The 72089-nt window shown below is 45.2% G+C and overlaps 1 protein-coding gene across 1 annotated transcript; it reads left to right on the forward strand.

The window, feature by feature from the left end:
* Positions 1 to 1599: 1599 nt before the first annotated feature.
* LOC147612438 (uncharacterized) lies at positions 1600 to 55268 on the forward strand. The gene is made up of 2 exons (XM_086783043.1): positions 1600 to 3022; positions 54805 to 55268. Exons 1-2 carry the CDS (start codon positions 2628 to 2630, stop codon positions 54869 to 54871), a joined length of 462 nt encoding a protein of 153 aa, XP_086639169.1. The 5' UTR covers positions 1600 to 2627; the 3' UTR covers positions 54872 to 55268.
* The last annotated feature ends 16821 nt before the right edge of the window (positions 55269 to 72089 follow it).

The following is a 72089-nucleotide window of genomic DNA, read 5'->3' on the forward strand; positions in this document are numbered from 1 at the left end:
ACATTCTACAACTTTTAGAAGGACTATAAGAAAACTAAACCTAAATGACTCAACAAAAGAAAAAAGAAAAAAGATTGCACTGTATTTGAAGAAATGATACATAAAAAGGCTAATTATCTTTTGCTTTAAGTCATTTTATCACTAACATGTTATATGTACTCTTAAATTTCCACTTAAGGATGCCAAAGTTTCTATGCTAGATTTAACTTTCATAATGTCCATGAGTGCTAGAGATTATTTGCATGGATCTTTGTTATGAATTTTCTCTCCCAACTTTCCCATTTATACAAAATCACTCATTTATAAGAAAAACAATCATACTTATTAATGACTTTAATACTTTACATGCTCATGTATGTAGTGTGGGAGCTCACACTCTTCTTCTTCTTAAATACATTTTATGTCAATTCAATGTTGCAAATTCCATGATTCTACTTTGACACAGATGATGCATTATGAAACTCAAGATACTAACATGATGTATCATGTGTTGTTTGCGTGTGAGTGAGACACACTCACACACACATATATGTAAGACAAATAGCATCATGTGTGCAAGTGTGTCACACGTGACACACATATGTATATAAGACACAAATATCATCATTTATTATATAATATGTCATCAAAGTGCGTGTGTGTGTGTGTGTGAGAGAGAGAGAGAGAGAGAGAGAGAGAGAGAGAGAGAGAGAGAGAGAGAGCACTTGAGTCTTGCTTTCATAGTAGTGACAATCGAGAAGCTTTAAAAAATGTGTGAATTAAGAACTTGATGGTTTGGAAAATGACCGAATTTAGGACTTGAAGTTAATGAGAGGTCCTCTATACTTGCATATTCACATACCAATTTATACATGCATTAATTAAAGTGGCTGCCACTTAAAATATGTTCATAACCACCTAAGGTCATACCCTAAGGTCGTCCACCAGGCAACGAGGTGAGCCATATTGTTGCACTCTTGCACCCTCCTCCTCGTTGCACAGTTGTAGCCGTCGCCACACCTTCTCGTCCACCCGCCCCGCTCCTCCTCCTTTACACTTGCTAGACCTCTAGTCTACTCCTGCCCGCAACCCCACCAACTAGGCTTTAGGAGAGGGTGATGCAATGAGATAGAGAATTAGAGAGAGGAGCAATCTTTTTCTCCCACCCCATCATGCATCAGCTGCTGTGCTGAGAGAGAGAGAGAGAGAGAGAGAGAGAGAGAGAGAGAGAGAGAGAGAGAGAGAGAGAGAGAGAGAGAGAGAGAGAGAGAGAGGTATTAATGTCGGTAGAATGCAACACGCACCAACTAGGCTTCAGGAGAGGGTGATGCAGAGAGAGAGAGAGAGAGAGAGAGAGAGAGAGAGGAGCAATCTTTTTCTCCCACCCCATCATGCATCAGCTGTGGGAGAGGGCGATCCAGAGAGAGAGAGAGAGAGAGAGAGAGAGAGAGAGAGAGAGAGGGGAAAGAAAGAGTAAATGTGCACTTGATAGATGCAAACCTTCCTATTTTACACGATCTTACACCGGGAAAGCATCTTCCTATTTTACACAATCCTACACCTTAGTACCTTACTCAGAGGTCAGCACCATAAAAGGAGAAGCATTAATTAAATTGTTTTTTTGGAGAGAGAGAGAGAGAGAGGGAGGTGGGAATCATGCCTAAAGTCGAGATATGCACATATAAATAACCCAGATTAGGCGAGACTGTGTCGTCCTCGCCATAGCTGCAGCCCTAGCCCATCTTAGCGTTTCGCACCGCTGTATGGTTGGTTGTGCTTCTCTCCCAGAATGGCTTCAGCAATGGCATGGCCTCGCCATTTCTGATCATTTTCTCACATTTAAGTAAGCAGGGGCACGGAGCTCGCTAACCAAAAGGGCGAAGTCAAATGCAACGTATCTGCACAGGTAGCCTTGCTTTCCCGCTCCAGTTTTACAGAGAAATGCACATTGGCTCTCACAGTTCACATTTCGCCCACATCTCTTTTTTATGCGGGAGGATACCCCCCTACTCTTTCAAGGAGGCGTTCTTTCGAAGCCTGTGCTTTTCTTTCCACAACCCTGCTTTTCTTTCAAATTATGCTAAGCTATCGCATGCAGAAAGGGGATTGAACTGACGCTGCGCTGTAGAGCTTTCTGAGAAGAGATATGCAGACCTTGTTAGAGAGAGAGGATGTTGATACATCGGATGCATAGCAGAAGCAAATATCAGGGCGCCATTAAGTAAGGGATTGCCCTCTGTAGAGAGATTATACGTTGATGACAATGCTGATGATAAGACTATCTGTAGAGTAGAGCAACCAACAGACAAGGATATCTTATTGAGAGAGATGATGTGATGATCATATTACAAAGTATCATGCTATGACGATGATAACAAAGGATAGAGATGTTGTGATGGTGATGACGACAACGAGAATTATGATGAGGGCCATGACAACAATGACAGTTTGATGGTTGAAGCACAGAGCCAGGCATCTCAAAGTGAATGATTTTCTTCTTCTGATGGTGAGGATTCCATGGTTATAGATAAGAGCAGGGCATCACCTGTAAGCAAAAGATTGGCTGAACATTTATTCAACCTCTGTGCTTGTCAAACAAACCCCCACTGGCGTCCTCAAAGCACATCCCGCGTAGGTGTGCCCCCTACATGTGCTGCTGCTGCACTCCTGGGGGTCAGGAAGTCACCTCTTTCAAGGTGGAACCTGTCCATTCCTCTAGCTGGCAAGGGGATGCTTCAGTGGCACCCACAGTTTCGGAGGCCCTTTCGCCTCTGCCCCCTCAAGATGCATTCCTGGCTGATGATGCTTCAGAGCCTGTAAATGACCTCACAGTGGTGAAACTTGGCCTGCCATTAAAGAGCAATCTGAAATGGCCCGGGCACCTTACATGTGCCATACAGTGCCTTGACGATGGTGTCAGTAGGAAGTCAGAAAATGATAAAGATAATTCCACTGTTGCTACCGAGTGTCTTGAGAAAAGGTCAATAAAATGGCTGGACGACCATGGCAAGCAACTTATTCAAGTGAAAGAATTTGAACCAAGGTACCCCATTATTCTTTTATTTGATGCTCCATAAGTTGTGTTTAGTTGGATTTCTCTGAGTGTGCTCTATCCTGTGCAAACTTATGTGGTCGAGTGTTTTTTTTGCACATGGAAATGTTCTCCACTGTCTCCATCACAACACCAGTAGTTTAATCTCTCTCTCTCTCTCTCTCTCATTCCTGCAAACCACAGACACATTTTTGCACAGGTGTTCAGTCATTGAGATCACCTTCTCACCCGGCTAGATCAGTTGTAGCACTAGATCAGCCTTTCTGTTTTTTCCAATATACACATTCACAGAGATGGAGTATCCTGGATTGTGCACACTGCACTGCATATGATCCATACTTCTATTGTTGCTTTTGTTTGCCTAACAGGTCCTATTTTGGTCTCTAGAGGCAAGGATACAATCCCATATCCATCACCCACCCTTACACACACACACACACACACACACACACACACATTCACACACACACACACACACACACACACACGTGTGTGGACTGATCTGGGCTGTTTGGACAGTCCAATAGGCGCCTGGAGGTGCCGAGGATGTGCACCAATGACATAAGTTGGGCATAGTGTGGATTTGTTAGAATGACATTTTTGATGATATTTATGAACCTGAAAACTAATGCCTGACCTGAATCTGACCTGCCTTCAGATCCCTTATAAAGGGAGATCAAGGGTCATTTGAAGGCATCTATTAGCCAGTGTCTGTAGGACCTGAAGCAAGGCAGCAAGGGCACGTCGTGGATTTTCAAGGAGGAAAGCTATAGAGCAGCAAGATAGGTGTCCTTGTGAGAATATGTGAATGTGAAGCGGAAGCAAATAGAGATCACAGCCAAGAGAGATCCAACACTTGAGCTAGAGACTGGAATATTGAATGTATTGAATGAATGTTGAATAAAATATGAAGGCACAATGGCCATGCTTATATACATCTCATGTAGAGCAATCGGCCAGTAGCACTGGAGGACAAATGTCCACGATTGATATAAATGCCTAAAATAGGCTATAAAAATAGTGGAAAAATATGGGAAAAATCCCTAAAAATATCAGATAAATATTTGGATAAAAAGGGGATAAAATGGAGTAGAGATTACATGTTCAACACTTCCTCTCAGCTCTAGCTTGGGGGTCCAACTCCCATATGGGCAAGGAGCTGATTAATAGTATCTCGAGGAAGAGGTTTGGTGAAGAGATCAGCAATGTTGTCCTGAGAAGGACAATATTCCAGTGTAATGATGCCTCACAGCTTATGTTTTTCTACTGTTCATGTGTGGCATGTGGAGCGTGACATGACATACATGTATGGCTGGTGGAGCTTGACATGGTGTGTCTGTGTGGCATACGGGCCTGACATGACAGTACATGTGTGGCTCATGGAGCATGACATGATGGAACATGTGTGGCTTGTGGGGCCTGACATGGTATACATGTATGGCTCATTGAGCGTGACATGATGTGATTCCTTTTGGGACTAGCTATCCTGGAGATTTTATGTATTTATGTTCTGGGAAGATTCCGGAAGGATTATGAGCCTTGGACAGTTTAGCTGATACAACTGAGCCGATGGGTGTTTCTTCCAGTCTAGTTGCACTCATGTGTGTGCATGACTTTATTTTACCTTTGGATGACTTGTTTTGTTTGCCTGGACAATGTCTGAGATTTCTGCCTGCGTTGTAGTCGGGGATGCCTGGGCACCTTGTCGACGTGTGTATGTGCACACCCGTTTGGGATTGACAGGTGGTCTACATGTGTTTTGTAGATGGTAAGTGTCCCAAAAACCCAATTTACAGCTTTATGGTTTCACATTATGGGTGCAGGTTCACACACACTTATAAGTGACCGGACAACTTATAAGTCGTACACACTGGACAAGACTTATTCAATACATGTGGCAGCCATAAGGCGGGCACCGGACTAGATTTGTGCTAGCCACATGTAGGTTAAACAGAGGCTGGACAGGTCATAAAAACGGAGAGGAGGAGCTGGTTGTTATCATCTGGACAAGTTTTCTTCTGACCGAGAGCTTGCAGGCGTGTGTTTGTGCTGAGGATTATCAACAAAATTCTGCATATGTATTGGTTTTGCTTTCATACTCTACCGGAAGAGATAGGTGCTAGCTAGTGGAGAATCCCTAGGCACCCGTGAAGTTGTATTTGGAAGCAGACTCTTTTTTGGTAATCTAACCATAAAGGGGGGGATCAGCCCATCTTGTGGCCCCTAGTGTGGTGTACTGTGCAGATTTGTCATTCTCTTTTATCTGGCATGCTTATGTGTATTTTCAATTTTCGTGATTGATAAGATTTTCCGTGTACAATTGCCCTTCCGTTTACATTGGTATCAGAGCTTGGCTTTCTACACAGTTTGTGCCTAATATGATGCTGGATATGGCTGTAAGGAGTCACTATGCATGAGAGAAGGTTGGGATTCTAAGGTAGCCCTCGTCTTATTGTCGCGCCTCGAAAGAGGTTACTTTTGGTTTAAGCGACAGTGAGTGGTGGAAAGACTTCGTGGCCCTCCTGCCTGAGTAGGGGCACTATTGCACCCTTGCAGTCTATTTAGTATCATACTTGGGAAGTTGGTAGCGAGCGGTTTTGGGGCATGGAAATTCTTTTCTTTTTGAAAATCTGGTAGATACATTATGGCCAGTCAATCTGATTATTTTGTGGAGGACTCTATCACACGTACTCGCCGCATGCGGGAAGAGGATAGAGATAGGGATCATGTTGGGGCTTTGGCAGATAACGATCCATTGTTGTCTGCTAGGGCTGAAGATTAGCAGGATATTGATGCCTTGATGAATGAGGTCGGAGAGCTCCGTGCTTTGCCATAGTTGCATTCTGTACTGGTATGCATTGGCTTAGTCAGTATAGTATGTTCCGTACGAATCCGTACGGAATAGTTGACGTGGACATTTTTTTTGGGCTCCCCAATGGGTGGCTTTTACATCGCGTAGGGTTCCGTACCTTTTTTTAAAATATTTTTCTTGTGTTTTGGGCCACCATCGCGTACCCCGTATGTGTCTTGTACTTGCATCGTAATGTGTGCTTCCAGAACCTGTACCAGCGCGTCGGTCTGCTGTCATACCTTGCTAAGGTGTGGTGCCCATCTCTCTCTCTCTCTCTCTCATAAAGGCCATGATCCACCCGAGTTTAAGTCCCATGGTCATATATGCCCTCGTGTTGCATTCTACTGACGTTAATACCTCTTCTTTCTTCTTTCTTCTCTCTCTCTCTCTCTCTCTCTCTCTCTCTCTCTCTCTCTCTCAGTTCTTAATTAAACTAATCCTACCCTTAATTTTAACACAGATTAATCATTACCCCAATTCAAGAAATTTCTATTTTTAGGAATTTCCTCTATTTTGAGGAATTTCCTCTATTTTCAATCATTCCCTAAGCCCTCTATTTCTAAGATGCCAAAGGTACCAATCCTTACTGGGCTGCACACACCATCATCCTTAATAGCACATCATTAGCAAGTTCAGGCACTTGTCATTGGAAGTGCCGTTATTGTAACTTACAGCAGTCTAGCTTGATCATGCGGGTCATCTGCCACATGTCAAAGATGGGAGGCAAGGGAATTGGTGGGTGCCTAAGTATTCCACAGGAGATGGCTGATGCTATTATAAGGGAGAACCCCAAGGAGTTTCCACATGGTAAAGAGATTCGTATCACTATCGTTGATGACGATGTGTTGTTGGATCCTTTGCCTATTGATGCAGCACCTAGCAGGAAGAGGGCTAGGATTTCTAAGGATGAGGAAGTGCCTGCGTCTTCTGCACCTATTGGGCAGCCTTCTAGGCAACGCAACATTGATTCCTCCTTGCACTCCATGTCATGGATCAAGGAGAGAGATTGAGATAGAGCTTTCTCTCATTGAGTGCAATATCTCTTTCAATGTGCTACGCACAGACTAGTGGAAGAGGATGATTGCCGTTGTTGCAGCTATAGGCAATGTGGATGGGTGGACAGGTTTAGAGTACAATAAGATGAGGACCACCATGTTGGAGGAAGAGTGGATTGAGACTTCTCTCCAACCTATCAAAGAAGGTTGGAAGAAGTTTGGTTGCACCATCATTTCAGATGGTTGGAGTGACACGAGGCAGTGCCACATAATTAATATCTTGGTCTGTTTATGTCTTGGCACCTATTTTTTGTGTGCAGTTGATGCAGGCAAGACAGGGGAGCGGATCACAGCTGATTTTATCTACCACCACATTCGTCAAGCTGTTGTGGAGGTGGGGGTAGAGAATGTGGTGCAAGTGGTAACAGACAAGGTCCCTAAGTGTGCAAGAGGATGGGTGAGCAGATTGAGGAAGAGTTTCCAAGCATTGTGTGGACTCCTTGTGCTGCACACTCCTTGGATCTTCTTATGGAGGATATTGGGAGCTTGAGTTGGGTGAAGCCCATCATCGAGGATGCTACACACATAGCTTCTTTCTTTAGAAAGAAGCACCAGGCATTACTATTTTTCACTCTCATAGTGCGAAAGATATCATACGACCCTCCAAGACCAGATTCGCTTATATGTATTTGGTCTTGGAGCGTTTGTATGATGTTCAAGATGCTTTTCGCCGATCAGTGGTTGATGCACCTTGGAGGCAAATGCATAATGCAAATCATGAAGCCACAAGGACCATCCAAAGAAAAGTGCTAGATGAGGAGTTTTAGATAGAAGCACATAGCATCACCATAGTCTGGAAATCCCTCTTTATCCTCTTGCGTGTCACAGATATGGAGGGGTCTACCATGGGAATACGTATCATTTTTTCCACAAGATGAAGAGAGAGCTTGTAGCATGCACAATCATCTCCAGAGCCAGGTGAACACTAAATATTATTTAGTATTTATAAATTACTCTTCGTAGTATGCACTTATGGCTGTTGACATTCAGAGAGTGGATGAGATTATGCGCCTTGTAGAGAGGAGATGTGATTGGATGCGTCGTCCAATTCATGTATGGTACGGTAGCACTATTGCATCCTCTCTACAAGAGTGCAGATCTTTTCATGGACACGGCGCTTCTATCCATGAGAGATCAGTACAGACTCATGTACCGATCGATGAGCAGCAGGTACACATTGATCGAGAGGATAGGATACTCCAATAACCTTGGAGAATTCTATAGTCGCTGTGTTTCTATGCTGCCAGAGATGTGTAAGACATCTCTTGATTGATGGGAGACACATGGATACATCAGCCTCAACTAAAAGCCCTTGCACTTCGGTTATTATCCCAGGTAATAATACAAAATATATATTGATAAAAAATTTGGCTTTGGAGTCACGAGTGTAAGGTGTAGGCTTTAAGATTTGTTATAACTAAGACATGAATCTTCATGGATTTAAGGATTGTTCCTCTTGAGCGTGTGAGAGGAACTGGAGTTCCTACTCTCTTATCCACACGAAGATCTGAAACCGCTCGAGTACGGCACAACTAGAGAGGTTGGTGTTTTGCAGAGCCAACCTTCGACTAATTCGGAATCTTCGAAAGATGGATAGACCAAAACAGGTAAAAAAATTTACGACAGACACTTCAAAGTTCATAGTAAGCTTAAAGTGATTAGTCACTAATAACTACTAGTGAATACATGCTTCATAGGTTGATGTTGAGGATTTCGAGCGCCGCATCCAGCAACATGCCGAGGAGAGCGACATAGTACGTGATAAGCAAGAGGAGATATACAGATAGCTTCATAGAGAGCTCGAGGCCATTGATAGACGAGTCACTCGAGCTCTCACTACTAGCTCCCTTACTTCTTCAGCTCAGCAGAGTCGTCCTTCCACCTCTAGAGGCACTAGGGTGTATACTCTTGGTGCACATTCCAGAGGGAGAGCCGCCAGAGCGATCAGGTGGTCCAGAGCACCGGATGTAGACTCTTTGAGAGGAGATACCTAGGACCTCTACCATTGTTGAGGAGATACCAGGTGATGTGGGGGAGCGGGAGCCACTATATGATTCTGATGGGAATCTCCTCACAGATGGAGACTACTTATCATCCTCATCTTCAAGCTTGGATGATGATGAGTGAGAGCCGACCATATGGCTATTGATGTTTGTACTTTGTAGTATGTACTAGGATTTCAGCTTCAACAAGACTTCATGTTGTATGCAGTGCAGCTCATTTGACATTTATATAGCATACATGTTTGCATTTCAATTGTTTTTTGTGCATCTTTGTGTACCGGTGTTGCTAAATTATGAATAGTTTATAATGTGTTTTTTAGATATATACAAAAAAAAAGTGAACGTACTTAAAGTACTCATCTCGTTGCGTACTTTACGTACACGTACCATACCGTACCGTACCTAATCTAACCTAAAGTACTCAACCACTATGTCCTTTGCGAAGAGACCTTGATGTATAGAGGGTCATTGAATCAAAGTCTCATGTCAAGGTTGATGTCGTCACTTTTGATGCAATTGTCCAACAGATGGGAATTGACAAACCTTGAGAGTTGGCTGTTGCTTATTTGAAAAGTCGTGGCGATGTTGTTTCCAATGATGAGGGCAAGTGGGTCTTCGCACGGCAGCCACGCAGGCTATCCCATGAAGGGAATTTTGATGATGTGAGGGCATGCAGCCCGCACCAATGATGTGAGACGACATGCAGCCCGCACTAGTGATGTAAGAGGGTATGCAACCCAAGCAAGTGATGTAAGTGGACATGCAGCCCAAGCAAGTGTTTTGAGGGGGCTTGCAGCCCATGCAACAGATATGAAGGGGCATGCAGCCCGAGGAGATGATGTACATCGACATGCAGCTCAAGGGGATGATGAGGGGTTTTCAGTCCATTTGAGAGATGTAGAAGATCTTCATGTATTGTCGGTGTTATCCCCACCCTCTAGATATGTTCCTGCTCCCAGATTTCCAGCTAGAGTGGAGGGTGTTGCACGGGAAATCGGCCCTAGACCTGGGCACCGTCGCCATTGTAGATATGATGAGAAGGATGTTGTTTAGAGCGTCGGGATGCTCGTCATAGTAAGAAGGCTGAAGAATTCGAGTTAGGGGACAAGGACATCAAATTTGAGGGCTATAATGGAAAGTTGGATACCACCAAGACACTTGCTTTCATAAGGCAATTTGAAATAGTCTTTTGCACCGAGGAATTTACTGAGAAATCTATGCTTAGGCATGTGGGTATGCATCTTGAAGAGACTGCAAGTGATTGGTGGATGGCAAAGCTTTTGGACAGGACGGCTGCTGGCACATGGAGTGCCTTTAAAGAGCGATTCTAGGATCATTTCCTCCCTCCTCACTTCGAGAAGGATGTACGAAAGGAATGGGATTGGCTAACATAGGATAAAGGCGAATCCGTTTCTTCTTATGTTTCAAAGTTTTGGCGGATTCTTCTCAAAGTCACACCGTTCACAACGATTAGTGAGGACGAAAAGAAAAGAAGGTTTGAGTCAGGGCTGCGAAGAATCATTCGGAAGAGCTTTGCAGTGTATCCCCACAACACTCTACAGCAGGAGCTCATATACTCGGCCACTATTTTTGAAGAGTTGCATGGTAAGGGAGCTCATACAAGGAAAAATTCAGAGTTGGAAATGAGCAAAAAAAGGGTGGATAGCCACCTAAGTTGCCTAATGAGTCCAAGGATGCAAAAGGGGACAGAAAAGAAGCTGGGGGGTAAAAAGGATGATCCTAAGCTGTCTAGACAACATATTTTTGATTGTATGAGAGAGGGGAAGTGCTTGACATGTGGAAGCAAGGATCACATGAAATCTCAATGCCCCTAGAACCTCAAAAAGAAGAATGTGCAGGATGTAAAACCCAGTGTGAATGTTATACTTGATGTTCAAGGTAACACTGCATATGAACCTTTTATGCAAAGCTTGGGACAAGCTAAAGAACCAAACAACTTTATTTCTTTTTGATAATGCCTCAATAGATAACTTTATATTTATACAGACGGCTGCTGCTCAACAGATAACTCTATATTTATACAGATGGTTGCTGCTCTTGGGTTAAAGCCTGAGGAATCGAGCATGGATTTTCATGCAGATACTGCCTTTGAGGGCAAGGAAGTCAAGGTCACTCCCATTATTGGGAAGCTTCGCATACAGATACAAGGATATTTGGATCATGAAGACTTCCTCATGGCACCACTTATGGGATGTGATGTGATTCTTGGGATGCCTTGGCATTAGCGTTTGGATCCCAAGATTTTATACAAGGAAAAGAAAGTTATGTTTGCTCATAGGGGTAGGGAAGTTTGTATTGATGCGGGTACTACTGGGAGTACTATACCTGTTGTAAGCCACATATCTATTTCCAAGGCAATAAAGAAATCAGCTTGTTCTTACTTGGTCTTTGTACGTGATAATGTTGAGCATGATGCTGTAAATCCCGTAGATCAAGATAAGATTGATTTCTTAAGTGAATATGCTGATTGTTTTGCTGACTCCCTACTAGGATAGTTACCCTTGGAGAGGCCAGAGGATCATTGTATTGACATAATCCCTGGAAGCTCTTCTTCTAACGGACCTTATTATAGCGTGAGTGCTACCCAACAAGAGGAAATCATGACTCAAGTGAATGATTTGCTTGAGAAGGGGTTGATAAGGCCAAGTTGTTCGCCTTATTGTTCTCCAGTTTTACTTGTGCAGAAAAAGGATGGGACATTCGGAATGTGTGTTGATTACAGGGCCCTTAACAAGATTACAATCAAGAATAGGTTTCCGATTCCTCGAATCGATGATATTCATGATAAACTTGAGGGAGCTGCTTGTTTCAGTCGCATTGATCTTAAGAGTGGTTACCATCAGATTTGAGTAGTATCTCAAGATGAACACAAAACGGCTTTTCGAACATCATTTGGGCTATATGAGTATTTGGTTGTGCCATTTGGACTTACAAATGCTCCCGTCACTTTCAATAGAATGATGGACATAATTTTTAGACCTCACCGCAAGTTCACAAGAACTTTCTTTGATGATATTATTATCTTTTCAAAGAGTGAGGCTGAGCATAAAGAGTATATTGCCATTGGTTTTGAAGAGCTAAGAAAACACAAGCTTTTCATCAATGGAAAGAAGAGTGAATTCTTCTTGTCAGAGATTCACTATTTGGGACATATTGTTTCCAAAGATGGAGTACGCATGGATCCCGCAAAGATTCAAGCTATCAAGGATTGGGCAGAACTGCATAACGTTCATCAAGTTAGGAGCTTTATTGGTTTATGCTCTTACTATCGTCGATTTATTCGACACTTTGCTTTCTTGGCTTCTCCGTTGCATGATTTGACGAAGAAGAAAGTTGCATTCCGTTGGTTAGATCTAGAAAAGGCAGCTTTTCAAAAGTTGAAGGACTTCATCATCTCAGGGCTTATTCTTATTATTCTAGATTTTCATAGACCTTTTGTGGTTGAATGTGATGCATGTGGAGATTGTTTGGGGGCTATTTTGAATCAAGAGGGACATGCAGTGGCTTTCGAAAGCCACTGCTTGCAACATGCAGAATTGTATTTGTAGGTCTATGAGAAAGAGGAGTTGGCCATTATTCATGCCCTTCAAACATGGAAACATTATCTTTTAGGGGCTGAATTTATGGTAAAAACAGATCACCAAAGTTTACGACACTTTCTCACACCTAGACTTTCAGAAAAGCATCTAACATGGGCCAATTTCTTGTCCATGTTCCATTTTCAGATTTTGCATAGTCCGGGCAAGAAGAATTTGGTAGCGGATGCTTTGTCACATAGGCCTCAAGTGCATGCAGTGACTACCGCTTATCCTCAGGACTTGTCAACGATGCGGGATATGTATGCTTTGGATACAGATTTTCAGCTTATATGGGCTGATTTGAATGATGGTACTGCTGTCCCTCCTTATTCGATTAGAGATGGGTTTCTGATGATGCAAAACTGTATTTGTGTAGTGCATGAATTGTGCCAAAAGGTTATGGAAGAATGTCATGCTCCTCCATATGTAAGTCATCGTGGTATTCTGGCGACTACACAGGCTTTGGAAAGATATTTCTTTTGGCCAACTTTACACAGGGATATTGAAGCTAATGTGCGAGAGTGCCTAGTGTGTCAGAAAGTCAAGTTTGACAGGCACAGGACACCTGGTTTGCTTCAGCCCTTACCCATTCCACAAGAGCCATGGGAAAGCATTGCCATGGATTTCATCATGGATCTGCCGAGATCGGCACATGGTAATGATGCTATATGGACTATCATAGATCGCTTTAGTAAACAAGTACATTTTATTCTTGTGCATAAAACAATCAAGCCAGAACGCACGGCGAGGTTGTTCTTGGCTCAAAATTTCAAACATCATGGCATGCCCGAGTCTATTGTGGGGGATAGAGATCCTCGGACAACCAGTTTATTTTGGCGGGCATTGTTTGATAACATGGGCACAAAGCTGAGTTTTTCATCAGCTTATCATCCTCAAACGGATGGTGAGAGTTAAATTGCAAATTCAGCTGTACTTGATTTGCTCAAGTGTTATGTATCAGAGTAGAAGTTAGATTGGGAAAAGTATTTGCCATTGGTTGTGTCATGTGCACACACATGTAAATGCTGATCTCAAAACTAATCCTAGAGTGCAGCCAGAGAAAGAAGGATTAAGAACCAGAATTTTGGAGCATTGATGTGAAAGATATGGCAAGGGATGAACAAGTCGGATACTTCAAGGATGAAAAAGGTGTCGAAGTGGCTGGCCGACCAGTAGTTGGCCAGTTCTCTAGTAGGTCCAAGGCCTATAAAAGGCACTTTTGATTACATTTTGATCATTCGCTCCCTCTTGCATGTGGGTCTAGATATAGGACTAGAGTTAGGGTTTTCTACCTTTTCCAGAAGGCAGCCCATGGCCGCGAGGATTCATGTACCTTTTTGTACCATATGATATATTGAATTTCTAGCTCTCTGAGCACCATCTTATACTCAGTGATACCACATACATTGTACATGGTTTTGTCTCATAGGCCAGTTCACTTTGGCCTGAGAGAGACGTTAATACAATCTTTCTTTCTTTCTCTCTTTCTACTCTCTATTTTGCCTGTGTTTTTGCATTAGCATGTTCTAGATGGTGTTTAGGGCTGAAAGAAGCATCGCAGAGCTTCCGCATGTAACATTGGTATCAGAGCATGAGGCTCAGCAAGGCTAAACACTGATTCAGTCCCATATAAAGATGTACAGGTCCAAGGTACAAAGTGCACAAGTACGAGGCCCAGGGCAAGGAACACAAGACTGGGAAGAACTCCTAGGAGGTTGGTTGGTGGTGTTTCACAAAGCCCAAATGGAATGGTAGTCCTGTGAGTCGGGAAAGGCTTTCAGGCAATGGTTCCAAGGGAGGATGATCCTCCAAGGGGTGGAGTGAGAGTGCCAGACTCATTTCTCAAGAATGAAGACCAAGACAGTGTTCAGAGATAGGGCAGGAACGGAATGGGGACTAGATGGATCAGATGCATAGATCTTCTTCAGAGTTAGAGTGGATTTGGAGACCGGGCCGGGTATTCAGTGAAAAGGTTGCCAGGGTAGGAAGGATGACAGAGGGACTCCGAGAATAGAATAGGATGATGACAGTCATCCAAGAAGCAGATTGGAATCCCAAGTTTAGCAGAAGGGGATGTCACGTGCACACACGTGTACATGCTAATCTTAGGACTAATCCTAGAGTGCAGCCAGATAAAGAAGGATTAAGAACCAGAATTTTGGAGCATTGATGTGCAAGATATAGCAAGGGATGAACTGGAGTGGACGAGAAGACCTGTCGGCTGAGTGGAATACATGAAGAGGCTGTCGTCTGCAGCAAAACAGGTCGGATACTTCAAGGATGAAAAAGGTGTCCAAGCGGCTGGTCGACCAGCAGTCAGTCAGTTCTCTAGTTGGTCCAAGGCCTATAAAAGGCACTTTTGCTCATCGTTTTCATCATTTATTCCCTCTTGGGTGTGGGTCTAGATATAGGACTAGAGTTAGGATTCATGTACCTTCTTGTACCATATGATATACTGAATTTCTAGCTATCTCTCTCTCTCTCTCTACCCTCTATTCTGCTTGTGTTTTTGCATCAACATGTTCTAGATGGTGTTTAGGGCTAAAAGAAGCATCCCAGAGCTTCCGCATGTAATAGGTTGAGTTTACAATAACACAGTGCATTCTTCAACTAATAAGACTCCGTTTGAGATAGTCTATGGCAAGGTGGTGCTTCCACTTATCTTACGAACGAAAGATGAAATCTTTGCAGTAGATGAGTATGTCAAAGATTTAGATGTTGTGTTTGCACAGGTTTAGACAGCCATAGAAAGATCTCAAGCTAAGTAGAAAAAGGTAGCTGACAAGCACAAGCGAGAGGTTATTTTCAAGGAAGGTGATTGGGTATTACTTAAGTTTGAGAAAGCACGTCTTCGGAAGCGACCAGGCAAGGAAGGCAAGTTTCGTAAGCTTTGAAACAGGTATTATGGGCCATTCCAGATCTTACAGAAGATAAACGAAGTGGCTTATATATTGGTTTTGCCCAATCACTGGAAAATACATAATGTGTTTTATAGTCTATTGAGGCCCTATGTGGGACCGCCTCCTATGGAACTAGTTTTGGAAGATCCACTAGAAGTGGATGAACTTGAGGAGGTATTGCAACCTGAGCAGATCGCTTTTCATAAAGAGCGCAAGCATGCAGGTGGCAAGCTAGTGCGCATGTATCTTGTGAAGTTTAAAAACTATTCAATTATGGATGCAAAATGGATTGATGAGGATTATTTTGTGAATTATTCGGAACTGTTGAAGGCCTACTTGGAAGCTTTTCAGTTGTGGTCAACTGCGTAGAAGCCGGAGGGAATGTCACAAAATTCCTGATAGCTTCTGTTTTTCTACTGTTCATGTGTGGCATGTGGAGCCGAACATGACATACATGTATAGCTGGTGGAGCGTGACATGGTGTGTCTGTGTGGCATATGGAGCCTAACATGACAATACATGTGTGGCTCATGGAGCCTGACATGATGGAACATGTGTGGCTTTAGGGGCTTGGCATGGTATACATGTATGGCTCATGGAGCCTGACATGATGTGATTCCCTGGGACTAGCTATCCTAGAGATTTTTTGTATTTATGTTCTGGGAAGGTTTCGGAAGGATTATGAGCCTTGGACAGTTTAGCTGATACAATTGAGTAGATGGGTGTTTCTTCCAGTCTAGCTGCACTCATGTGTGTGCATGACTTTGATTTTACCTTTGGATGACTTGTTTTGTTTGCCTAGACAATGCGTGAGATTTTTGCCTGCGTTGTCCACGGGACCGGGGACGCCTGGGCACCCTGTGGATGTGTATGTTGCACACCTATTTGGGACTGATAGGTGGTCTACATGTGTTTTGTAGGTGGTAAGTGTTCCCAAAAACCCAATTTACAGCTTTATGGTTTCACATTATGGGTGCAGGTTCACACACACTTATAAGTGACCGGACAACTTATAAGTCGTACACACTGGACAAGACTTATTTAATACATGTGGCAGCCATAAGGCGGGCACCGGACTAAATTTGTGCCAACCACATGTAGGTGCCCCCTTCTAGACCAATAAAGCCATACGATTTAGCTATTTCTGTTGGGGGAACATCTATTATTGAAAAAAAACTCCAGATTTGTGGAAGGCGCATGCTTTTCAGGGTGCATGAGGGCTGGTTGACTCGTTTTCAGCCTCTTGGCAGCCTACTACAGCTATCTATCGTGACAGATGTTCACTAGATGCATGGGAGCTGCTGGCCGACTCCTGCATGTCTTCCATTGCTGGCCGGCTGGTTTTACAGCTTGAACAGAGGCTGGACAGGTCATAAAAATGGAGAGGAGGAGTTGGTTGTCATGACCCTATGAAAATGGAACAACACAAGTGTGGGCATGGTGGTTGCTGAGCAAAAATATTAAATGATTCACATTTGGGGTGCCCGAACAAAGAGAATGATGTGTGGACATCTTCAGGTGTGAAGGGGGACCAGAAAATTAATGAATTTTAATGTTTTATTCATGGGTGGCCCCTAGGGAACTTTAATAAATATTAAAGTTGGGGGCCTAGGATAATTTTGGAGAGAGGCCACTCCACTTTTGGAGTTACACGCCTCTCTCATCTCTCTCTCTCTCTTGCTTTTTGGGGAAGCGTGGAAGTTTTCAAGCGTGGAGAAGAAGAGAAGCTGGTCGACTGCATACGTGGGCTGTTGTGTGTTTGGCTGCATACAGAATCTTCCGTACAGAACAGGACAAGCCGTACAGAGCTGTACGACAGCAGGTATTGCTGCAGGTACAGGCGGCGCTGTGACAGGGGCTGAAAGCAGGTGCATGCTGTGCTGCAGGCTTTGGCGGCGGCTGTGCTGTAGGTACAGGAATACGGACAGCTGGTACAGGTGTACGGACAGGTGCAGGGTCTGGCGGCGCTGGTATAGTATGCGCTGGCAGGAATAGACAGCAGGCGGTTGCTGTGCAAGTGCTGTCCTGTACGGTACAGGTGGCTTCAGAGGCTGTACGGACAGGTGCAGTGGTGATTTATTGACCTGTACGGACAGGTACAGCCAGTTTTAGCTTTGTTCAGACCTGAACAGTAGTGGGTGGTGCATCTCCAGTTGCAGGCAAAGCTTTCTTAGAGCTTAGTTGGTGTATCAGTCAAGTGATTGCAAGGAGGAAAGTACAGGTTGGTATGATTGGCCTCACGGGTGCAGAATCACGTGCTGATTTGGTAAGCTCTGAACTTGTCCATCTTTCTTTCTTTCCATTGGCCTATGTCTGCTCCAGAGTTGTGTTATCTGGCCCCTTGTGAGAGGAGGGGTATGGCAGATTGAAAGGGTGGAAACAGAAATTGGACAGTGGATGTATGTTTGTGCTGAGTTGTGGAACCATGTTCATGGGATATGCCAGATGTGTGCTCAAGGCTGCCCTGCTGAATGGTCTTGGCTGATCAGAGGGAAACACAGAGTGTTGCTTTTGTGGGACACATATCTGTGTGTGAATCCTCTGTGCTAAGAGGTCTTGTGGGCTGCCAGATTAGACATACAGTCTATTCTCCTGGCTGGCTTTGTGGTACTCAGCTTTACATCTTTTTGAATTTGAATAAAGAAATACCGAAAGGGGCGCCAAGCTTTGGGGCCAATAGGTGTCGTTCTCATTACAGTTTTGGGGCACTCTAGCTCCAATTAAATTTGTTTTTATATTTGGACTACAAGTGGAAGGGTGACTGCTAGTCTACCGCACTTTGGTTTCTACCAGAAGCCGGTTTCAAGGTTCCGTTGCCGGGACCCATCATCAACTTTCTTAAGGGGTTGAGCTCGTGGTTGACTCGAGGAAAGTCATCGCTGAAAAATTCAGCAACATGTCTGATACAGAAGACGAATATTTTTATCATGAAGAGGAAGAGCAAGAGACCTCTCCTGAGAGAAATGAATCTGAGGATATTCTTGCAGGAGAACAGGCTGCAAATGATGAGCAATATGAGGATGGAACACAGCCAGAAGATATGCCTAGTAAAGAGGAAGATGATGCTCAGTTTAAAAATCGTTTGGCTGGTGTAATGGATGTGTTTATGCAGCTCACACAAAGTGAGAAGTTTGCTGAATTTATGAGATCCCGTTCTGAGCCTGAAAAGAAGAAGAAGGTGCGTTCTAAGAAACTTCCTCAGGGTCATAGTGCTGCCTTCCCACAGGATCCATCTTTTGGACAGTTTCCGAACATGCAGCTTGCTTTTGGTGCTAATTCTCAGAGTTCCTTTTTCGGACAGCCATTTGTTCCTCAGCAGACTATGCATCCAGGTTATTTTGGTGGTGGCTCTGTGTTCCAATCCATGACTGGGGGTTATCCTCAGGGAGGCATGGGTATGCCAGGGACTTTTGGAGCAAATTTTCAGCCTGGTAATGTGTATGGTGGTATGCAGTCCGGAATGCAAGGAAACATGTTTGGGGGCATGCAACCTGGAATGCAAGCAAATATGTATGGTGGCATGCAACCGGGTATGCATAATGGAATGTTTGGAAACATGGCTGGAACGTATGGCATGCCAAGTGTGGGAATTGGAAATGTTGACCCTATGATGGGCATGAATGTTGGGGATAACAATCTTGTGAAGCCACTTCCTTACGATAATCTAACGCCTATGGGTAAGGCGAAGGATTATAAGGAAGGGGAAGCTACTGTGAAATTTGATACATTCAGTGGAGCCAAAGATAATCTAACGCCTATGGGTAAGGCGAAGGATTATAAGGAAGGGGGAGCTGCTGTGAAATTTGATACATTCAGTGGAGCCAAAGATAAGTTAAAGGCACTTACCTTCTTACAGCAGTTTGATGCTGCTTTTTCTGGTGGTAATTACACGGAGTCCTCTAAGGTGAGAAAAGCTACCACTTTTCTCAAAGGCAATGCATTGCAGTGGTGGTCTACTCTTCTTTTGCAGGACATACGCCAACTACTTGGGTACAATTTAAACAGGTGTTCTCTTCCGTATGGCTCACATCTACTTTTGAGGTGGATGTAATGACAGCATGGCACAAGTTGGATGCATCAAAGTGTGACAATCTGGAAGATTACACCAAGAAGTTTTGGGAAGCTTTACTCCCAGTTACTTCTTACTGTGCAATGCCTTTGTCTGAGCAGGTAGAGAAGTATTGTTGTGGGCTGCCCAAGGAAGTGCGTGACTATTGTATCAAGACTCGAGTAACAAACATGTCACAGATGATAGAGAATGCTATGACAGCTAATGCGTTACTCACTGGAGTCTCATTTGGGTTTAAAGGCAGTAAGAACTCGAGCAATGCAAAAGGGTCTACAGAGACGCGGTATAAGAAGTTGCCAATGCCCAAGAGAACTTTTGAGGAGAGACAGGCTTTGAGGGATGCTCGGAAATGTTTCTACTGTACAGAAGAGGGACATATGTCTTTTAATTGTCCCAAAAGGACTCTGACAATAAAGGAGAGCCCAAGTCAAAGAAACCAAAACCTTCTGCAGGGTTAGTTCCTGATCTTGTTGGGGAACAGCCAGGTGGTGAAGAGTCTGAGTTGTGCAGGGCATGGGGCAAAGTGAGAGATCAAAATGCCTTGATATTCTTTGACACAGGTGCTAGAGCCAACTTTATTTCACTGGATTTGGCTGGCCGATTGGGGATTCGTGCAGAGGAGATGGGGCCGTTATATGAGGCTAACATGGCTTGTCCAGGGTATGCAGAACCCGTCACTCCTATTATTGGGAAGCTTAGGCTTCATTTGCAGGGTTATGTGGACAGCGAAGAGTTTTTCATCATGCCACTTGATGGACGTGATGTTTTGTTGGCTTATCCTTTGTATGCAAAATAGGTGGTACCTTCTTCCCTCCTTCCACAATCTCAAAAGGCGCCTTGCCCGTTGAGGTATGGACAGTGTTATTATATGCAAACTCCACCAAAGGAAGATACTTTTCCCATTGTTCCTTGTGCTCTGACACATAACATTTAAGAAGATCTAACACTATAGAGTTAGCCTCTTCCGATTGACCATCTGTTTGTGGATGAAATGAAGATGAAAACTTGAGAGTTGTACCCATGTTGTCAAACAACCCTCTCCAGAATAAACTTGTCATCCATGGATCACGATCACTAATGATAGACGTAGGCAAGCCATGATACTTGAAGATGTTCGCCATTAACAACTTCACCATATGTTCAACTTTGATCGTCTTACGCACGGGAATGAAATGAGCCTGCTTACTAAACGTGCATATGATAGTCCAAATGCCATCATTGCCCGTTTGTGTCCGTGGAAGATCAAATATAAAATCCATGGCAATGTTCTTCCAAGGTCTATCTGAATAGGTAAAGGCTGTAGTAACCCTAGTGTCTTTTGATGGTCAAACTTTACCTTATGACATACGATGCATTGCCTAACAAAGGCATCAACATCTCTTCTCAAGGTTGGCCAATAAAAGAAAGTCTCCACTGCTTTTATCGTGGCGTCAATACCTCTATGACCTGCATACGGTGGAGCATGACTTTCAATCATAACCTTGAGGCGCAATTGAATGGTAACACACAGTCTACCATGCATCAACAAAAACCCATCTCTGAGAGTATAGTGCTCATGCCGCTGACCCTCAGATATCTGATCATACAACCTTTCAAAGTCCTCATCATGGGCATACTGCTCTTTCATTTCATCAAGCTCATGATGATAAGCAAGTGAAACAGCTGAGACCTGTGGCTTGCGTGACAAAGCATCTGCCACAACATTCTTTTTGCCTTCCACATGCACAATCTAGAAGTGAAACATAGACAAAAAGTTTGCCCATCCCATATGCTTCTCTGAAAGCTTAGTTTGCGTGAGGAAATAACGCAAGGTCTGATGATCTGTCTGCACAGTGAAATCAGCCCCAAGCAAATAGTGTTTCCATGTAGAAAGAGCATGAATTACAGCCAACATCTCTTTCTCATAAACCTGTAAATGCTTCTCGGCATCTTGCAATATTCTACTCTCATAGGCTATCACATGTCCTTCTTGCGCTGATCAGGCCGCAGACCGTCACAGACGTGCTTTAGAGTTTGCCTTGGGTGATTGGGTTCTTTTGCGCTTTGAAAAGGCTAGGCTCATGAAGATGAAGGGTAAAGAGCGCTTATTCCCTAAGTTGAGCATGCGCTATTATGGGCCTTTTCAGGTATTGGAAAAGATTGGTGAGGTGGCCTATTGCTTGAAGCTACCAGATCACTGGAGGATTCACAATGCATTTCATGTGAGTCTACTTAGACCTTTCCGTCGGGATGTGCCTGAGGATGTATCAGATGTATCAGATGAGGCTCAGCCAGAAGTTGAGGAACTTGATGAGGTTCTTATTCCAGAGCAGATGCTGGCACATAAGGAAATAAAGGTACGAGGTAAAGTTTCCCGTCGCTATCTTGTGAAGTTCAAGAACTATTCACCGATGGATGCGAAGTGGATGGAGGAAGGTGACTTAACAGATTCACCTCAGGTTTTGCAGCTTTATCTCGATGCCTTTGAGTTGGAGCCGACTCTTGTTTTGGCTCATTCAGGTTCAGCAGAGCATGGGTCTGGAGCATTGCCTGATGCTCAAGAGGGGGGTAGCACCTCCACTCCCTTGATACAGACAGGCTCAGATGACATCTAGAGGTCGCTTGGTGCAGTTTTTGTCTCACCCGAAGGTACTAATGGCTGACAGTACATCTGTTTATGGGACTTCTATGATATATGTGTACTAGTCACATTGGATGTTGTGGTTGTGTATGGTTCACAGTGGTATACAACTTGGACTACTACTACACCATTGGTTTGCAGTGAATGTTGTTACACGTGCATGGCTTAGAGAGATTGGGACGCTGATCTTGCCGTATTGTATATTTCGCTTTGGATATTTTGCTGTATCACCAGAATGCAATCGAGGACGCTTGCCATTTTTCAAGACGGGGGTATGTCATGACCCTGTGAAAATGGAACAGCACAAGTGTGGGCATGGTGGTTGCTGAGCAAAAATATTAAATGATTCACATTTGGGGTGCCCGGACAAAGAGAATGATGTGTGGACATCTTCAGGTGTGAAGGGGGACCAGAACATTAATGAATTTTAATGTTTTATTCATGGGTGGCCCCTAGGCCTAAGTGGCCCCTAGGGAACTTTAATAAATATTAAAGTTGGGGGCCTAGGATAATTTTGGAGAGAGGCCACTCCACTTTTGGAGTTACACGCCTCTCTCATCTCTCTCTCTCTCTCTCTCGCTTTTGGGGAAGCGTGGAAGTTTTCAAGCGTGGAGAAGAAGAGAAGTTGGTCGACTGCATATGTGGGCTGCTGTGTGTTTGGCTGCATACAGAATCTTCCGTACAGAACAGGACAGGCCGTACAGAGCTGTACGACAGCAGGTATTGCTGCAGGTACAGGCGGCGCTGACAGGGGTTGAAAGCAGGTGCATGCTGTGCTGCAGGCTTTGGCGGCAGCTGTGCTACAGGTACAGTTGTACGGACAGCTGGTACAGGTGTACGGACAGGTGCAGGGTCTGGTGGCGTTGGTACAGTCTGCGCTGCCCGGAATAGACAGCAGGCGGCTGCTGTGCAAGTGCTGTCCTGTACGGTACAGGTGGCTGCAGAGGCTATACGGACAGGTACAGTGGTGATTTACTGACCTGTGTGGACAGGTACAGCCAGTTTCAGCTCTGTTCAGACCTGAACAGTAGTGGGTGGTGCATCTCCAGTTGCAGGCAAAGCTATCTCAGAGCTTAGTTGGTGTATCAGTCAAGTGATTGCAAGGAGGAAAGTATAGGCTGGTATGATTGGCCTCACGAGTGCAGAATCACGTGCTGATTTGGTAAGCTCTGAACTTGTCCATCTTTCTTTCTTTCCATTGGCCTATGTCTGCTGCTGCAGAGTTGTGTTATCTGGCCCCTTGTGAGAGGAGGGGTATGGCAGATTGAAAGGGTGGAAACAGAGATTGGACAGTGGATGTATGTTTGTGCTGAGTTGTGGAACCATGTTCATGGGATATGCCAGATGTGTGCTCAAGGCTGCCCTGCCGAATGGTCTTGGCTGATCAGAGGGAAACACAGAGTGTTGCTTTTGTGGGACACAGATCTGTGTGTGAATCCTCTGTGCTAAGAGGTCTTGTGGGCTGCCAGATTGGACATACAGGTGTATTCTCTTGGCTGGCTTTGTTGTACTCAGCTTTACATCTTTTTGAATTTGAATAAAGAAATACCGAAAGGGGCGCCAAGCTTTGGGGCCAACAGGTGTCGTTCTCATTACAGTTTTGGGGCACTCTAGCTCCAATTAAATTTGTTTTTATATTTGGACTACAAGTGGAAGGGTGACTGCTAGTCTACCGCACTTTGGTTTCTACTAGAGGCGGGTTTCATTGGTCATCACCTGGGCTAGTTTTCTTCTAACCGAGAGCTTGTAAGCGTGTGTACTGTTGCTGGTCGCATCCCCGTGAGGCTACTGAGAGCTGGTTGACTGCTGTAAACAGCCTTTCATGGCTGGTCGGCTTGTCTTGTGAACCATACAGCAGGAGGGCGAAGACACAAGGTTGTTCCGGGCTGATGCGGGAGTGCTATGGGCTGTCCATAGTTGTCCTGCATGGGCTTGATGCCGGAAGTGCCTTCTTGTGCCAAGGATTATCAACAAAATTCTGCATATGTATTGGTTATGCTTTCATACTGTACTGGAAGAGACAAGCTCTAGCTAGTGGAAAATCCTGGGGCACCTGTGAAGTTGTATTTGGATTCTGGAAGCAAACTCCTTTTTTTTTAATCTAACCATAAGGGGGGGGGGGGGGGGGGGGGGGGGGGGGGGGGGGGGCGTAAGCCCATCTTCTGGCCCCTAGTGTGGTGTACTGTGCAGATTTGTCATTCTCTTTTATCTAGCATGCTTATGTGTATTTTTTAGTTTTCATGATTGATAAGATTTTCTGTGTACAATTGCCCTTTTGTTTACACACTTCCTGGACTTGGAACAAATTTGGATTTGTCAGAATCAGGGATATGAACCTTGGCATCACAACCAAAAACCTTGAAATTAGAGACAGAAGGTTTCTATCCAGTAAAGGCCTCCTTTGGAGTCATATGAGAAACCGCCTTTGTAGGAGAACGGTTGATGATGTAAATGCCAATGCTCATAGGTTCTCCCCAGAAAGAGGGAGGAAGATAAGAAGAAAGCATGGTACAGGCCATCTCCTGAACAGTCATATTCTTGCGTTCAACCACACCATTCCGTTGAGGAGTGTGAGGTGTGGAAAATTGACGGCTTATACCTTTTTGTGAGCAAAAATTATGGAAGGCTTTGGAGATGAATTCTCCTCCATTGTCGGAATGGACTTGTCGAACCTTTTGTGTGGTCTAGTCTCGACCAAAGTCACCTACACTTGGAAGCGGGAGAAGGCTTGAGATTTTTCAGCCAAGAGATAAACCCAAACTTTGCGTGAGTAATCATCAATAATAAGCATAAAGTACCTGGCTCCTCCCTGGGTAGTAGTCTGCATGGGGCCACACAGGTCCATATGAATGAGCTCCAGAATATGAGAAGCCCGATAAGAAGCCTTGTGAGGAAAGGCATCTCGGTGTTGTTTGCCATGAAGACAAGCCACACAAGTGGAGTGGGAGGGTTTTAGTGGTGGAAGACCCTTGACTATCTGCTGAGAAGACAACACCTGTAGAGAAGACAGCACCTGTAGAGAAGTATAATTCAGATGCTCGTAGCGAGCATGCCACAAATCCGTATCCACATGAGCTACCAAGGCATGATAGCTGTGAAGAAGTTGCAGCAGACGAGATCGGGACTCATTCAAAGAGCCTCCAAAGTCCTTCAACCATCATGGATGGTAGAATGGTCCTAGGGCCATTCTTTCAAGCACATTGTGCAGGTAGAATGGCCCTAGTGATGAGGCAGCTACGCGAAGTTGAGGATGATGACCAAATACATAGCAAAGAGATAGACGACTGCTAGTGGAGATGAGGTGACAGCTTGGGCAAGTCAGCGCGAGCAGGTGATGGAAGCAATGGGAGGTCTTAGCTTTGATATCAATTGAAGGTAATAGTTCCTGCTAGGGTTGCGTAGTACCTAGGCTTTGGTGGCTGAAAGGCTAAGGCAGCCATGGCTGATGGGTGGGAGAAAGAAAGAAAGATATATTAAGTGTCTACTAAAGACCCAATGGGCCTATGAGACCAAAGTGATACAATAATGTCCATGGCATATCTCATCATGGAATAGAAAATAAAACAGAAAGAAAACATAAACATAGCTATCTCACTTGGGTGATACAAAATTGTCCATGGAAACTCATCAGGAAATACTAAGAACATAGAAACATGAGAGTAGTATCAGCTCTGAGTAGATGGTATACCACTCTCCAAAATATCAAGCATGGGGCTAATGAGTATGGTCAAGAGTTTTTCCCTCAGCTATGCCATGTGGAAAGGTAGCTCGATGGCGGTGGAGCATGTCTTGGATCTGGAGCTGATGAGGTGATCGTGGCCGCCTGCGGGGTGGGGGGGGGGTGGGGGGGTCATGTGCACAGTGTGTATCTACCGTGTGCTACACGCACACAAGACTAGCTTCGAGGTTGGGGAAGCTTGGAGCTAGGCAGGCTGATTGACGAGCCGAGTTAGGGATAGACTAACGGGCAGGCTTCCAAGTATGGACGGGCGGGCGCCCAAGTGTGGGTGCCCGATGACCGGCGAAGAGCCTATAAAAGGGTGGCCAAGGTTAGTCATTAGTCATATAGAGTCTCGCGTGTCTTTGTGAGAGCTCTTTTGTTAGGAGCCTGGATCTAGTGCAGACGTGCAGAAGGCCATTGTTTTTTCTCAATGGGCATCGCATGCTGTTACGGGCGGGCCAGCCATCGTTTTTTTTAAACGTGGGCAGCGAATAACATAGGGCGGAGCCTCACGTTTTATTTTGGGCGGAAAAAAGCCACGTAGGCAGCGTCGACCACCCGCCCCCGTTTATTGCCGTTTCGGTGAGGTCAACGTGGGGAAATGGCGTTTCCCCGTTTTGAGGCGTCATTTCTCCCCTGTTTCCTGTGACTGTGCCTTGAGGGCAGCCGGCTTGTCTGCTAGTGGCATCGGGGAATCTAATGACGAGGGGCTGCTCTCGTGTCAAATCCTTGCCTGCCCTCCATGTATGTGCAAGGGGGGGGGGTGATCCCATCCACTCCTAGCATCTGGCAAAGCATCATGGCATCCTCCCTGGGGGAAGCCCCCTCTTGTAGCCCTCGTACTCGCACATGGAGGGTCCTATCCTTCTTGCGTTTCTCCTCCTCGAGAGTCTCATGTATGATGCTCTGTGGGGGTTTGTGCTTCTTCACCACCTCAACCCAATCTTTCTTAGTGGTCTGTAGTTCTTCTCGTAGCTTATCACTCGCAGCTTTCAACTGCTCCAAGTCAGTCCTTAGACCCTCCTGAATATTCAGTTCCCCTTCCTCCACTGTACTTAAAGGGAGAGAGTTAGGGTTTCATGTGGGAGATACACACAGAGAAGAAGGGCGAGAGAGAGAGAGAGAGAGACATGTGGGGATAAGTCAACTCACAGTATGAGTGTGTGACTCCCCTATCATACATGTATATTTGCTCTAGTACACATAGTGCACTTAGTACATTAAAAGTACTAAGTGTACTATGTACTATAAAACTTATGGGCTAGTACACACTATAAGGGTGGGCATAATGCCTTTACCCCAACAACCTCCCACTTAAAGGCAAAGTGCCCTTAAATGAAGGAAAAGAAAAAATCAGCATGTACATGATAATATACAAGGCCATATCAAGGCTGAAACTGGCCTCATCCAATGCCCATCAAGTGTCTGCAATGAGCAAACCGCTCTGGATGCAAACTCTTTGTCAACAGGTCAGCCGGGTTGTCATCCGTATGAATCTTGACAAGCTGAATCAGCTTGTTCTCTATCACCTCTCTGATGAAGTGATACTTCACATCCACATGCTTCGTCTTTGCATGAAAGACAGGGTTCTTTGCCAACTGGATGGCACTCTGACTGTCACAATGCAACAATGGAATATCCCCTGTATAACCCAAATCAACCACTAACCGAGATAGCCATAATGCCTCCTTGCAAGCCTCTGTGGCTGCAATATACTCGGCCTCTGTAGTAGATAAGGCAGTGCACTTCTGCATCCTGGATATCCATGACACAGCACCTCTTGGGAATGTAAACACATAACCGGTAGTAGACTTCCGGTTATCTGGATGACCGGCATAATCCGAATCCGTGTAACCATGCACTAATGCATCCTGTTTGCCAAAGCAAATGCACATATCCTGTGTGCCCTTCAGGTATCTCATGACACCTTTTACTGCTTCCCAATGCTTCTTGCCAGGGTTGGCCATGTATCTAGTAACCACTCCCATTGCAAATGCAATGTCCGGCCTGGTAGCAACCATGGCATACATGAGACTGCCACAAGCTGAAGCATATGGAATTTTGGCCATATCAGCCCTGTCACTATCCGACTGTGGGCTGTCCATAGCACTGAGTTTCACATATGGAGGCAAAGGAGTACTAGTCTTCTTCCCCCCTTCCATATTGAACCTCTGCTAAACTTTGCCAATGTATTCCTTCTGAGACAAATACAACACATGCTGATTTCTGTCCCGAAGTATCCGCATACCCAAAATGTGATTTGCATCACCCAAATCCTTCATATCAAAGGTCTGATGCAGCCTCTTCTTCAAGGCATCCATCTCTTTACGAGATTTCCCGGCAATCAACATATCATCAATATACAAGATGAGGATCAATAGACTGCCATCCAAAGCTTTCTTGGTGTATAAGCAGTGATCTATGTCACTCCTCCTGAAATCCTGGGATTTCATGAATGTATCAAATTTATGATACCATTCCCTTGGTGCCTGTTTGAGCCCATAAAGACTCTTTTTTAGCTTGCATACAAGCTTCTCCTTTCCATTCACTGCATAACCCTCTGGCTGTTGCATATATATCTCCTCATGGAGATCACCGTGAAGAAAAGCAGTCTTCACATCCATCTGAATCAAATCCAGATCATCATGAGCAACCAAAGCTAATACAGCTCTAAGTGTGGTCATTTTGACCACTGGAGAGAAGATGTCATCAAAGTTATTCCTGCTTGAAGCTCTTAGTCACTAACCTGGCTTTGTATCTTGGCTTTGCATCAGGTGCAACTTTGAGCCTGTAAACCCAGTTGCATGGCAAAACCTTCTTGCCTGCTTTGTTGAAACAAGAGATGATACTACCCATCCAATTTCACATGTTGGAAATGTGCCATTGTCTATGCAAAATGGTAAAGTGAAGTATCTTGCAGATGTACTTCATGTTTCAAATATTACAAAGAATTTGGTTTTGTAAAGCCTCCTTATAACATGAGGGCTCCCCACAGTCAGTGAGCATCAAGTAGTCAACCCCTGGAACAAACCTGTCAGGGAGTCTGGAGGGTCTTGTGGACCTCCGTACATAATGATCATCATTTGCAGGTTGCTGTCCAGCCTGCATGTCACCTATTGGTGGCTCCTGTTCCATGCCATAAGGTTGAAAGATCATGCCCGGTATCTCCTCTAAATGTGGGATATCCATAGGGATATCTTCTGCCATCTCTGGCTGTCCATTTGGACCATTTTCAGCACCATTTAAGGGCTGGTTTTGATGCTGTAATGGCTGATTTACAGCCCTTGGTTGTTGTCCATGATGTCCATCATCATCAAAGATGACTCTGCCAGGCTCCTGTTGCCTTGTAGGCTCCTTATACATGCATGTTTCATAAAAAATGACATCATTGCTGCGTATAATCTTTCTATTCACTGGATCCCAAAGTCTATACCCCATTCTCGTGTTATGTGACCTGTTTATAAGATGAACGGCTGTCATAACAGCTTCAGTCCAAAAACCATGAGGTAACGCAGCATGTGACAACATAGAACGGACCTTCTCCTGAATGGTCCTGTTCATCCTCTCTGCTGTCCCGTTTTTTGGAGGATCATAAGGAGCAGAGAGCTCCCTCTGCCTTTAGCATCACAAAAGTCCTGAAACTGTTTGGACGTATACTCTCCACCATTGTCGGAACGCAAAGCCTTCAGTGTTTTGCCAGTTTGATTCTCAACATGAGCAACAAACTTCTCAAACACTGAGAATGTATCACTCTTCAAACGAAGAGGATAAACCCACACCTTGCGTGTGGCATCATCAATAAAAAACACAAAATATTTTGCCCCTCCCAAAGAAAGCTGAGGCATCTCACATACATCTGTATGCACAAGCTCTAACTGAGCATCTTTCTGTCCAAGAGCTTTCTTGTGGGGGCACTGGAGTTGCCTGCTATATATACAATGCTCACAAAACTAAAAACTTGAGAACTTTAGAGAAGGCAAGTAACTTTAGAGAACTTTAGAGAAGGCAAGTAACCAAAACGAGACAATTGCTCCATTCCTTTGACACTCATGTGTCCCAACCGGCTATGCCACATAGAGATTTCCGGCAGCTCTATTGCATTTACATTAGCATGGTGACAAACATTAGCATGCATCAAGTAAAGAGTGTCCACCTTAGGGCCTTTGGCAACAACCAGTGAGCCCTTACTAATCTTCCACTTTCCACCACCAAATGTGGTAACATAACCAGCATCAAGCTGTCCAGTAGAAAACAGGTTCTTCTTGATCTCAGGCACATGCCTGACATCATGGAGCATAAGCTGTGAGCCCTCTGAAAACACAAGCCTCACATCACCTCTGCCCAGAATCTGGCATGCATGGTTGTCACCCAAATAAACTACTCCTTCATTGCCAGCAGTATACCTGACAAACAAGTCTCTGCAACCTGTGACATGAAAGGAGGCACCTGAATCAATGATCCATGAGTGCATACCATGACCATCTCTTGCAAGGAGTGAATGGGCATCAAGTGAAGACATGAATAGGACTCATCCTCACTGTCACCTGCATGTGACACATTGACTTCTTCAATCTTGACTCCACTTTTGCCCTTTGGCTTTGCATCTTTGGCTTCATCTTTGTCTTTGTCTTTTGCTTTGCTCTTTTCCTTTTGATCATTCTTCCATTTGTAGCATTGCTTTTTGAGATGTCCCTTCTTGCCACAATAATGGCATTCCAAGTCCTTTTTGGAGCGGGACTTGCTCCTTCCCCGTTCTTGGCTTTTACCCCTTTGCTGGGATCTCCCATGTGCATTCATTGCATTGGACTTTCCAACAGAGTTGTTCTTCCTGTTCATCTCCTCTTGAAGGAGAGCACCCTCCACATCTGCATATGACAGCATAGCATTTGAATTGCTAGTGGCTGTCCTGAATGTGTCCCAACTCTCTGGCAAAGTGCATAAGAGAAAGGTGGCTTTGAACTCATCGTCCATTGCCAACTTTTGATTGATGACCTGGCTGACAACACCATTAAACTCATTTAGATGGGCTGTCATAGACGCCCCTTCCTTCATTTGAAGACCTATGAGTTTCTTCAACCAATACACTTTGCTTGAGGCACTTTGCTGGGCATACAAGTCCTGCAATCTTTGCCACATTCCCCAAGCTGTCTTCTCTTCACGTATGCTGAAAAGTAAAGAGTCTGAAACAGACAACATGATGGTGGATCTTGCCAGCTCATCCATATCTTCCCATTCTTCAGCAGTAAGAGAAGCAGGCATTACACCCCTTTTTTTGATGGGCTTGTGCTGCTTCTTCTGGAGCAACACATTATAGCACTGGGTTTGCCGAATGTCATAATTATGTGAGCCTTCAAGCTTCTTGATGTGAAGCAATGAAGAGCTCTCAACTGTGGTTGCCATAGCAATATGCAACCTTTGACACAGTCAATGCCTGACTCCCTGCAAGATGTGCAAACACTGCACCAAAAGCACACAAAGTGCTCACAGTTGTTCTCCCAAAGTTTATCTCCCACTGCGGAAGCACGAATGCAACTCTCCTCCCACAGAATGTGATAAAATCACCAAAATCTGGTTGCTGCAGATTTATGACAGCACCTTAGATGTGCTCTGTTCCCCTTCCAAAACACTGTACAACAGTACTAAGTGCTCACCAATGATGTACCAAATCTGTACCGGCAAGTACAGCAGCTGAAAATGAGCCTTTTCCTCACTAAAATCAATGTACAGCCATGCCAAAACTTGTACAAAGTTGTACCAAATCTGTACCAGCAAGAACAGTAGCAATAAATGCTCTCTTGGCTGTCCAAATGAGTGAAAATTAGACCTTGACAGTCCCCACCACTGCATACAACAGTCCCGGACAGAAATCGGGCAAAAGCCCCTTGACTGCAAGTGGATTTCTGAGGGTTCAAGGCATAAAAGTCTTCCCTGCTGCTTTGCGAAGCTCAACAAGCACAAAATCTTGAAAAAGCCCCTTGATTCAAGATCAATTTTTGATCATGAATGGTACATTAATGCACATGAAAGGCATCCAGAGTCTTCACAATGCTTCCCCTTGGCCACATATACATCCAATACATAAAAGCCCCTTGATTTAATGGCACATTGAGTGCTTGACAGGCATCAACACATTGCCGAAAACATCAAATGCCAGTGCCTGCATTCAAATCAACCCAAATGGCACAAAAGCCCTTTGATTTGAACTCCAATTTCCTGCAATTTAGCCCCGAATGTGAGATTGCTCACATCATACAGCATGTATGAATGCCCAATGGCACAATTACATCAAAAGCCCCAAATGTTGACACCCAATTTCTTGCAAATTGACCCGGAATGTGACCAATGTCACCCAATTGTTGCCAATTGTGCTCAAATCTGAGCCATTAGGACCTGTACCTGCTCAATTGATGATAATGGACATGCAAAATCCCAAAATTGAAGCAAATAGCTCTGAAAATTTTTGATTTCTATTGCAATGGCAGGAAATTGATGTTGGACACAGGTGCGCCATCATGGACAGTCTGAGAAGAAGTCGTCAGAGGGCAACGAAGCAGGAGCTCCTCCAAACACGAGAGAACTCCCTCAGCGATTTTGTCAGAGATGTAGAGCTGCTGTGTACTTCTGGGATCGGAAGGCGATTTCAGTTGTGTGGTTCCAGCACCGAGTGGTCGCGGCTGTGATCTGCAGGCAACGGATGCATCGAGGAGCAATCCACGCAGACTCTTAGGCCTTGGAGAGGGGCGGCCCGTAGAGCTTGGCAGAGAGACATGAGGACCAGCGTGTCGGATTCCGAATTGCCTCTGTGCAAGGGAAGCTCCAGCTGGCGAACACTTGATTGGGCAAGGGCGGCAAGAGGTGAACTGCTTTTACGTGTCCGCCTTAGTGTGCATACCCGCGTGCTTGCATAGGGGCGGCCCGTATAGCTTGGCGGAGAGACATGAGGACCAACGTGTCGGATTCTGAATCGCCTCTGTGCAAGGGAAGCTCCAGCTGGCGAACACTTGATTGGGCAAGGGCGGCAAGAGGTGAACTGCTTTTACGTGTCCGCTTGAGTGTGCATACCCGCTTGCCTGCATGCGCATATCCGCCCACCTGCCTGCGACGACTGGTTCAACGCAGGGACACACAGTCGCTGCCCAACGCAGGGACACGCACTGGTTTCAACGCAGGGGGACACAGTCGCTGCCCACTGCACACACAGACTGCGCCTTACACACACGCAACCTCTCTCATGGGACTGCTGCGCCAGACCATGCGTTGACTCTACACCTGACAACACACAAGGCTGCAAGGGTACTACTGGAAGACGCCTGTCCTGCTGTCTCAAGACCACACGCAGAGCTCTGATACCAGTTGAAGGGAGAGAGTTAGGGTTTCATGTGGGAGATACACACAGAGAAGAAGGGAGAGAGAGAGAGAGACATGTGGGGATAAGTCAACTCCTCACAGTATGAGCCCTATCACACATGTATATTTGCTCTAGTACACATAGTGCACTTAGTACATTCAAAGTACTAAGTGTACTATGTACTATAAAACTTATGGGCTAGTACACACTATAAGGGTGGGCATAATGTCTTTACCCCAACAGTACTCACGGCTCCGCATATAGAGAGCCTTGGGAGCCATCACAGAGCAGGAGTCGAGGAGAGAGATGAGGAGACTTACTCGCCGCAAAAGGCGGGCCTTCGCAGAGATAGAGGAGCTAGAGATCTTTCATTTTTTCATGAGTAGAGATAGCCCTGTCTCATGGCGGCACTTCAGAGAGCCCCGGACACCGACACCTATTGCAGACCCACAGACATGGCACACATATGCAGATGGCCTATACCACGTCCCACAGCAGCCACCTATACCTCAGCCACAGGAGCCTCAACCTGCCACCACAGCTAGCTTCTTTACCCACTCGACGGTACAGGAAGCTATCCGCCGCCCACAGCATGGACGGGCCGCTGACCATATGGGCCTGTAGGGTGAGCATCTCATATATGCAGTAGATTCGTTGGCTCGGTTTCTTGCACACCTGTTTAACAGGGCACTAGCAGAGGGTTTGCCTGCGGAGTGGACGATGCACACCATTGTGCCGATTCACAAAACAGGGGATATGCTCGATCCGAGCAACTACAGGACGGTTATGGTTGGCCACGTGCTGGCCAAACTCTATGGTGCAGTGCTGGAGCAAGAGCTTAGCTTATATGCTGAGCGAGCAGGTTTACGCTCATCAGGGCAGGCAGGCTTTAGGAGAGCTTTCTCTACCACTGACCATGTATTCACTTTGAGATGTATGATTGATCAGGCTAGAGTGAGGAAGAGAAAGCTCTATTGCTGCTTTGTGGATTTCCGCAAGGCATTTGACATAGTACCACGAGAGAGGCTCTTTCAGCGTCTGCAGTCTCTTGGCATACCAGCAGATATGACATGGGGCATCTACGCATTATATGAGCAGGTTTTTGGGCGAGTCAGATGTCCAGGAGGTATGTCCGAGACTATTGCTAGCACCATTGGTGTGAAGCAAGGATGCCCACTTTCCCCCACACTATTTGGGTTATACATTGATGAGGTGGCTGACTTCATTACACGGGGAGGCGGAGATGGAGTTGATTTAGTAGGTACTGAGATTATGCTCTATGCTGATGATATTGTATTAGTGTCTGAGTCTCGAGGTGGTCTACAGCAGCATCTACATGCACTCGATGATTTCTGCACACAGAGGGGTCTTACTGTGAACCTTGGGAAAACCAAGGTTATGGTCTTTCATACATCAAGACAGGGCAGGTGTCAGCTGACATTCACTCTCGCAGGACGCCAGGTGGAGGTGGTGACATCATACGTGTACCTAGGGGTTACCTTCTCTGCAGCAGCCACATGCTTCACCATGGGTTCAGTAGCCAGAGCTAGATTGACACGGGGATATGCAGCATTGGCTATGCTAGAGAGACAGTGCCACCAGACGCATTTTCAGGAGCCCCGGACGAAGGGGTGGCTATTTGACACATTAGTCACACTGGCATTGATTTATGGACGAGCGGTATGGGCGCCAAGCCTTGCTACCCATTGGTGAACACAGATATAGAGACCACAGGCCCTCATGATGGCACGCAGAAAACCGTCAGTACCTCATGACATTATCCGAGCAGAGTTTGCTGCGCCTCTTATGATGGTAGAGGCCATATTTCAGACTATATGCTTGCTAGACAGATTCAGAGAGATGCCACAGGACAGATTGTCATACAGAGCTTTTGGGGTATCTAGACAGCTGGCTGAGGCAGGAGAGAGAGGATCATGGTATGCACAGGTCACACATTGGTTCTCACAGCATGGCCTAGACATGGATCATCTACCACCATTCCAATATGACAGGGATGCACCACATATCCGTCTCTCTCATAGTGAGAGGAACAGAGTATTGAGATAGGATCTATGGCAGCTCTATACACGAGAGACATGGATATTGCCTACACAACCTCTTCCACCGAAGATGCTATACTACAGAGATCAATTCATGAGTATCACTGATGATGGATTTATAGAGAGGCCTAGATACATGGAGGGCTTTTTACCACACGGCTCTCGAGTGGCTATTGGTCAGCTTAGAGTTTCATCACACTGATTGGAGATTGAGACTGGCAGAGCAGCACGGATCCCCCGAGAGGAGAGGGTATGCAGATTGTGCAGAGAGGAGGTGGAGAGTGAGGAGCATTATGTATGCAGATGCAGAGCATATACAGCCATCAGAGAGAGATATCCCATTTTATTCAGAGAGCCACATTCCCTACGCCAGATCTTTGAGGTAGCAGACCAACGCATACTGGGGAGATTCATTCTAGACATACAGCACCACAGAGAGACATCATTACAGGTTCAGACAGCTCCAGAGGGGGGACGACAGACACGGATTACTATATTTTTTCAGAGATCCACCCCACTCCCAGCCCCTACACGGCAGGGAATTACTCTCCAGAGAGCAGAGACACTCAGAGCCCGCAGGAGACAGAGGACACCTGGCTTTCGGACACCACGCCTATACTAGAGAGAGATGACAGAGATCAGAGCTCAGTTTCACAGAGAGGGTGCGGAGCGACTGGCTTGCTTCAGAGCACACCCAGGCATGTTCTTCAGGGAGCTGTGGACAGCCCCTTCATTGATGTATACCATTTTATACCCCCAGTATGGTACAGGATGGAGCTAGTACCCCCAGTATGGTACAGGATGGAGCTAGCTAGGTTGCATATCATGATTGTATACTCCATGTATATAGCTTTGCATTCTCCTAGTAGTAGAGCTCCATCTCCTTCACCACTCATTGTACTTATTGCACACCCAGATTCAGCTTTTTTTAGTTCAGTACTTTTTCATTTTGTTGGGATGACAGAGGATACCCCATACAGGTACTCCTATTTGTCTCATAGGCCGAGTTCGGTCTTTTGGAAGACGTTAATAAAATCTCTCTCTCTCTCTCTCTCTCTCTCTCTCTCTCTCTCTCTCCAGGACAGTTGTGGGGCAGGTACGTACTACCCAGGGTGTATCTGAGATGGTTCACTCCACTATTGGGGTGAAACAGGGCTGCCCCCTTTCCCCCACCTTATTTGGGATGTATGTGGATGAGGTTTCGGACTATGTAGAGCGGGCGGGTGACAGAGGAGCACAGCTAGCAGGGACATGGATTCCGCTGTTATTGTATGCTGATGATATTGTGCTGATCTCAGATTCTCCAGAGGGGATGCAGCGTCATTTGGATGCATTGCACATGTTTGCAGAGGACAGTGGATTGTCTGTTAACCTTGGTAAAACCAAGGTGATGGTGTTTAACACCACAGGACAGTGGGTTAGGAGGTCAATGCCCACCTTTACATATGGTCAGGAGACAGTGGAGTATACAGATGCATATACTTACCTTGGTGTGGTTTTTAGTGGCCCACTATTTTCCTTGAGGAGAGCAGCGGAGACCAGATTGACCAGAGCTTATGCAGCATTGGGGAGACTAGAGAGGATGTGTTCGCAGGTTCAGTTTCAGGAACCTCGAACAAAGCTCTGGCTCTTTGACACTTTGGTCACTTCAGCCATGCTGTATGGAGTGGAGATATGGGGACCCTCAGTGGATCACCACAGCCGAGCTGGTAGCACTGATGGATGGAGACGTATGGAGAGGTCCTTGGTTTCTATGATTTCCCGGATGATTAGGGCCAAGGCCTCCGTACCACATGATATTATCCGTGCAAGGATGGCTGCCCCCCCATTGGTAGTAGAGGCACTCACTCGATCAGTCTCCTTTATACATAGCACTTGGGCTCTCCCTAGAGACAGATATGCTCGCTTAGCCGTGGAGTCTTCACGACAGTTGGCATCACAGGGAGACGGATCATGTTGGTATGCACAGATGACAGCTTGGTTCCAACTGCATGGCTTTAGTATGGACAGGCTACCTCCATTTCAGTACTCCCTGGATGCACCCTCCCTCTCTCTCACACGGGCAGAGATTACCAGACTTATCAGGCTAGACTTGACTCAGCTGGACACTAGGAGGACATGGATACAGCCGACACACAAGCTTGGTACGAAGATGGCTTTCTATAGAGATCATCTTCTCCAGCTCACGGAGGATGGGTTTGTGATTAGACCCAGCTACATGGATACTCATCTTTCTCATGGGGTACGGTGTGCTATTGGTCAGATGCGCACATCCTCACACCAGCTAGAGATTGAGACTGGCAGATTCAGAGGAGTACCAGCTGAGGCCAGGATTTGTCAGCTGTGCCAGATGGAGCCAGAGACAGAGTTACATTACATATGTCACTGTCCGGTATATTATGAGATACGAGGCCGTTTTCACTGCCTGTTCAGAGAGGGCTTTGGACCACTTTCTAGAGTCATGAGATACCAGGATCAGAGATGCCTCGGATTGTACTTGCTAGAGCTGCGTAGACATAGAGAGGGTCTCCTGAGAGGGAGGGGATCAGAGAGGGAGAGACACCTACAGAGGCAGATTACAGACTTCTTTCGACTAGAGATTGAGCAGTCAGGTCAGCAGGCATTGCAGCTAGCCCCAGAGTACAGCCGCACCAGAGGTACACTGATTGATCGGGCTATAGAGCTGGGGCGGTCCAGGCGCCCCAAGATGAGAGGTCCATCTCGACACCGGCGGAGACTACAACAGAGGATCAGGACCATACTAGCACGGCATGGGAGACGTCCAGTCAGAGTACTCACCATGGAGGACATTGAGGATATCCGCCATCGACCGATGAGAGACATCTTTGGATAGTGATGTGTATGATGCTTACCTTTGTTGCTGGAGTTTTCCTCCCACATGTTATCCATTAGGAGCTCCTGGTACCGTACTTTTCCTCATAGTTGTTTCAGTTTCAGTTAGTTGTTTAATTGTTTTTAGCTTTCCTTACACAGACATTGTATCAAATCCACCAATTGTTGTAACCTTTTTGGTCTCATAGGTCATTTTGGCCTTTTGAAGACGTTAATATATCATTTCATTTCATTTTCATTTCATTTTCTCTCTCTCTCTCTCTCTCTCTCCCCCCCCCCTCCCCCCCGCCTGCGTCCCTCTCCCGCCTGCTGCTGCTGACTATCTTTCTCTCTCTTCGCAACAGCCCCCGCCCCTCCTCTGGCCTCTCTCTCTCTCTCTCTGTGGGAAGCGTTGCAGACACGCATGGAGCTCTTCCTATGGCCAAGGGCTAATTTATTTTTAACCAGAAACGAGCTTTTTTTCAGCCCAAGACAATATGGAGAGGATCGACATTGAAGACCTGATCAAGGCAGCCATCCAACAACACAAGAAAGAGACGGACAATGCAATTAATATGGTCAATCGGAGCCTTCTTGACAAAGTCAAGAAGCTTGAAGCGCGGATAGCAGCCCAAGATGCAAAGATCGCAAATCTCAAGAAGGAGATAGAAGAAGCACGTGCTCAACATAAGCTCGAGGAAGGTGAAATTCAGCCCGTCATGATGGAGGAGCTGAACACCATCAAGGCCTAAGTTAGAACACTTCAAGAGGGAGAAGAAAAGAAGGCCCGAGAGACCTCCTCGTGGGTGGAGGTGCTCACGAAGACGCAAAAGCAAGTAGATGAAATGGAGAAATGGATAGAAGTGGTCAAGAAAGGTAAGAACAAGGAGGCCGAAAGCACATTTACCTCGAAGATTATCAACCTAACCATTGAGGAGGAACAAAGAAGAAAGACAAGGGAACTTCATGTGCGGATCACGGGTCTTAAGGACGGTGACAATGTAGAGGAGGAAGCCAAAGATTTATATACACGCATGGGCATTTCGAGGCCTACACACACGGGGGCTTGGAGAGTGGGCAAGAAAGACAAGAATGGAGGAGAGAGCTCTCATTTTACACTTTCTCACCTCGGAGGCCAAGAAGGATTTCTTGTCCAAGCACTCCGCCCTTAAGAAAACGGGCATCTTTTTAGGAGATGACCTCACCTTGGCACCGCTAGCACATATGAGGGAGTGCATGCCGGATATTAGGGCAGCTAGAGAAAAAGGGAAGCTAGCATTTTACAGAGGAGGCAGAGTGGTGATACTACAGAGACGCACCACTTGACGGTGCGAGACCTATGGGACTAGTCTGAGACTTGCAGTATGGAACTGCAATGGAGCATTGAGACTGGATGTGGGGGCCTTTGAGGACAGCTTCAAAGATAGGGACATCATCTTCTACTCGGAGACACATCAGGCCCCAAGGAGCACATTACCGAGAGTGGCGGGATACAGATGGGAGACGACTTGTAGATAGGAGGCTCGTTTGAAGCATGGTGGTCGCGGATCTGGAGGAGTTGCAGTTCCTTTTAGAGAGGAGCTTCAGCCACTCATCCATGTTATGCGCCGTGATGAGAGCATGAGGTACATGTGGGTCAGAGTGAGGGGGGCAGATGAGGGTAGACCCCTATACATTGCTATATGTTACTTTCCACCGAGCATATCTCATTATGCAGCGCCCAAGGGGCAATCTCCATATATGATTCTAGATGAGGACATATGGGAGTTCTCCAGGGAGGGAGATGTTATCATACTTGGGGACTTTAATGCTCGAACGGCTCAGTACTAGACCTCCTTCATTGACACTTCGGTGATGTTGAGAGAGATAGATGTGGAGGAGATGTGTTTGACCCGCCCTTTTGTTGCGGATTTAAGTAACTGTCAAATCTCTCTTGATCTTATGCTCATTGCAGAGAGGTGGCCACAGGTGTCACTACATATAGACAGTCACGCATCATCTTCCGATGCCTCATTTGGCGGAAGAAGAGAGCATTCTTAGCTCGACTGGAGAGAGACATGTATCAGCTTTTAAGAGTAAGGATTCTGAAGAGGCCTGGAGATTGCTTAGAGAGCACCCCTGCCTCTGGCCATTACCTCTCCAGATACATGGGGCGAGTATGCAGCCTCCCTCTACATAGTACCAGAGCAGCCACCACTACTGAACCCTCCAGAGCCTTGTCCACCCACTTCTACCTTCTTCACAGCAGAGATGGTGAGGAGGGCCATCAACAGATTGCATACAGGGAGGGCACAGGATCATGAGGGCATTGTAGCCGAGCATTTCATACATGCTAGAGATATGATTGCAAACTTGCTAGCTCTCATGTTTAATAGAGCCATGTGTGAGGGGTTTCCTGGGACTTGGAGTACTTCCACGATTGTGCCGGTATTGAAGTCTGCACATCCGAGCATGCCGACTAACTACCGCACCATTATGATTGGTCACTCGCTGGCCAAGCTATATGCTTCTATTCTTGAGCAGGAGTTGAGCAGATGGGAAAAGAGACAAGGGGTTCGAGCTCAGGGACAAGCCGGTTTTAAGAGGAGATTCTCTACTTTGGATCATATCTTTACCCTCAGGGCTATCATTGAGGAGGGTAGAGCACATGGGAGGAGGATCTACTGTGGCTTTGTGGATTTCCGCAAGGCCTTTGACACAGTGCCCAGAGCTAGACTGATGCGCAGGCTACAAGACTTGGGGGTTCCATGTGAGCTCATTTGGGGTATTATGGCACTTTATGAGACAGTAGTTGGGCAGGTGCGGACTTCAGAGGGTCTTTCCCAGCCAGTACACTCCACTATAGGGGTGAAACAGGGCTGCCCGCTCTCTCTGACTCTATTTGGACTATACATTGATGAGATCTCTGATTATATTGGGACACGAGGGGACAGAGGAGCCCAGTTGGCTGGCACTTGGATACCTGTGCTCCTATATGCTGATGATATTGTGCTTATAGCAGACTCACCAGAGGGTATGCAGAGGCACTTGGATACTTTACATGCTTATGCACAGGACAATGGGCTCTCAGTTAACCTTGGTAAGACCAAGGTTATGGTGTTTAACACTACAACTCAGTGGGTCTGGAGATCAGCGCCTATTTTCACATATGGGCAAGAGACAGTGGAGTATGTTGACTCGTACACATATCTTGGAGTGGTGTTCACTGGGCCCACATTTTCCATGAGGGGGGCAGCAGAGGCCAGATTGACTAGAGGATATGCAGCACTAGGAGGTCTAGAGAGGATGTGCTCACAGGTACAGTTTCAGGAGCCACGCACTAAGCTGTGGCTTTTTGACACGTTGGTCACATCGGCTATGCTATATGGAGTACAGATCTGGGGCCTAGCCTAGATTGTCACAGTTGATCAAGACGCACATACGATGGATGGAGATCGATGGAGAGACCACTTGTGTCCATGATCTCCCGGATGATTCGGGGTAAGGCCTTGGTACCCCATGAGATTATCAGAGCCGAGATGGGAGCACCACCGATCGTAGTCGAGGCTCTTGCCAGATCAGTGTCCTTCATTCATAGCACCTGGGAGCTTCCCCGACACCGGTATGCATGACTTGCTTTAGAGTCCTCTCATCAGCTAGCCATGGAGGGAGACACTTCATGTTGGTATGCGCAGATAGCATCCTGGTTTGAGCTCCATGGCTTCAGTTTAGACAGACTTCCACCCTTCCAGTACTCTTTGGAGGCACCCTCTCTCACCTTGACACATTCTGAGATTAGCAGTCATCAGACAGGACCTCATTCAGTTGGACACTAGGAGGACATGGCTAGAGCCCTCACAGGAGTTGGGGACGAAGATGGCTTTCTATAGAGACCATCTTCTCCGCACCACTGAGGATGGCTTTATACTTAGACTGAGCTACATGGATACCCATCTGTATCATGGATTGAGGTGCGCCATTGGGCAGATCCGCACCTCTTCACATCAGTTAGAGATAGAGACAGGCAGATTTAGAGGCATACCTCCAGGGGACAGGATTTGTCAGATTTGTTGGATAGAGCCAAAGATGGAGGAGCACTACATCTGTTGCTGCACAGCATATTATGAGATTCGAGGGCACTACCATTGCCTTTTCAGAGAGGGATTTGGACCGCTAGCTAGAGTCATGGACTATTGTGATCAGAGATGCTTGGGTTTTTATCTCCTACAGATCCGCAGGCTCAGAGAGTCCATTATCAGGAGCAGACGCCCGACTGGCAGGGAGTCCACACAGAGACAGATTACTTACTTCTTTAGAGGGACTACCCGGGAGGACACACAGCCGACAGCCTAGCAGTGGGCACCCCGTGGGACTCTAGTTGGGAGAGCTATCCAGTTGGGCAGATCCAGACGCCCGAGGGCTCGCGGATCCTCACATCGGAGACGGTGCCTACTCCGGAGGATTTAGAGCATCATTGCGAGGCAATGGGCTCGTCCGACCAGGCATCTCACTATGGCAGATATCCAGGCCATCCAGCAGAGACCCATGCTAGAGCTCCTAGGATGATTACCACTCCAGCCATATACTGTTGTACTCACTGTCACTTTTGTACTCCCCCATATTCATGTATTCATGTATCCATGTACTCATGTACCCCATTTTGACTAGTAGTATCAGCTTCCCACTCTCCTTAGTTGCTGCTTCCGGATGCTCCCTACAAATGTATTGTAGGGCTAGATACTTACCTTCAGTTCTTTCTTTTCTTTTCCAGACAGTGTATTAGATGTCACATGGTTGTAACTTTGGTCTCATAGGTCACTTTGGCCTTTTGAAGACGTTAATATAACATTTCATTTCATTTCTCTCTCTCTCTCTCTCTCTCTCTCTCTCTCTCTCTCTCGCGCACTCTCTACTCAACACACTCTAGTGCCTATTTGCTTCCGCTATGTGCACTCATTCATGGTATCATCGCACCCGGTTCAGCGATTCTCTCTGCTACCCCAGATTGTGCCCTATCTACAGCCCCTTTACCTCTGCGTTTTTCTCAGATTTGTAGCCCTCTGGATGCCTCGTTTTCTGGACAGTTGCTGCTGATCGCTTTCCCTTCACTTTGGCTTCATTGCTTACAGCCTGAAGGTACTTTTTTCATCAGCGTTTTTCTCTTCTTGGAGTGTGGAACTAGGCGGCCTGTATTTTCAGGTCTGCACCCCCTTTTTGGTTGCGTTTTCCTCTCTAGTGGACATTCCCTATTGTAGAGGGGGTCTTGTGGTGGTTCTGGCTTTGGTGGCAACCTTGGTACCTGTGGTGGACACTCCTTCCGAGATTGTGCATTTTTTTGAGATTGAGCCCAAGCTCTTGTGATGGCTGCCCCGACTACACTTCATATGTTCTTTGAGTCTGCAAAGTTGGATGGCTCCAACTACACTTTGTGGAAGGTGAAGGTGATATCAGCCTTGCGTGGCGTGGATCTCTGGGATTGGCTTGTTACACCTCCCAATGCCACTCCTCCCACTGTTGCTTTCGGTGGTGTGACTCAGGCACATATTTATATTTGGCAAGCGAATGAATGTGTTTTCTCTTTTCTGATGTTGAATTGTCAAGATTCTGTTCTCTCTCATGTGCGTACAACAAACGTTGCACATGAAGTTTGGAAGGCATTTTGCAGATCTCTATGAGATTAAGTCTCCGGGTTGCATTTTGGCTTTGGAAAAGCAACTTATGAACTTGTCAGTTTCTACCTTTCCATCTTTATCTGCTTTCATCTCGAAGATGAAAGATCTCCGGGACGAGCTTGTTGTTTGTGGCAAGGATATCTCTCAGAGGATATGGCTATTCGGCTTCTCTCCAAGCTTCCAGATAGGTTTGATGCTTATTTTCAGTCTCTTGTTTCTTCTCCTCGTCCTGTTCCAGTTACTTGGGAGGAAGTTCTCCCCTCCATTAACTACCTTCGGGTGCTAATGATCCTCCCAGCTCATCCACTCTCGGCAGACCATTGTGCGCATGAGTCCCTTCTAGACTCTCACTACCCTCTCAACCACAATGAACATATATGCAAACCTGGTTTGTGAGGGCTTTAGAAGCTGCAAGTCCAACGGAGTGTGCAGTGACAGATGCAACCACGTGTACGAGAGATAAAGATAGAGAGAGAGAAGGGGGAGAGAAAGATGGGAATAGGGGATTCACACGGTACACCACGCTGAGTGGGAAACAAGCCCCGCCCCCTCTCTAGGAATTTATTTCAGGAACAATCTACGGGCTTTTCCAAGCCAGGACCAATACAACAATGTCGAGATCAGGCCGGGTCAATGTCGAGGCACAAGATAACTGATGCCTAGCTCACCACAAGGATGACCCACAAGAGACTTACACCGGGCTAGTACCAAAACCCAATGAGTCCAACTGATGTTCCCAAGTATCCACAAAAGCTCTTTGTTCTCAATCCAATCTGGACAAGGTAATCCCAAAAGCTTTTTACTAAGAATGGAGGAGGTGGTGGTTCTTCAAATGGAGGCAACCCCCTCCCAAAGAAGACAGCTGAAAGGAGGTGTTGATGGAGCAGTTAGGCAATAGTCAACAGGTGGTGGTGTAGGAGCAAACAAGCAGCCAACAGGCAATGGGAATCCGGCAAACAGGAGGCAAAAATGCCGGCTTTGGGACTACAGAGCTGGCTCTGAGCGGTGGTGACGCCAACGGCAGGCGGCGGAGTTGGCTTTGGGCGGCAACGACATCGGTGGCGGGTGGCGGCACTTCTTCACATGGTGGCACAATTTACAAAGGCGGCAATGATGTGCAGAGGGATGGAGCAACGATGATTGGCGCTGCAAAGGTGGCCGCCAATAGAGGGGAGGTAGTTGGGTGATGGAGAAGATGAGAGGATAAGTCTCTTCTCCAAGTTCTCAAGAGTTCTTCTATGCTCCACCTAGAGAGTACATGCTCCTTTAAATACTTAAGGGGATGCCTGCTTTTTACCACGCTTTGCTTTTGTTTTTTCCACTTGGCTTTTGTTTTATTCCCGTGCTTTTCCTTTGCCTCCTTGCTTTTGCTTTAATAATAGGCAGAGTTCTTGATTTATGCTTTTACAACTTCAGGGCCTTGCTTTTTGGCCCTCAGAATTTTGGTCAACAAAGTTTGACTTTTGCTTTTTGACCTAGAGTGCTTTTTCCAATTCCAGCTTTAGGAACCCTTTTCCATGTGTCCATCATCATGTCCATGTGTCCGGGCATGAGTTCTATCATGTGAAAAGAGCATGGAGGACCAAATGGTTACAGAAGCTCAAGGTCACTATTGGTACGATACATTGCCAAGACCCCAGGCCTCTTGGTAACAAACTTCACCAAGCTACGCACAGTGTCAAGGAATTAGCAATCCACCCAATCTTTGCAAGATCTTCAATGAGCAAGTCTAGGCTATGGGATGCACATGGAGTCCATACAATCTGTGGAAACTCATCCTCTAACATTTGTCCCATAGAGACAGTTGCTACGATTGTCAATGACTGCTTGCACTATGTTTCGTGGGCCTATCTCCATGATAGTCTCCTGTAGGTGTGACGATATAAACTCTCTTGTCTTATCACTGTCCCAGGCAGAGATGCATCAATGGCATGCAAAAACATAGTGCCCTCGCAAGAGGACACCAAAACATTGTACACATTCTTCTTCTGTATATCTAACCACCCATCACATAACAATGTGTAACCATACTCGGTCCAAGTGGCTTTTAATGGCTCCATCTCCACCTCCACTGCTTGTTGCTCTCTTCTAAGCTCTTTACTGTGGAAGGTCTTATAGGAGGATCCCTCCCACTCACATCCAATGCGGTTGATGGCCCTCACAGCCTTTTTCCATCATGGGGTACGAACAATGTGAAAAGACAAAGTGCATTGGATTACCATGTCAGAATATGCAGCGGAGATGATGACCAAATCTGGGAACACAAGAGCAAAAGCAAAAACGCAGGCAGAAAAACAGCACAAGAGAGAGAGAGATGTAGGCGTGTAACTCTGCTCTGATATACACAAGAAGATCCCGAGGAATGATACAAATGAGGTATGGGGGCTGAGGACCTATATATACCTCCCTGGAAGGGCAGTCGGCCAGCATAAAGAAAGCCCACGACTGAGAAAAATGTCCACGACTGCTGAAAATAGCAGTCGGCCAGCTACAGATGCCTACGCCTAGTCAGAACAAGTCGGCCAGCACTCTGACAGCCCACGACTGATGTAGATCCAGTCGGCCAGCTTCAGAGTGCTCCTGGCATCACCTGGCAGCCCTCCCAAGCCTCAGAAAAATGGAAAAAAATAGGGGAAAAATGCGGAGAGTGGGGAAAAATGGGAAAACACCTCATAAGGGCGGGCACACCCACAACAAAGGCCCTGGTGTATAAAACTAGACAGGAGATGACTTCTAACACCCCCTCTCAGCTCTTGGCTGTGTGACCAACCACTGGGAGCTGGGGTGCCGCCTGAGCAAATCCTGAGAGCGACTTCGTGAAGAGGTCCACCGTACTGTCCTCCGTCGAACAGAACTCCAGCAAGATGTCATCAGCAACAATCTGTTCACGAACAAAGTGCCTCTGGATGACCATGGGTTCCTCCAGTGGAAGCCCAAACCTGCAATGTAACCTCCTCCTGCTCCGTAAAACTACTCCTGGGGCATAAGTAGATCTCCTCGTGTCCGGATCTCCTCCCCAAACCGAGTCACTCCAACCGTGGAGTCAGACTCCATCCAACAATCCCCCTCCTGTGTACAAGAGTCCATGATCCTTCGCATGCCGCAGAAACCACAGGAAACGCAATCCTGCCTCACAAAGAGACATCTGCAACCAAGAGCTCAGCTGCCTCATCAGGAAGCTCCCGTCCAATCCGGTGTCCATCAACCAGATCAATGAATCATACAGCTTCTGAGTCACAGAGACATCACACTGCTCACAAGGATCAACACCTGTTACGGTGCACAAGCAAGTCCTGGAAGCCTAATGAAACCTGTCAACCACCCCCTCTGAATCCGGAACCACTAAGCCGGGAGAAACCACCTCCTTCTGCAAGTAATCACCTGTCACCTGCCTGGCTTTCCGAAAGGTCCCCGTGGAAAGAACATCCTCAACTACTGGAAGTTCTATGTCCCGAACACTACGAGACATCAGAGCATAAGTGACCTGTTCAGCTTCCTCTGACTCACGAACACAAGAACTACCAACCTCAGTACTGGAAAGTTCCTGCCAACTGCTGCCATCTACTGGCAAGCTATCCACCATCTGGTCCCGGAAAGCCCGCACCTGCAGCGTATCCACACCTGAGTAGCTATTACCACACTGCCACTCATCACAATCTTGAGGACCTGGGAGAGAGAGTGCTGAAAGCCTGTAGACTCCATTCTCCACTCCACCTTCCCAAACCACTTGGCCTGTTGCTTTGTCCCGGAGAGCAACAAAATGCTCATCAAACTCCACCCGTACGCCAGTCTTGCAAACCTGATGCACTGACAACAGATGAAAACCAAGTGCCGGAACATACAACACCTGGGAGGAATGCTTCCCCCCTCTGCCATCGGGAACTATCTCCATCCTGCCCTCACTGTGAACTGGGATAGTGGACGTATCCCCAGTAAGAATATGACCAGAAAGCCTGCAGAGATCCTGTAAACAGGAACGGGAAGGAGTCATGTGCCTGGAAGCACCACTATCGAGAATCCACTCCCGAGTATCCGTTGCGGAGAGTCCTCCAATCTCCTCCCTGCCTGAAGAAAATGAAACATCGGTGTCCATCACCTCCAGGTGCACAAAAGCCGGAGTCTTCATGATTGCTGCTGAGGAGTCTTCACCCTTCTCGGTCTTCCGCTTGGGACACTGCCTCCAGTAGTGGCCTTTCTCGCCACAATCATTACAGGTCCTCTCTGCCTTCAGTTTCTCGCGGTCAGCGTCGGACATCTTCTCAGAAGACTTCTCCGATGAAGCCTTCCCTTTGCCCGAGTTACGGCCTTTCGACCGTTGGCCAGTAAAGGCCTCCGAACCTCCACCCTGAGGAGGGTTCGTGAATCGTTCCTCGTGGTCTAGGACCATGGGCACAAGCTCCTCCCACGTGATGGTGCTGAGCCTGCCACTGGTAATCAACGACGAGTAAAATGCTGAGTACGAAGAGGGCAAATGTGACAGCAACGTTATGGCCATGTCCTCTGCCGATATCTCCTTCCCAGCCTGAAGAACTTCCTGCTGAAGAGCCTGCAGCTTGTTAATATGCTCCCGCATCGTCGATGACTTTGCAAGGCTCATAACCCGCATCTGTACTTCCAAGGAAATCCTCTTCATGGGCGATACCCTGTTGTAAAGTGAGGCCAAATGCTGCCATATACCTCTGGCCAGCGTCATATGCTTTACATGATTGATTACTTGCTGTGTGCAGTTGAGGAAAATAAACGAACGGACCCTGGCGTTGACGCGATCCCACATCTGCGTCTGGGCCTCCCGGTCCTTTCGGGTTGACGGTAACTCCCCTTCCTCTACTTCCGGCTGTGGAACACCAACAATGACGAAATCGGCGAGATCGTAGGACTCCAGAACGGATTCCATCATCACCTTCCATATGCCGTAGTTGCTCCCGTCCAACTGACGGTCCACCGGAAACGTGGGGAGTGTCGGGATCTTCACATGTCTCTCGGCCATCTCAAACAGATCTGCCATAGCGGGGATGTACTCTGAAAAGGGTGGGTGGGTGGGAACAAAGAAGAACTGATACCTGCAAGTGGCTGTCCAGCAAATCAGCCCGCCTTCCTCTTGCTTCTCCTCTTCCCGAACAGTCCAAAACAGTCCACCAATCAGCCACAAAACAGCCCCCTCTTGCTCACACAAATCCCAAGACCTATCTAGAGCCTAGGCTCTGATACCATGTCAGAATATGCAGCGGAGATGATGACCAAATCTGGGAACACAAGAGCAAAAGCAAAAACGCAGGCAGAAAAACAGCACAAGAGAGAGACAGATGTAGGCGTGTAACTCTGCTCTGATATACACAAGAAGATCCCGAGGAATGATACAAATGAGGTATGGGGGCTGAGGACCTATATATACCTCCCTGGAAGGGCAGTCGGCCAGCATAAAGAAAGCCCACGACTGAGAAAAATGTCCACGACTGCTGAAAATAGCAGTCGGCCAGCTACAGATGCCTACGCCTAGTCAGAACAAGTCGGCCAGCACTCTGACAGCCCACGACTGATGTAGATCCAGTCGGCCAGCTTCAGAGTGCTCCTGGCATCACCTGGCAGCCCTCCCAAGCCTCAGAAAAATGGAAAAAAATAGGGGAAAAATGCGGAGAGTGGGGAAAAATGGGAAAACACCTCATAAGGGCGGGCACACCCACAACAAAGGCCCTGGTGTATAAAACTAGACAGGAGATGACTTCTAACAGAAAAGCCTAGGGAGTTTCCTAGTTGCATTGTTAATTGCCTGCTTTACATGCTTTCTTGAATGTTTGCTCTCGTTAGAGATGCTCTAGGTCTTGCGGGCAAAGGGCTTCGTGTTGTTGTGGGATTGGAACTACCAGCACCCCTGAATCCTGCCGGGCTGTGTGCATCTTCCTTTGAATCCAACCGTGTTCTCTTTGATGCATCACCTATATCCTCACTAGTATCAATATTCTTAGGCAAAGGCCCGCAATCACGTCCTGTCAATTGTTGTCTTTTCCATTCTTGTAGATTGGCTTTGATGTTTGCAGGCACCAATTTGCATGCACAATGCCTTCCTCGGTTAACTTGAGATAGCCCAAAAAGATACATTTTATAGCTTTATCATCTAGCTTTGATCTCTTCTCTTAAGGTACATGTGCATATACCAGACAACCAAACACACGTATATAGTCCACTCTTGGCTTCTTATTGTAGCTTTCTCATCTAGCTTTGATCTCTTCTCTTAAGGTTTATGTGCATATACCAGACAACCAAACACACGTAAATAGTCCACTCTTGGCTTCTTATTGTACCAAGCTTCATACGGTGTGATTGAGTTCAGGGCTTTTGTAGGGCACCTGTTAAGCACATGTGCTGCACATAAGATAGCCTCAACCAAAATTTGTGGCAAACCTTGACCTTTGACCAGGCATGTAGCCATTTTCATCAAAGATCTATTCTTGCGTTCAGCCACACCATTTTGTTGAGGTGTGTACGGCACCGTACACTGATGCTTAATCCCCTTGTTATGCAAAAAGTCATTAAATGCATTTGACATATATTTGCCGCCTCTATCTGTGCGAAGAGTATGAAATTTGCACCCGGTCTCATTCTCAACCAAAGCTACATAATGCTGAAAATGTATGAATACCTCAGACTTTTCCTTCATGGGAAACACCCATGTGAACCTGGTGGTCATATATGAATGTGACAAAAGATAGATGTCCACCCAAAGATGGTGTCCTCATAGGACCACAAACATCACGATTCACTATGAATGACCTACAATTTTCTATTAGCTCTCATTGAACTCTTGGGAACGACATTCTATGCATTTTGCCAAGAATGCAACCTTCACAAACACGATCAATTGGGATCTCTATATGAGGTATACATTCCACTATATTATGCTTTTGCAAGAGCATCAAACTTCTGAAATTTACATGCCCAAACTTGGCATGCTATAATTCAACTGCCTTCATTGCATTTGCATCTGATGCAATTGAACATATTTGATGTGTTTGTTTGTCATAGGTATTCAACCTATACAAACCATTGCTAAGCCAACCTGTGGATACAATATGTAACCCTTTCTTAGGGTCTTTGATGAGACATTTCTCACCCACAAACTCCACATGCATACCCCACTTGGCAATAGAAGACATTGACACCAAGTTCTTCTATGCCTGGCACATACAACACATCATTCATGCAACTCTGCTTCTCATTGGCGAATACCAAAGGCACCTTGCCTAGACCTTTAACAAGGTAAGAGACACTCAGATGACCTGAACAGATTGCATAGAGCTGAAAATATAACTCCTAGATGGTATGCGATGTGTAGCACCACTGTCTATGTATCAAATAGGAGAACTCTTTGAGAGCTACACCGCTAGATAGAGAAGCATCATTATTGACCTCTTCCATGGCCAAAAACAGCCAATCATCATCAAGGTTGGCTGATTTTTCTTGTTTACCCTAGGATGCATCAGCCACATTACTTGATTTCTTGGCATAATCCTTTTTCAGCGTTTCATCCTTTTAGGCTCATGGGCCAGGGCAGAGCACTCAGATGTAGTAGATGTGTTAGGTGAAAATCTGAATGTCAATGCAGAACACACATGCCTTGAGACAGGATCAATGCTGAAAGATTCCATTACTCCATGGTAGTATCATAGGATACAGACCTTGTGGTGGTCTTAGCATCATAGATTGAAGCACTTGTTGGTGCATCCCTTGCTTCCTTCTTGAATGTGACACGCGAGTGATTGACCGTAGTAAAACAACCTTAGGCTAATTCTAAACTTCACTTAATGATACTTAAGAGATAGACAATGGTGTCAATGCAATGCATTGCAGCTATATTAAATGAGCGCGTTTACTATGAGATCTAAACAGATCTATGATGCTGTCCTAAAGAATATCCTTCTCGGGATGAGAGAGAGATGCTTAATGCTGATGACGAATGACTGATCCTTTCTCCAATGCTGAGGTCCACCCTTAGATGCCGGCTTTCCTCTATGTAGGAGGTAGGAATATGAACTGAAAATGCTGCTGAATATGCTGATGATGAACTGCTGAATGAAGATGCTGATCTGCTGTCTTCCCTTTGCTCCCTAGGAAGGAAATGCTGAGAATATGCTGGAACTATTAGATGATGTGAGATGAATGATGCACTTGCCGGCCGACCAGCAGCAGTCGGCCAGTAGACTGTACATTTCACGACTTCATTAAATGCCTAAAGACTGCTGTCGGCTGGTTTGTAGGTGCTGTCGGCTGCCCACCAAGCCTTGCCTAATGCTTGAAATGCTTAGATGCTATGCTCACTTAATGCTTGGGAAAATGCCATGATTGCCTGGATAATGCTTTAAATGCCTTTGCTTAGTGCCAAGAATGCTCTGCTAACTGTTTATGAATGCCTGCTTAATGCCTATGAATGCCATGTCACTTGTACACCAACTGGGTGTGCACGTGACATTGAAGGAAGCAAAACATAGAAAGAAAGATCGATCCATTGAACATCCTTACTAGAGAACCATCTGAAAGTTACCGCTTATGTTGATGAAGACGTATGCTGATCTGCACCTCCTCTTCATGGATATCCCGCTCTTGTATGCTTTCATGCTGTGCTCTTCTGTAGATCATTATAGAAGACCCCTCTGAATGGATTCTTATGTTGCAGGTTCATGTCATCTTTGTGTAGCATGATAGTGGTCTCTCATGATGAAAAACGCTGACTGTATGCTGGTTACAGCATGGGACACTTTATGGAAGAAAAACGCTGTTCAGATAGCTGATAACAAGGCTAGAACCACAGCACATGTGGGCGGCTGATATGGACTGGCCATAGCAGAGAGAAACACAGCTATAAGGTGGCTGCTAGGTGCTGCATAGAGGCAGCTACGTGGGCTGGTCTGCAGACCTGAAAACGCAGCCCATGATGGCTATGGTGAACTGGATCAGCAACAAAACACAGCTTCAGGAGCTAGAAGAGGTGGCTGATTCAGAGCTGAAAATGCAGCATATATCAATGCTACATGGGCTGCACAGGTTGGCTAAGAGAGGTGCATCATGATGGGAAAACGCAGAAACCCTAAAAAATGCAGAAGGGGAGAAGGAGATGCAATAGACACAAGAAGCAAGATTGCAAGAACTCAAGTGATACTCATTGCTTTGGCAAGAATGAAATACAATCCAAGGCCTTGCTTTTATAGCCACTAGGGTGCCCGTATGTCTAGTCTCTTACTAAGAGTTGGTTCACACGTAAAGTGTTCACACGAAGACTAAAAGACCTTTCACGCCACTAAGACTCTGATTATTCCCAACACTTAACAGCCCTTTGGCTACCAACACAGTCCACATCGTAAAACTCCATAATGAGTAGTTGGTTCCATCCAACTTGTCCTCTTGAGTGAGCACCCTAAATACATCCTATCGTCGCTCGACAATGCAAAAACCACATTGCATTATTGCAAACGCGAGTACTCCAACACTGTACTGTGTGCCTGCAAGTATGTAGACCTGCAGCAAGACTGTGGAACTGCACTGTAGCAAAACGGTATATTTGATGACTTGCTATGATGGTATTCGTCTTTTTGTTGTAGAGCAACCCGGCCACCTATGCAGCACCATGTGCTGCCCGTAGCCTCCCTTCACCACCACCAGTCACGTGTGCCAATTCTCACCTGTACAGCACCCTATGCCGCCATTGCAGCGCTCAGCTCAGCCTGTGCAACGCTCAAATCTGCCTCCGCTGCTGCCTGTCTGCAGTGCTGCCTCCACAGCCTTTGCAGTGTCCGCCTGCTGCCACCTGCTGGTATCTTTGCAGCACTTAGTGCAGCACCTGCTGTCGCTTATGCTGTTGCCTGCTGCTGCAGCACCTGCTGACTGCGAGTCCTGTGCAGCACCAAAAGCTGCTTGTGCAGAGCTGTCTGCAGCCTATGGTGAAGCACCACACCACCTTGTGCAGCGCCACTTGCAGTTGCTGCTGCCTTGTGCACCGCTTGCGCCACCTTTCTTTTGACTGTTATGAGCAGAACACACAGTTGAAGGTCTCCAATCCGCCTGCTCTGTTACCAAATGTTGGCAAAACAAGAGCAATGGAGAGCTTGAACAACAATGGACTTTGGAAGTGCAACAAAGGAGACAGAGAGAGAATGATTCGTAACTCCTACATACATGTCCACTACATAATGTGTATGACTCCTACTGCCCACACTTTTAAGACTTCGCTCTCCAGATGAAACGAGCGGTATGCAAGGGTGGACAAGGCTTCATGATGTATGTTCTGGCTATGGTGTCCAAGGAGCTGGATGATTTATTGGAAGATTAGAAGCAGTTTTGAGAGCACCATGGTCACCTCTTTTCAGCCTCTTGTCAGGCTCGAGGATCATCACATTGAGCTCATTCCACTTGTTGATCCTTCCTCGAGGGCTCCCTATTGGATGAGTAGACCTGATCTTAGAGAGCTCCAAGTAAGTTCTCATAAAGGAACTATGCTGTGCTAGCCTCTTCAAATACATTGATTTGCCCATTTTAGAGCCTGTTGACTCCCTTGTTTGCCAATCAGTTCTGACCAGCTAGGTCCATTTGTGTGCTGTTTGAGCCTTCTAAAGAGCTCTTCTTGTCCTTTTTTGGGGAATTATGGTGAGGAGTGGCTAGAGGGAGCTGCCACCTGGCAGTGCACCAGGAGAGATGTTGACCTTCAGTTAAGTGTTCCTATAGTCACTTTGCTTCCTGAAATATCCTGCAGTCTTATTGTACAAGAAAAGCAAGTCTGCATTCTGATGGGTTTCAAACTGTACAAATTTCTTACGAAATATTTACCAACTATCAAGGGGAAAGAAATCCATGCATGTCATGCAAAGCTCCCCGATTCACAAGTGCACGATCTTTATTTTCTGAATTGCCAAGCTATCTTTTAGGTTGTTTTATGTTTTGTGACCTGCCAACTTACGGTTCAAGTTGCTCTTAGGCCCTTGATCCCCGTCCTTGTGTGGGCCATGTAGACTACATTGATAAATAAGTATATGCAAGTTCCGTTTGTGGATCTAATTTCCTTTATCTTTGGGTTTGCAGTGATTCAGAGGATTCAGAAAATGAGCATGAAAATTTCTTTCTTTCTTGCACTTGTGCCATTCAGTGAAGTCACTTATCCCTCATGAATAGCTGCTCCTTTATATGTCAACTATACTCTGATTGCAAGAGCAGTATTGGCTAGTGGAAGCAGTTGCTTTGCCTCCTGTTTGCCTCCTCCGATACCTGTGTGTACAGGGAGAAAATGTAGTGGTGTTATTGGATCACAGGCAGGAACGCTCGTCTAATTCTGTAATTTACATTGTATATGTATGTCCTTGGTGACAATATACCTGCGGTTTGGCTGGGATTTTTTAAAATAAAAAATGTGGATTTGTGACAAAGACGAGACAATGGAACCTAGCGAGAGCTACCATCTTGTTTTTTTAAAAACGAGGTTTTACAGCAGTATCATGGTGAATGATGAATTTCAACCTCTTATGTATCATGAAATGTTTGCTTTTAAAGACAAGATTCTCTTTTTCTATTTTTTTATTGTTCTCATTTTTTGTGTAGGGAGGTGTAGAAAAAAAAAGTGGAAAATCTGAAATTGGGTAAAGGGCTAGAAGAGGGCTAAATAGGCACTCAGGCCTCCCTCACACATGAGATTGCACAGACAATTGGAGGAGACCATAAAGAATCTCTAGGAAGATATTGCAATAACCTCTAAATGGAGAAGAGGTTGTGAAGAAGCAAAAAAAAAGCCCTCGTAATGTAACAAAATGCAGTGATGAATGCTACACTAGAGGAAGAAAAAAAACGTCAGAAACAGAAACTCTCAATGTGAGGGTGACATGATTCCCTACACCCAAAGCTGATGGAATCGTGTCATGCTGATGCTTGGCGGGTGGTTAGAAAGGAGCCACAGTCCAGCCATGAAATTGAGAGGGAACAGCCCAATTTGGAGATGAGGCAGCCCCAAGACCTTAGAAAGAGGGTTGCCCTTTTGGGCACCAAAATATGTGATGACCTCACCATTACAGGTGGAACATCGACGAAATGGATAGTTGAGGTCATGGAAGCTAGGAAGGCAAGCAAGTGGGCAATACACAGTGATGGTGGGGTGATCAGACGCCCCACATGATGGCATGGGGCTTGTAAGACCAAAGATGCCTTGGAAATGGAAGTTTGGAATTGTGGTGGAACTCTTTGGTCAGACCCAGGGGAGTTTAAAGAAACTATATAGATAGAGATGTCGTCTTTTATATAGAAACTCACCAAAGCCTTGAAAGAGGGCTACTTGAAGTCAAGGGCACGTATGGGAATAAAACTTAAGGAAATAACCACGCACCACTGAAGGGGTGGGGGACGGCATGCCTCTATACGCACAACACGTGACAGGTACCCAAAGTGGTAAGATGGGATAGAGAAGCACGGTTTATGTGGATGTGACTCGGCATGTCTGACATGAGAGTTACACATATTGCAGTATGCTACACCAGAAAACTTGATGCTTGCATGTAGTGAGATGTCTCCATATGCACCTCTTTTTGTTGACATTGGACACACTGACATACTCCTACTATGGGATTTTAATGCTCGGACACCAAGTAGGCAAGTGCAAATGTACGATTTCCATGGTGATGCCATTAGATTATTAGAGATTGATTTGAATGAAATGGGATTAGAGAAGAGCAACAAAGACGAAGGGGATGCCACAAGTTATGGTAGGCACTTCCTAGAGATGGGATGATAAGATGGCCACAATTAGACATCCTTACACCCTTCCCACATGCAAAGGGGACTAGCATGGTTGACTATTTTATGGGGTCTCTTGCTTCCATACCACGAATCTTCAATTTCAAAATCCCACCCCCATCCATTTTGGCTGACCATGTATTATCTCTCTCATTTACAATCTCGTCCCATTTTGACTCATACCTACACCTCCTGCCAACACCTACGCCCGCATCCTCTTTCACCATGAGCTTGATCATGTATATGAGTCGAATCCTCACCTTAGATCTATCACTTCCTCTCTTTGACATCACAATCCAAGTCCTCTATTATCCATGACTCTGCCATGCCAGCTTTCTCAATGGTATTTTTTTGGCGAGCAATTTTTAGCGAGTGCCTTATGGTTTTAAGGCGAAAGGTTTCTCTCTCTTCTCTTCTCTCAATTTTTCAAAACTACTTTTTTAAAAAGTCACCATACAAAGATGAAACGTCGATTATATTCCAAAGAAAATTATAGGACTTTTGCATATTATGACTTGTGAGATATTAAGCACAAGCAACAATACAATTAAGCATTTGAAACTTTGTAATACTATTGGGCCACAACTATCATCTTTCTCTCTCCCTGTTCTCTCAATTTACTACAATTTCATTGTATTTTTAAAAAAAAACACCATACAAAGATGAAACTTCCATTATATTCCAAAGAAAATTACAAGACTTTTGCATATTATGACCACCACCTACGAGATGTTAAGCACAAGTAACAATACAAGAAAGCATTTGAGACTTTATAATACTATTGGGTCTTAGCTATCATCTTTCTTTCTTCCTTCTCACAATTTATTAAAATTGCATTGCAATTTTTTTAAAAAGACAACATAGAAAAATGAAACTCCTTTACATTGCAAAGAAAATTACAAGACTTTTGTATATCATAACCATCACTTACGAGATGTTGAGCACAAGCAACAATACAACAAAGCTTTTGAGACCTTATAATTTTGTTGGGTCTCACCTCTCTCTCTCTCTCTCTCTCTCTCTCTCTCAGTTTACCACAAATTCATCGCAACTTTAGTACCATAGAAAGATGAAACTTTCATTATATTTCAAAGAAATTTACAAGAGTTTTGCATATTATGACAACCACTTATGATATGTTGAACACAAGCAACAGTACAAGAAAGCATGTGGGACCTCATTGTTTGGAATGGATTCTTGTCCTCCGCTTCTCATGTTGCCATGTGGCAACCTATTATCTTGCATAGTGGGTTGGGAGCAAATTAACCCCTCTATATAGGGCAAAATGCCCTTGGTATCCCATTATCCTCTACCTTTATTGGTGATCGCATGTGATGTTTGGGTGCGGGGGAGGGGGGGGGACTAGGTCGGTTGATGGCCGTCTTTCGCGTGTTGTGCCTCTGTTCGCTTGGTGCTCTACGCTATGTGTTCATTCATGGTATCAGAGCCTTGTCGGCTCCTGGTCGGCTTCGGGTTTCGCATTCAGGGGAGTGTTGGAATGGATTCCTACCCTCTGCTCTCACGCTGCCATGTGGCAGCCTATTATCCTAGTGGGTTGGGGTCAAATTAACCCCTTTATATAGGGTAAAACTTTGGTCTCCCCTTATTCCTTACCTTTATTGGTGGTCTCATGGGATGTTTGGGTGGGGAGAGACTAGGCCGGTTGATGGCCATCTTTCATGTGATGTGCCTTTGTTTGATTGGTGCTTGCTCCACATTCTTTCACTTATAATACTATTGGGTCTCAACTATCATCTTTGACTACTCCGACTATCCCAAATTCGCAATAAAGGTGGCAACTTCTTCTCGAAGAGGAGCCGAGGGATACATCCCACCCCACCTACCCCTTATTTCTTTATATTGGAAGAGGTTGGGCTTACACTCTATTTTCATGGCTTCATCCACTAATTTCTCCAGTGATACAACGTTTGCAAGCATCTTAATTAAAGCTGTTGCATTTTTCATGCACCTCAAAGAAAAAGAAATCGAATATCCTTTTGGAGGCATGGATGACAACGTCAGAAGTGCAAGCGCTCTACAAGAAACTCACAACAGAGAAGATTGTAGACCTTGTAGACAAGAACATGCTAGATGTGAAAGCGGCAATAGCCATTGGGATGTGGAGAGCCTTTGGTATCATTGAAGAGGCAAAACAAATATAATATAAAAATAACTTTTGAAAGTATATAAAAAATATCGAATGTCTATGAGGATGACTTACGACATACAAAAACAACAACACAATCTCCCTCTCAACCAAACTTTCTCTCTCACTCAATCTCTCTCTCTCTCTCTCTCTCTCTCTCTCTCTCTCTCTCCCCCCCGTCGGCTAGATCATATTTGGTCTCTTGGGATTGTTCCTACGACGTTAAAAGGGCTTCTTCATCGGGTGTGTGGGTAAATAAACAAAATGGGCTAACCTTTCTATCACCCAATGTGTGGTAGATTGGTTAGCTCATGGAGTTGTTATTCAACACGTCTTGTGTTCGAATCTCACTCCCGTCGGCTAGATCATATTTGGTCTCTTGGGATTGTTCCTACGACGTTAAAAGGGCTTCTTCTTCTTCTTCTTCTTCTCCTTCTTCTCTCTCTCTCTCTCTCTCTCTCTCTCTCTCTCTCCATCTTGTTCCCTGCTTGTTACACTTCGCTTCACTAGGTGATGGGGGTGCATAAAGATGGCGATGACCAAAACATAGACCTATGTACACACATGTAACTACGTTGGGGAATTCATGGTGGTTCACTTAAAATCTAAAATGAGTACAATCCACTCTTTCACTCACCTCTTCTCTTTCATCTTTTGACATGAGATACATGTATTGCCAGAGACGTATGAACAAAGTCTTGCACAATGTTAGATTGCAACTTCATGCCTCTTGCACTGCAATTCCCAAGTGCTGTGTATGTAAAGTACACATCATACTATCGTCGACATGTAGAAACTCTACTGCTCTTGCAAGTACAAAGGATGACTCCACAAGCATCTCCCTAAACACATTCCATCGGGGAACTACATGCTCCAACTTGGAAAGAGTTGGATTTGTAGGAAAATATGTCCACACCGAGCGCGCAGGCATCCATTCCTAAATCGTTGCAATAGAGCAAGATTCCTGGAACACCACAAGATATAAGCTTTTTGCACACTATTTAACCGCGACAAATGGGTTGAGTAGCTCGCATGGGGAGAGATCATAATTGTGTTTTCTCTTTCCTAAAAGCACAAGATGAAGGTGATCAATGTTGGAGTTCAGATCCAAGTGGAGAGGGGCCACCACTTTCTGAATTGAAGTGTACATTTTGATAAGAAGAAGCAATGTTATTCCCAATGTTCAAATAATGAACTTGTGCTAAAAGAAAAAGATGTTGAGTACACTTACTGAATCCCAATAGGTCTATGTCATCTTCCTTTAGACTCTCAGGCCCTTGCTCTTCGCTTTCACCTTCTAGGATCATCTCTTCATTGGCCCTTGCACGAAACTCCCACCGACCAATGCCCTCGTCATCCTTAGCATCATGAGGGACACTCTCCTCCTCATCTTCCCCTTCCCACTCTGGCCGTGTCCTCTTTTTGGGCATTTTTGTCATGGTGTTGCACGGATGATGGAAACCTTTCTATGGTTGGCTTCTTTTTCTTCTCCTTGGGTTGCTGCTTAGTGGGGCCAGATTTTTTCCCTTCTTTGCTCTTGCATCCAACCCATATAGCAACTATATACTCCCAATACGAACTTCAATGTTCATACATAAATTCTACCATATACAATGTTACTTTGAAACTCTTCGGCTTCACTTTGACAAAACTATCCTTCAGGATAGTCTAGCTACCATGGGAAAGATGTCCATGTATCCTTGCCCCGTAACTTGTTGATCCAATTTTTAGGGTACAAGTCCGTCTCGTCTCTCGCGGACTGCACCCACGCATCTTACGAGTGATTGGGAATACATATCAAATGACACGCACACACAATTTCTCCACCACCTAATACAAAAACATTCGAATACTCTTTCGTTAAGATAGACTAATAATAAAATGAGATAATAGTATTGATTATGCTACTACTTACGTGGTGCTGGTCGAGGTCAAGGGTGGCTCGCATTTTCCCTTTCCATGTTAGGAATGCCTTTTCAAAGTGCATCTTCCTAAAATCTTTCACAGTGTCCATGATACCCACCTCGGAGTTGCGTGTTGCTCTCTCATGCATGCCTGCTATGGCAGGTGAGTTCTTCTACAAGTTTGCATAGAGCTATAGTACAAATTGGAACCAATACACATAGTTATGTATCCATGTGAAGAATGCTCTATCCGAAGAAGGAATCTGGGCGTCTCTCATTGGCGACTTGCCACTTGCCAATATTTCCATGAGCCTACATTGCCTGCATTGTGAACCTACTTTATATGTCTTGCTACATATTAAAAAAGTTTAATACGTCAAGAGAAAATGTTTGATCTTACTCTGCATTTGGAATATGCGCATGAGCCATCTTTGCCAACTTGGGGGCAGTGAACCGACTTGCCTTGTCAACCTAACCTTGGTAAGAGATCACCTTCTTGAAGAATTATTTACCACAGCAGTCGGGGTTGGCTACTTGTGCTAGCTCATGTCCTCTCTTTGTAAATAATGCCTTCGTCTCCTTGAGGGCGTCTTTATAATTTTTTTTGAATATGTTTGCATTCTGATTGTACTCTCTACTCCCTCACTCAGTCAAGCCATTGATCTTCTTTTGGTATAAAATCAGGCTGCTGCAATCCATTTCTATTTTCGAAACAACATCTATGTAAATCAAAATATGACTTTATTTTAGGGTGTTTTTGAGGCATGCACGTATCTTGAACCCCAATTGAGAGAGGAGTGCCATGGGAAGCTTTAGCCATTCAGATTTGTTGGGGTCCCGAGGAATTAGAGCTTTCTCTACTTCCCACACACGATCCTTGTCACTAAACTTCACTAACAACGATTGTGGATCGACTAACCCCACACGCTGCATCATGAATATATCATGTGTCTTTGTGTTTGGCATATGAATGGTAGTCCCCCTAGCATTTTGCATGCATATGTTTATCATGCGCAGAATCATTATAAACTCTATCTCCTTCTCCTGTAGGAATCGAACCACCCTACAATTGACAATTGAGCTTTGGAACCTTGTGTCTGTTAGCTTGTGTGGTTCTTATCCATTCTTGCCAAGATTTGAGATGTTGGTTGCCATCCTAGACGACAAACATCATCTCGGTCATGTGTCGGCATCCTCTTGTCTGCTCTAGTACTTCGAGGCCAATTGCACTTTGACGATCAAATGGAATGGGCTCTTTTCTTGGGAAACTCTTTGAGATAATAAAATCCACCATTGTTGTCTGGTAGGTTCTTCATGCTTGAGCAAGAATGCAGTTGTCATGCCCATCCCTCCTACTAGTAGTGGTGGGGCTATAAGGTCCTTTGCAAACGACAAGTAATAAAGAACCACCATATGGATCCACTATGGGCACAAAGGTAGGTGGCTTAGGCATGCGAAATGGCATTAGATTTAGGTATCACATGTTGATATCAGAGGAAGCGACATTAAAAAAAAGGATGCTTTGAAAATGAAAGCTAGGGTGCTAGAAATAAGTGTAGAGGCTGGAGCACAAGTATGAAGTTTTCAAGATCGAATCACATGGGGATGATGCACAAGTATGAAGTTTTCAAGATCAAATTACATAGGGATGATGCACACATTGGAAAATACGATGTGCATGTGAAAGACGAACCGTATTGTACGTGTCCAGATTTTGCAGATAGAAAATTCAAGAAGAAGTCTTATCTCGCGTGCAAGCACTTGTACTTCATATATTTGCATGAACCAGAATGAAAATGTGTTCATCCACCAACCTATCCTTTCAAACTTGGAGCTCAATAAATAAAGCCTTGTCTCGTAGGAGAACTTACCCTAATTTAGACCATTGAATGCATGGAATTTCACATGCGCCAAATTTTCTCATTTCATGTCTCATAATATTTTGGGACTTCTGTAACCTCATTGTAGAGGATTTGAAGGTGAAATATCTTGTTTTGTGTTACCTTTATTGTAGGAAATTGAGAAAGTGTGTGTGTGTGTGTGTGTGTGTGTGTGTGTGAGAGAGAGAGAGAGAGAGAGAGAGAGAGAGAGAGAGAGAGAGAGTTGGAGGGAGGAAATCATTTTGGAATCTTCTCTTGCCAATTCTAAAAAAATTCTCGTTATCAAAATAGCTCGCCATATAAAATCCCCCAAGCTTCCTCCACACTACACTTTAGGCCAGCTTACAAGTGGGTTCCCAACCTCAGAATGGTTGGTATGATGATGAGTGGTGGAGCATGAGATTACACCTCTTACGTGAGGGGGAACTTGGGACATGAGATGCCACGTAGCTTTTGCTGAGTCACCCAATGCAAGAAGAGGGCTTTCCTTGTTTGCTAGACAAAAACATGAATTGTATTAGCTTTTCTTGAGTGAAGAAAACTTGGAGGGTTGGCACATTTTGGATGAGAAAACGTTCACCCCCATCATAGAGCCTATCGTATGGGAGGCAACTATATGATATGACAGATCGACCTCTACCACGAGGGGCACACATCCCCAGGCCCACATCATCCCATCTTTTCAATGCTATGAGTGTCACCAGAGCCATGAAGAAGCTACATAATGGGAGGGCAAGAGATCATGATGATTTACTAGCAGAGCACATTGCATATGGACACCATGCTTTGGCCCCCTTTTTGTAAGCTTATTTAAAATAGCAATATGTAAAGGCTTCCCCTCTTCTTGGATCACCAACACCATCATTCCCATTCATAAAGCAGAGGATCCCATAAATCCCAATAACTATAAGACTGTTATGATTAGTCATAATATGGTTAAGATTTCTGGGGCGGTGCTTGATGGCATAATCCGATCTATGGATGAGTATCTATGTTATAGGGAAATTGGTCACACAGGTTTGAGGAGAAATTTCTCCACATTGGACCATATATTCACTCTATGGGCTCTCAAAGAGAAAGCATAATCATGATAGAAGCATGTATATTGCTATTTTATGGATTTGTGGAAAGCTTTTGATTCCGTTCCTCGATCACAGCCCATTGGATGCTTGCAAGAGCTCCAACTACACCAAATGATGAAATTTAGGGTGTGATGTCTCTATATGAGTTAGTAATGGGCCTAGTGCATGCACCTGCTCCTGGTGGTCTCTTAGGAGAGATATGACTGATACTATTTAGGCTATATATTGATGAGTTTGCATTCTTTGTCAAAATCTTTAGAGGTAGAGGATCACCTTTCGCCCAAACAATGATGCCTATACTACTATGTGTCGATGGCACATTATCCTCATCTCAGAGGAAGAAGAGGAAGCTAATGGAAGAAGAAAACCTACAACCAAACCTATCTAACATGCATCCATCAAGCAAGCAAATAAGAAGAGAGAAGTAGAAGAGCTTATCAGAAAGTTCTATTGCAAGGGAATGATTATGTATTGCTTATTGCAAAAAAAGACTTATATACAAGTGACTAATGTTCACACTAGCCATGCCAAATTTAAAAATAGTATGACCTTTATTACTAGTCTTACGCAGCTATGTTTGTAGACTTTCCCTATTTGACAGTAAGCATATAATAAGGCTATTTTATATGTTCCAATGTCGGCTTACAAAAGTTAAGTGCCCATTTGCGTGGGTAAGATGGAAAAGTGCCTTACAAGAAGACGAGCGAGTGAAGCCATGTGAACTAATGGATTGGTTTACAAGAGAACGAGTGAGTGAAGCCATGTGAACCAATGGAGTGGTTAACATACCACCCTTCCTAATGGTGACCACTTCCTCATGTCACCCAAGTCGGTGGTGAAACTGCTCAGAAAGTGGATAGTGTGGATGGTCCACGATACACTATGGAGTTGGTGGTCAAGGTTAAGTGGTTAGTTTTGGACCGATCCATAGCCAGACGGAGGGCAAAGTGATGGGAAGCTTTGTGCAGCATGGAAAGTGATAGATAGTGTAGATGTTCTTCATGCTAGGACTCCATGGATTGTGGCAGCAGTGGTGTGGATCCTTTAACATAAGGTAGTTAGTAAAAGTGGTCCATGCCATGTGATTGACAAAATGAGTGCCACCACGAACCCATGGACTGAAATGTTGTTGGTGTGGAGGAGTAAGAGCCAAAGTAGAGGAGAATATATGCATGACCTCTCATTGGAGGTACCTGCAAGGTTAGGGGTTCTTTAGGTGATGGGTCATACAATGGTCTCGGCTTGCACCCACCACCATGGTCCTCCCATCTAGAAATATACCTAGAGGGTTAACATTGATGAGGTTAGTTGCAAGTGCATGTGTTTATGTGCACCATGAGATACGAGAAGTTTTTTTTTTGAAGCTTGTCATGAAATATGCAAGTGACGTGCATGGGCAATGGGCAGAAGGTGTGCCTGTGTGTGTACACTCCAACACAAGGACTCCGACACAACGGCTTTCTTTGAATCTTTTTCTTTTACATTTACTCGACATCCCTTTTCTTGGAGAGTTAAGATCATTAGAGTGTTTGAGGCATGGCAGCGGATTTGCGCATGGGTAGGCCGCCATAGTTGCAAGGGAGCTGGACGGCCTTTGTGGGCTTGATGGATTTGGCATTATCACAAGTGAGGCATTGTGAATGACTAGGTAGCATGGTGAAAGACAAGGCAATGACAAGTTCTTTTGCTAATCATAGGAAGGTCCAGGCGATGGGTCATACCATGGTCCTCCGATCCCCAGAGATGTGAGTGTAGGGTTGTCGGCATTGAGGCTCAATGCAGGTTCATGAGAGAACAATGCACGTGTGTCTATTACATGCAAAGTGCATGGAAATTGGAGGTGGCATGCATGGGAATTTTGCAAAAGGTGGACCCGTGTAGGAGTTTTTCTAGTGAAAACTCCAACCCTCTACTTTCTTTGACATGTATTTGTTTGCTTTCTTTGACATATATTTGTCTGCTTTCTTTTAGCATGTATTTGTCTAGTTTCTTCAACTCTTACACATGGTTTAAAATAGAAAATTGGTGGATGATGTGTAATGAGGCTAGCTGATAAGCTGGGTGTGTGCATGAGGTAGCATTACCTATGCGAATGGAAGAATTTAGGACACCCAGTCTGCTGGGGGTACATGGGTAAGCCATGTACTATGGGTGGCATGCCAGACATGGATGAATGGATCCGAGTGCTTCGTGAGCCTCTTTTTAAAATGTTAGTGGCTATTTGGTCCGCTTGCATCATGAAGCATGGCGATGTCAACGGAAAGAAGGGAAGAATTATAGAGTGTGTGCAGATTGGGGGAGATATTTTGGAATGCTAGACATTGTCGACCTTGGCATGCAGTGTTGCTTTGACCTTTTGGACATCTCAACCATGGGGGAGATATTTTGGAATGCTGAACACTGTCAAACATGGCATGCAGTGTTGCTTTGACCCTTTGGATATCTCAACCTTGCTTGATTAGCACATATGTAGGCTAGTTTTGTGCGCCAGAGGGAGATATCGAGCACGATTGATTGAACCATGGGGTTGTTTGAAGAACTTTGTTTAGGTGCATGGATTCAAGATAGATCCATAGACCATGATTGGGATGTCCAATGGATTGGGCAAGATGGAGGATTCAAGACAGATCCATAGACCACGATGTCAGAATGGTGAGTCATGGATGGAAGGCTAGTAGCCCTTGTGAGGGTGCCAATGTCACAATGGTGAGTCATGGATGGAAAGAGGGTTGGACTAAGCAAGATGAGACTCCATGCATGAAAACAAGATAAGATGACCGAATTGAAGGCAAGCATGCAAAGTGTAGGCATGGGGCATGGATGTTGCACGCATGAATGGGATCCGGTGTGTTGGAGTGCCTTGATAAGGTCCGGTTGAGACTATTGCTGCGATCGGCGAGAGGCATGGGTGCCAAAATAGATCACAAGGTAAGAAGGACTATCCAGTTCTATGTGCCTAAGTGCTAGTGGTGAATGGATGTGAGAGAAGAGGGTTAACTGTACACCAAAAACTTGTAAGGCTCTAGCTATAAGTGGAAAGCTAATTTGGATTTGGTGGTAATGGGATCTTCTTTTGGGGTTGCAGGTGGTTTGGAAATTGGGCTAGCTTAGGCAATATACCTACAAACAATCCCAAATGTCCCTCCATGGGGAGCACTCTAAAATAAGCAGTAAAAGAAGGGTGAAGTGGTTACCTGGACTTACCGATTTGTCAAGAAGATGTGGTGAACATTACATTTATTATCGCTAGCCAAAATGCTAGTAACAGCCGAATGAGCTCGTCTTCTTGCATTGTTGACATTGATTTAGGTGGACTATGACTATGTACCAGTAAGGTTGGTGTGTTGGCAATGCTTTGAAGTTGCTCGTCTTGTGATGGTGTTGAAGAGGCCAGTGATCGGGGCTTTTCGTTGGATGCTTGACTCTATCCCTCTCATACTCACATCTTGCTTTCTCTTGAGTAATAGGGCCTTTTACAAATGCTACAAAGCAATGTAAGATCAACAGGGACTCATTGTCAGAGTAGGGATGGAAACTTGGAGAAATGCCATGGTTAGGGAGGGCATCCACGAACTACTCCACCACCAATAGCTAAGAACCAAAGTGCGAATGTCTCTATTGTGTAGAAGCTCAAACAAACTCACTACAAGCCTTCAATCCGTGTCTCGAGGTGCATGGAAAGCCCATGAAGTTTGGAAAAGCCTTGTGCAAGTAAACTTAACCCTAGAAGATCACAATGAGTTGGGCCAAGAGTAGGGAGCCCGGTGCGCCTTGATGTGCTGGGAAGAGAGACGAGTTTAGATTCAGAGGTTAAGTCAATTGCACAAGTGGGGTGGTGGTGTCTAATGTGTTAGGTTAGGCCTTTGTTATATTTTTTCTTGTTGCTTGCTTTTGCCTACATGCATGTGCAAAGGGGGCATCAGCCCCCCCAACAATAGTTGCAACAAATGAGGAGGTAAGAGGAGATGGGGGATATACAAGGTTATGTATTGGCTCTCTATTAATGTGTCCATATCTATGATTGACTCATATTAAGGATGCATCAACACTGAAAGATGTGTAGGAGACCTTGGTTAAGTAAGTATCAACAATGATGATAGGAAAATGGAATTAGCAAGAGTTACATAATGTGTATAGACATGAGCTATGTATTAATGATTACCTATTGAAGATTATTGTATCCATATTAATGATTGATTATATTAAGGATGCATCGACACTTAAAGATGTGTAGGAGACCTATAATTAGTGAACATCTATCCAAACTTGGAAAATTTTTGGACCTTATAGCCCTTATTATAAGAGAAGATTAATATTAGGAATAAACCATCCTCTAGTAATATGTAGGAGCATGGCTTCAACACAAACACATGTAGAGGAAGGGGCAATATTCATTTAGCCACTTTGTCTATAGGCCGATATAGAAATATGAATCATGGGAAATAATAACACGATTCTAATTTATAAATAGATGAAAAAGGCACTCTAGAGGCAGGGGAGCTAGAGATACCGAGGTGGATGAAAAAGAAATCAAAGTGAAAATAGCCATTAGGAGGCATTTGGACTCTAAAAGGGCCTTTTGATTAACATTTCATTAGGAACGGACAATTAGGAAAAGAGGAGTGTGTACATTCTATCCGCTTGAAAAGTAGGGGGACTGGCCTAATTACTAGTATTATCCCCCTAACTTTTAGGAGCCACTAACTGCTAGCCCTTGCCCATTTTATGCACAAATGGGCTCACTTCAATTTTCGTGCATCCAAAAATCCCAAAATTTCAAAATTTTCAACTTCCCCCAAAATGGTCCCATTTCCCTTCAAAACGCCCCCCAAAAAAATCCTAGGGTTAAAAATTCATTTTTCAATCCTATTTCTCTTTTCCAAGCTCCTAAACATCCAACAAACTACCATCTTGCTAATCTCCCCTTCCATAATCCCTAATCTTCTCCCTTCCCAAGCTATCTCTCTCTCTCTTTCTCTCTCTACCTCTCCATAGCCACTAATCTTCTTTCTCCCTAAGCTCTCTTCCTTCTCTACATCTCCATAGCCACTAATCTTCCCTTTCCATAGCCACTAATCTTTTTCCTACATAGCCACTAATCTTCTTTCTCCCCAAGCTCTCTCTCCTCCCTCCCCCCAAGCTCTCTCTCCCTCTCTCTATCTACAAATCTTTCCTAGCTAATCTCCACTTCTATAGCCCCTTATCTTGTCTTCTTCTCTAAACTCTCTCTCTCTCTCTCTCTCTCTCTCTCTCTCTCTCTCTCTCTCTCTCTCTCTCTCTCTCTCTCTCTCTCTCTCCCCCTTTAGATTATGGCTTCATCAAGCACTTCAAGAAGACCGATGGAGGAGATTAAATAGCTCCTATTACACAACACGAATGATGAAATGGGGGAATGGCTAAGAACAAGATTTCGTAAGGCTACCTTGGTTTTCATGTAGCGAAGTGCATGTGGTCCACTCCGTGTTAGTGAGTGAGGAGTTTTAAATCATTATTGGAAGGGTAAGTTTCTTGGGTTCAAGCAAAATAAGGAGAAAGGTTTGGTGGCTATTGTCCATCACATGTATGGGGTCGCTGACATCCATATTTGAATCCAACATTGAGGAACCACGTTTCCTTGTGCAACAATTGTAAGCACCCCACATTTTTATTTGTTCTAATGTGTTAGCTTTCATTCCAAATTTGGGTTTTATCGTTTCATGAGTTTTTGTGTTTGTGACTTATTTGCAAACATATTCCCGTCAAACTTGGTTGAGGAACAACCCATACAGAGCCTCACAGGAACATTTCAAGCTATCCATGCAAGTATTGGTGAGTCAATCCTTCCTTCACATAGACCCATAAAGGTTTCGCATAGTAGAGTTTTCTTTTACTCTCCCTTATACCTAGCACCCACCTGGATGGTGGGTTTGGGAAGCTTCAACCCATCTGGATGGTGGGTTTGGGAAGCTTCAACCCATCCCTAGTCCTCCACTTTCTAGTCTAGAAGGACCAAAAATAGACACTTGGTCAGTCACTTCTTTTAAACCAAAGATGGCTTGTGACATCCACACATCTTTGAAGTATCCATCTAGGTTGGTAGGCCTCAGTATTCAAAGCCATCTAGGTCAGAAGGCCTCTGTTGTTTTTGTCCATTCATGTTTTTGTGCATATTTTTTATGGCGTTGGATTCACCCAAGCTTGCACCATGTTCATATATAAAGCGTTAGAAGGGACACAAATGCATGCCTTTCTAGGGGGATAATTGGGATATAGTGGAGGGGGTGCACACGAATGACATCTATAAGTGCAAAGTTGTAGATTCATCCGTCTCTTTTCGATACTTTAAAGTATGTTTTGCTTTGAATGTTCTCTTCCACTATGAATGGCGGATGAAGAAGAATGGAAAGTGGATACCACTTCAAGCATTGGAGGAGGAGGTTATACCGATTGAGGTATCTATTAGGATGCTTGGTGGCTCAGTGGAAAGAGTGAATGATAGCAAGAATGGGAGCCTTGCTAATCACCGTGAGCACTACAACATGACGGAGCTTGAGGAAATAAAAGAGATAGGCTTCAAATTGAAAAGAAGAAAGGTGATTTCCTTCACTTTCTATGCATTAACTTTGTTGATTGCTCACTCATTTCTAATATTGGGTTCCTTTTCTGGCCTTGTAGATCGGAAAGCGAATGGAGCCAACCACTATGGTATGACTCATTTCTAATATTGGGTTCCTTTTCTAGCCTTGTAGATTGGAAAGCGGATGGAGCCAACCACTATGGTATGACTCATGGACGCCCTCTCGATGACTTGTAATGGTCTCTAGATTGTAGGACCACTCCCCAAACTATTTGAGTTTAGGTGTTTTGTTAAGCCTCACAATGTAGATTTTTTATCCTTTTGTTTAGTTGCTAAATTTTGATACAAAAATGATGTAATTTGTTGATATCGAATGGAAATTCCATCTTGCTTACTTTGTTTGGTATGGATGTGGCATGGCTGGCCTTCATACTTCCATGATAGGAATGGTGTGTTGAACCACTTCTGGGGGGCGATATTCCCTTCATGTCCTTATAGTTCAACAAAAGGCTTTCATAGGCACCCTACAACATTTTTTTGCAACATAAATGAAAAACAAGGGCTTCGAGAAGGGCGTGTGTTTTGGCAAAACAATGTTGTGCCTGACAGTATATCCAATATTGACCACACTAAGATGAGGGACATGCTTAGTGAGTGAAGGGCAAGAACGAAGAATACAAGCAGTGTCAATTTCTGGCCTTGCACCAAATATCCATGGACCATGGGCTAAGAAATGGCCAGCTCCATGAAAAGAATATGAGGTCTAGCCCTTTTTCTAGCTATAAATTTTAATTTCAGTATCTTCGCACCCACAAGGGAGCCACTAGCCTTCCATCCATGCATGGCATATAAGGACTTAGTGACTTAGTGACCAGAATCCTCCGCCTTGACCCCTCCCAATCAAATGGGCATCTAAATCACAGTCTATGGAGCCTACGGATGTTACCATATTATAGTAGTGATGTGTGTGAACACACTTAGGACCGCCGGGGCACTTTTTCCCTCACTAGGAGGTTTTTTCCCCCGTGCATTGTATATACGCACATTATCTTCTAGGGCTTGTTATCTTTCATTTTTGGCACTCATAATACACTACTGTGTTGTGCTCAAGCTTCCTCATCTTCTTGAAGTTGTGTGTGCATTCCTGCAACCCTAATTCCAACAATTGGTATCAGAGCAGGCTTCCTCCTCCCGGGCAGCATCACCGGCACCTGCCGCTTCATCTCCTCCGATTGCGACGAGGTTTCACGAGCGTCTGCAGGTTAGTATATGCCGTGGGAGAGCAGCTAGGGCTTGTTCGTTTCAGAATTTTGATCTGAAGTCATTTCGCCCTCCGTTTTTGCATTCCAAGTACTGCGCAGGCAAAATCGTCCTACTGTGCAGATTTTCTGTCAAGATTAAAATCTGCAGGACAGGTGCCCATTCGTCTGTTTTGGGCTGTGCTACATAGCACAGGTCGATTTTATACAGGTTTACCTCTTACAGACAGCATTTACATCTAGTAGTACAGTCATTGGCCATGGCTGACAACAATGATGTATTCCGCATGTTGGCTGCTCTGCTGAGGATAAGTTGGATGGCACCAACTATCCATTGTGGGCATATATGATGCGACATGTATTGGTAGCAAAGGGGTTATGGAACATTGTGCAGGGTATTGATGCACGTCCTATTGTGGTTGGGAATGCTGCAAACACATCAGAAACAGGTACTGTTGATGATGGTGCAGGCACAAGTGCTGTAGCAGCTGTTCGAGAACCACCACTTTCAGCAGAGCAGATTCGTTGGGATGGTAGAGATGCGCAGGCTCATGCCTTGATTGCGCTGTCTGTCAAACGTACCATTATCCCACATATTCGCTCCTGCAGGACTTCTAAGGATGCTTGGGATGTACTTGCCACATTGTATCAGGCAAGAAATGAGGCTCGTGTTGCTTACCTCCGAAAACAGTTGGAGAGTGAGCATATGAACGAAGGTGATTCTATGGATAGCTTTTTGACAAAGATCAAGGATTTCAAAGAG

This window comes from Cibotium barometz, chromosome 45 (assembly GCF_041138505.1).
Source record: "Cibotium barometz isolate CiBa-2024 chromosome 45, ASM4113850v1, whole genome shotgun sequence".
NCBI lineage: Eukaryota > Viridiplantae > Streptophyta > Polypodiopsida > Cyatheales > Cibotiaceae > Cibotium > Cibotium barometz.

Excerpts from the sequence above, each read along its gene's own strand:
- LOC147612438 (XM_086783043.1), top strand. The coding sequence starts at position 2,628 with ATGTGCTGCTGCTGCACTCCTGGGGGTCAGGAAGTCACCTCTTTCAAG. Across the intron at positions 3,023-54,804 it reads GTGAAAGAATTTGAACCAAG|TGATTCAGAGGATTCAGAAA; the intron begins GTACCCCATTAT and ends TTGGGTTTGCAG.